Here is a 72,089-nt window from a genome sequence, read left to right as displayed (position 1 = left end):
ATTTTATGTGCGTGTAAAAGCACATTTTCCGCTCATGAGTAGCTTGTTTTACGCGCTAGAATATTGACCAAAATCTGACTCCATACTGCTTCCCCTCTTCTCCACCACCTAGTAGCAGAGTGATTACAGGGGCAGAGTTTCTTCATCATTTATCTGACCATGCCCCTGAAATATCCAACCCAGTTTCACGGCATTTCGTGTTGTAGTCACGGAATGTAATCTATTGATTCGTGTTCACCAACACGATTTTCCACTTTTTCGTGTCACACAGAACGATTTTAAAAGCAATGTATTTCTATTGGTAGTATGTTTCGTGCCTGCACCACGTCTTTTTGTCCGGTCGGGTCTTGGAAGACCGGAAGCTGTGTGGTTAATAAAAACATTTTCTTACTCAATATCAAGCCACGATTATTGTTTTTATTTTAAATTGTATAATGTCTGACTTTTTTTGCCGTCCGTGAGGAAAATAAATGTGGCTCAGAATACTGAAATATGTATTTTTTAAATCTTTTTTTCCTTCTAATTTGTTATTCTTTTCTAAATAACACAGTGTTATTTACTCAACAATAACACACAATTATCCTTGTTTTTATTTATTTGTTTAATTATATAATGTCAGGCTTTTTTGCCGTCCGTCAGGAACTGAATTTCAAAATAAAGTCATTAATTATATTATTTATGAAATTATTTAGTCTGTTGACTAGAGCGCCGGGTCATGTTATGACCGTCTTTTATTTTGCTGTGGGGTTTTTCCATCGGTTTGGGGTTTAAAATATAAAAACAGTAATGGGCTAAGTAATAAGCCAATAAGTGATAAGCCTTATCAGCCATAACTATCAACAGAATTGCGTTGCCAGGCAACAGCTTGAGGTGAACACAGTATTTCCGGTCTCAAAGTTTTCATAGTAAAACCGGAAGTATTCCCCTCACTGTCAAATTATTTTACAGTGATATCTGCATACTCATCCACTAAAAAACATCAGTTTATCCTTGTTAATTACACAACATTGATTGGTTTAAATTGTGTAAAATGCGTTTGTGTTTTTTCCCTTCGATTCGGAGAAACAATGAGTCCACCCCCCCCAGAACTACATGCTCGCCAGAGCCCTGATGCTGGCTATTTGTGTGTTTCGAAACATGTTTCTATGGCACATCTCTACTGGGAATTGTAGTTTTAAAAGATGTTTTCATATTTCCCACAATTAGAAGTTGCCAGTATTAAACTGTGTACACCCCTGGAGGTTTAGGTAGCTTGCGTCCATAATGGACAGCATTAATATTTACCCACATGATAGCTAAGGTCAGAAGAGCTTTATTTAATAGCTGTTCTTATGTCTGTGACCCCTCCTGTTGTTAATTGATAAGCCTTGAAACATGCACTTGTCAAGGTTCAGAAGCAAATTTGGCAAATATGGCAGTAGTCATCAATCAAGATAAGATATACTTTATTGATTCCAAGTAATACACAGCAGCATGTAAAACTTGCAATTTATTGTTACTTTGTAATTCTACTACACTACAATTCAGAGGTTAACCTGGAATTTTTACTCCACTACATTTATTGTATTTACTTTGCAGATTCTGATTAATGATGTGAAATATAAACAACCCTTAAATCAGATTTTAGTTACACCTGAGTAAAATTCAGGGAAGGTGATTGTCAAGTGCCAACAATCAGGCAAAAATATTTGATAATTGGTGCTTGAAAAGACTAAACATTTATCTGCAGATCCCTATAAAGTATTCATTACTCGTTATTCTCTACTAATTAATTAAAGACTGTATATAATTTTACACATCCCTTTCAAGATTTGAAGATTTTCAAAGGTGTATTGACATATCATATACACAACTACGGTGTATCAATCAATCAATGTTTATTTATATAGCCCAATATCACAAATGTTACATTTGTCTCAGTGGTCTTCACAGTGTGTACAGAATATCAGTATGACAATACGACACCCTCTGTCCTTAGACCCTCACATCGTACAAGGAAAAACTTCCGAAGAAAACCCAGTTTAAAGGGAAAAATGGGAGAAACCTCAGGGAGAGCAACAGAGGAGGGATCCCTCTCCCAGGACGGACAGACGTGCAATAGATGCCGTGTGTAAATTGAAAAGATAATACATTTGCAACATAGGTAGTCCAAATGTTTGGAAATGCATGTGTGTATAATAGGAAGATGAATCCACGAGGATATCCATCCAGGACCGATGATCCAGGACCACAGCCACGACTCGCGATTCAGGGCTCGCGATCCAGGACACAGGACCGCAGGATCATCCATGACTCCGGATTCCAGCGTATATAGACACCAAAAAGAAAGACATTTGGGGAAGCTGGGTTAATCGGAACATGAGAGTACACAGGTATAGACAGAGAGAAGGAAGAAGTAAGATGTCCCCCGAAAAACTAAGCCTATATCAGCAAAACTAGGGGCTGAATCTAATCAGCCCTAACTATAAGCTTTATCAAAAAGGAAGGTCTTAAGCGCACTCTTAAAAACGGATAGGGTGTCTGCCGCCCGAACACAAACTGGAAGCTGATTCCACAAATGTGGAGCTTGATAAGAAAAGGCTCTGGCTCCCATTATACTTTTAAAGATTCTAGGAACAACCAACAACCCTGCATTCTTGGAACGCAATGCCCTAGTAGGACAGTAGGGTATAATGAGTTCTTTAAGGTAAGATGGCGCCTGCCCATTCAGGGCTTTGTAGGCGAGAAGAAGAATTTTAAATTCTATCCTGTGTTCTATAGGGAGCCAGTGTAAGGCAGCCAGAACAGGAGTAATGTGGTCCCTTTTCCTACCCTTTTCCTACCTTCTGGTTAGTACACGAGCCGCAGCATTTTGAATCAGCTGAAGCAACTTGACTGACTTCTTGGTACTCCCTGATAATAAAGAGTTACAATAATCCAGCCTAGAAGTAACAAATGCCTGGACTAGTTTCTCTGCATCGTTTTGAGGCAAGATATGCCTGATTTTTGCAATGTTACGTAGATGGAAGTAGGCGGTCCTTGAAATTGATTTTATGTGGGCGTTAAAGGATAAATCCTGATCATATATAACACCAAGATTCCTTACAGTCTCACTGGAGTGTCAAAATATAACACTCCAGTGAGACTATAATATTAATATAATAAAATAATATTAATTTATAATAATAATAATAATTATTATATAATTTATATAATAAAAATATAATATTTGACACCAAGTCTCACTTGGTGTCAAATATAACACCAAGATTCCTTACAGTCTCACTGGAGGCCAAATTAATGCCATCCATAGTTAGTATATCTTTAGATAATTTGTTTCGTAGATTCTTCGGGCCAAGTACAATAACTTCAGTTTTGGTCATGTTTAACATCAAAAAGTTTAAGGTCATCCACGTTTTTAAGTCCTTAAGGCAGTCTTGAATTTTATTTAGATGATTAATTTCATCAGGCTTGATTGATAAATATAGTTGAGTATCATCCGCATAACAATGAAAGTTTACAGAATGATTCCTTATAATATTGCCTAACGGAAGCATATATAATGTGAACAAAATAGGTCCGAGCACTGAGCCCTGTGGCACTCCATGGCTAACTTTGGTTTGCGTGGAAGATTCATCGTTAACACGTACAAACTGAGAGCGTTCAGATAGATAGGACCTAAACCAGCCGAAAGCAGTTCCCTGTATGCCAACTAAGTGCTCTAGTCTTTGCAATAGGATATCATGGTCGATAGTATCAAATGCAGCACTGAGATCGAGCAAAACAAGAATAGAGACAAGTCCCTTGTCTGAGGCTATTAGAATATCATTTGTGACTTTAACCAGAGCTGTCTCTGTGCTATGATGTGTTCTAAAGCCAGACTGAAAATCTTCAAATAAATCATTGTTTTTTAAGTAATCACACAGCTGTTTTGCGACCACTTTCTCAAGAATTTTTGAGAGGAACGGAAGATTAGAAATAGGTCTATAGTTGGCTAAAACCTCTGGATCGAGGTTGTGCTTTTTAAGAAGCGGTTTTGTCACTGCTACTTTGAATGATTGTGGAACATAGCCTGATAATAAAGACATATTCATAATCTTTAATAAAGAAGTGCTAATTAATAGAAAAACTTCCTTCAACAGCTTAGTTGGAATTGGGTCTAACATGCACGTTGATGGTTTAGAAGAGAGAATCATTGAATGTAATTGTTCAAGGTTTATGGCTGAAAAGCATTCTAGTTTACTATCTAGTGTAATATTAGAACTTACGTTTCCGGGAGCTGTTGATAACACTATACTGGTCAAAGGCAAGAGGTCATTAATTTTGTTTCTAAGAGTAACAATTTTATCGTTAAAAAAGCACATACAATCGTTACTACTGAGTGCTATGGGAATAGAAGGCTCAATCGAGCTGTGGCTCTCTGTCAGCCTGGCTACAGTGCTGAAAATAAATCTTGCATTATTCTTATTCTCATCTATTAATGAAGAGTAGTAGGCTGCTCTCGCTTTACGCAGTGCTTTCTTATATTCATTGAGAGTAATATGCCAAATTAAACGAGATTCTTCAAGTTTAGTGGAACGCCATATCCTTTCAAGTTGTCTAGACTTTTGCTTTATTATGCGGGTTTCGGCATTATGCCATGGAGCTAATCTATGTTGTTTTATTTTCTTCTTTTTCAAAGGAGCAACAGAGTCTAATTTTATTCGCAGCGCATCTATAGCACTATCAACAACATGATCAATTTGGGGTGGTGTACATTTTGTATAAGTTTCCTCCCTTACATGCAGACATGCTATCGAGTTAAGTATTGGTGGAATCTCTTCCTTAAATGTGGCTATAGCACTAACAGATAGGTTTCTGCTGCAAGAGTGTGACGAAGATGGCTTCGTCACTGTGGACTGACGGCTTCGGGCCTTGTACTATTGCACATGTGCTTTTATTTTGAAAAGTGTTTCCCTGTCCCCATGTCTGTTACTCCTGATTGTGTTCACCTGGTGCCCTGTGTTGTCTCCTCCCCCCCTCACCTGTGTCTTGTTGTGCTGATTAGTGTGTAGGTATTTAGGCTCTGTTTTCCCTGTCTGTGTAGGCTGGTAGTGTGGGTGAGATCCTTGTGGCTGGTGACTGTGTTCACCTGGGCAGCAATATTGAGGCTGTGTATCCTGTACCACAGCGATGAATAAATGCCCACACCGGGTTATATTTGAATTCCCTGCCTCTGCCTCCTTGCTTGGTCGGGCCGCTCAACGGTCAGCTTCACATTTGGTGTCAGAAGTGGGATTCGACCAAGTGAGGAGGTGAAAACGATGGAGGAACTGAGGGAGATTATGAAGTCATTCCTGCAGTATGAGACAGCCAGATTCAAGCGGGAGGAGTGCCGTTTGAGGAACATGGAACAGCCGTTTTCACCGATACAGGAACAGGTTTCCCTGATAGAAGAGAAAGAAGAGCAGCTCAGGTTGCAGAGGGAGGAAGAGGAGAAGCTGAGAAAGGAAGAGGAGATGCGCTTAGCGGAGGAGTCTCGTCTGATACGCCTGCAGGAGGAGAAGAAACTTAAAGACGAGGAAGATGCTTTTCTAGCGGAGGAGGTGAGAGAGAGCGTGTCATGCAGCGACAGCTGGAGGAGATAAGGGCACAGGCTCATGCAGAGGCCCTGTCAGCCGCTCAGACTCAAGTGGAGAAGCAGGTGATGAAGACGCTGCAGGCGGAGAAGGCGGCGTACGTGGAGAACCTGACGGAGGCCATCGCGAAGGAGCGGGAGAAAGAGTTGAGGAAGAAAGGGACGTTTCCTTCCAACTTCACGCCCCCCTCTGAGGAAACCATGCGGCACAAGGGGAAGCAGAAACACCGGGCGGAGTGGAGACACATGGAGGAGAGCAAAATGGCCAAGATCAACAAGTGTCGCAGGAATAAGGTACTGTTCTCTTTCGGGAGAGGAAGGAGGAAATGTGACGAAGATGGCTTCGTCACTGTGGACTGACGGCTTCGGGCCTTGTACTATTGCACATGTGCTTTTATTTTGAAAAGTGTTTCCCTGTCCCCATGTCTGTTACTCCTGATTGTGTTCACCTGTTGCCCTGTGTTGTCTCCCCCCCCCCCCCCCTCACCTGTGTCTTATTATGCTGATTAGTGTGTAGGTATTTAGGCTCTGTTTTCCCTGTCTGTGTAGTGTGGGTGAGATCCTTGTGGCTGGTGACTGTGTTCACCTGGGCAGCAATATTGAGGCTGTGTATCCTGTACCACAGCGATGAATAAATTACATGTCACTTGTTAGACGCTTTTATCCAAAGCGACTTACATACTCAATACTGTGGGCAACCCCCACAGGAGCAATTTGGGGTGAAGTGTCTGCAGTGGGGTTTGAACCTGTGACCTCCTGAACCTAACACCAACGCACTAGCCCACTGCGCCACACCGGGTTATATTTGAATTCCCTGCCTCTGCCTCCTTGCTTGGTCGGGCTGCTCAACGGTCAGCTTCACAAAGAGCTTTTGACTAATGCTTTGTAGTCTCGTAATAGTACTTCAAAAGTTACTAAGAAATGGTCGGATAAAGCAGGATTATGCGGTTCGACTAATAGTTGCTCAATTTCAATACCATAAGTCAGAACAAGGTCGAGAGTGTGATTATAGCAGTGGGTTGGTTTATTATTGGTGTAGTTATGCAATGAATGAAAAAGAGAAAGTATATTGTGCGAACGAGAAAGTATATCGTGCGCACAAATTAATATAGCGTCACCTCGTTTTATTTAAATTGAGGCCACGATGTTATGATTCGGGAAAGGTAGGACCCAAAAGCAGACTACAAAAAGGTAAAAGGTCTATAAACAAAAAGCGCGCTTTATTTTGAAAAGCCGATCAGCAAAAAACATGGCAAGGATAGTACATAGGTAACACGAGGAAGATAACATACCAAAAAACTATCGTGACCAACATGAAGGGAGACAGGAAAAACAAACAATGAACCGACAGGGGAACACAGGGAAAGACAAGACTAAATACAGAGAGGGGTAATCACGGGACAAGAAACAGCTGGGTAAAGGAGGGAGAAACACAAGGGCAACAGGTGAACACAATGAAACAATCAGACACACCAGGGAAACTAACAACAGGAGGGCAAACACAGGAAGAAGGATCAAACAAGACACAAGGAGGAAAACATGCAACAGGGAACACAGAACAGCAAAATAAAACCAAAACCCAACACACAAAACTCAAATCCTGACACACGAATTACATCTCATGCGCACAAATTAATAAAACGTGGCCTCGTTGTATTTATTTTTCTCTCTATGAACCCTCCAGGGCTCCGTAACTTTCCCCTTATTTTGTATGTACTCTTAATATTTTTTTCATCAAATATAACATACTCAAACAATTTTTTTAATAACGTGCTTTAACCACTAGGCGGTGCGGGTTAAAAAACTTTCAAGTTTACAGTATTAACACAATAAATTATACTTTCCAGTATAAGTTTTCAGTCTAGTTCATTACCGATGTATTTTGTTATCCACACATATAATTTTTTGATATTTGTAACACCAAACCGACAGAAAAGATGGTTTTAACATGACCCAGTGGTCTAGTTAATAAAACATAATAATATCAAACATGATATTACTATTAACTTTATTGTGAAATTAAAACAAAACGGTAAAGAAATACAGTTTCCAGTGTCCGTGTGAGGCCCAATCTCTCTCGATTTGAAGCTCATGCATTGTACCATGAACCTACACCTTTAACAGTCAAAGACAGGCAACTGTTGAGGAGTTGGAAAGGTAGTTTCTGAAAATGTTACACACAGCATACAATGATATAATAACTTTGTATTATTAGCGTAGGACACTTATGTATGTATAACATCTGAAGATGTGTAGTTTTATTCATGTTTTCACATAATTGTACAGGATATTGCTATATTATTTCACATGTTTTACTTCTACACATTAATATCTGATTTGTAAAACATCATAGACAGAAATGTATATCCGTCATTTAAGGTAAACTATTGAAATTATGATTCCATAGATGTGTCTCCCATCACCCAAAACCCCTGACTATTCTCTCAACTCAGTATTTACTTTCTTATATTCAAAGACAATCAGTAATATCTTTAAAAACTACAAGTCCCTATCAGCTGTGCACCATTATGGTGTAAATATAGCCTATCTACCAATTGGATCAAATATAAAAGTCAGCTGAATTAGTATTGATACTGCAAGGAGACGTATTGTGTGAAAAGAAATTGAAGATGTTGTGTAATTGCTGATATATTTATGATCCACGTCACGTATTCAGTTTCGGTGGCAGTTCTTCCAGTTTGTCTAGAAGTCTTCTAATCAGGGCTCTAGGAATAAAGAACTACGGCAGATATGTAATATTTAATGCAGCCGAACCGTGTATTACAATGCCGTTATGTGATGACTTTCAAAGAGAAAAGCAAGCACACTCGGAATAAAGTATTATTTAAAAAAAAATCGGATTTAAACACCATATCCCATCGTGCATTGCGGCTAAAACATCCAATCACCAAGCTTCAACCATAGCTGAGGATTTTGGGTAATCAGTTCATTGGGTGTGTAGCGCAATGGCGTTCGAAATGTCCCATACAGGCCTACATCTGTTTCCTGTATTGTTTATGACGGATGTATTTTGTTATACACACATTCCTTCATATTTTACATTGAAGTATTTCGTGAGGCCTTCTAAAATGTTTTTGAATATAACTAGGTTTCTAGTTGAAGAGTTTACAAATGAACATGAACCCAAGCTGTTGCCTGGCAATTCTGTTGATAGTTATGGCTGATAAGGCTTATCACTTATTGGCTTATTAATTATTGCTGTTTTTATATTTTAAACCCCAAACCGATGTAAAAAACCCACAACAACATAGAAAAGACGGTCATAACATGACCTGGCGCTCTAGTTAATAGACAAAATAATTTCATACATATTATTAATGACTTTATTTTGAAATTCAGTTCCTGACGGACGGCAAAAAAGCCTGACATTATATAATTATACAAATAACTAAAAACAAGTATACTTGTGTGTTATTGTTGAGTAAATAATAGTGTGTTATTTAGAAAATAATAACAAATTAGAAGGAAAAAATATTTTCCTCTCGGACGGCAAGAAAAGTCCGACATTATACAATTTAAAATAAAAACAATAATCGTGGCTTGATATTGAGTAAGAAAATGTTCTTATGAACCACATAGCTTCCGGTCTTCCAAGACCCGACCGAACAAAAAGACGTGGTGCAGGCACGAAACATACTACCAATAGAAATACATTTCTTTTAAAATCGTTCTGTGACACGAAAAAAAGTTGAAAATCGTGTTGGTGAACACGAATCAATAGATTACATTTCGTGACTATAACAGGACATGTCGTGAGACTGGGTTGAAATATCAGACCCTTTACTGCGATGTGTATTGATAAATGGAAAGATGGACGTGGAGGATTATAATGAAATCCTCTTTTGTCATACTTGAACACAGCACCACACACACAATGAAACTACGACTCTGCATTTAACCCATCCTAATTACTGGATTGTGTTAAAATTAATGGCCCTGTCTTTGGAGGTAAAGTAGCATACTTAAATGTTATTGCAACTTCTTCCCTGATTCCAAGCTTTTTTTCAGTTTACTCCTTGAGTAGGCCTATTCTGGTAACTATTAAGCATTTTCTACCAAAAATGAGTTTACATTCATCAGTTGGCTAACTTAGCCTAGCGCACATACTACAAGTATAAAGGACAGTTTGCTGCTCTGTCAATAGGTAACAACATCTGTCACCTATTACTTCCAGGCTCATGAACTTGCTGATTCCTGTTTGTTTAATCCAAACCATGTAAAAACAAAAAATGCTTTAAATACACAAACCCTGAGCAACAACGTTCACCAAATGTCCCTAACATCATTCAGAATCAATTATTACAAATAACATTTTCTAACATTATGCCTAAACCCATCATTCTCTTATAACATTGTTGGTATTCATGATTTCAGCACACAGGTGTATGATGTCATAAGAGCCTATAGATGCTCTTTTTCCTGTGTTTAATGTCAGTTAACTGTAGACAAATGACTCACAGCCAGACACTTCTTTCATGCTTCAACCCTGCTCCAACCCCCCCCCCCCCCCCCCCCACGCTGTAGGCTAGTGATCAGTCCCAGTCATTAAGCCCAGCAGCAGCAGCATGCTGTGTGAACAAACATCTCTAATCACAGCCTCTTAAAGACTCCTAATGAGTCTCTGCTAATTAGGCCTCTCCCTCTGAGTCAATCTTTTCTCTCTCTGCCCCACTCTGTTAGCCAGGACTCATTTGTCTGCTATAGATTAGTGGATGTAGGGGCCGCTGGATGTGTATGTGTGTTTGTGTACTTGTGTGAGGTTGGGTCAAATCAGGCTATTGAAAATCATCAGTAGTTAAAGTGAGGGTTTAGGACGGAAAGTCATCTATGATTAAAGGTGAAGAAGGCTGTCAACCTTAATCCATCCAAGAATATTCAAGACCAGATCACATCAAATATCTCCCCTTTTATACTTCTGCGGACAAATATATCTTTAATTTATCCTAAACCAATGCAGGCTTTCAAATATCCTTTTAAATGAACCCTTAAAATATTTTTTTGTTGTTTAAATACAAAAGATGAAACGGCTGTAAGCAGAAAAGGTTATAGCTAATCATAATTGATCAAAACTAAAAGGAATACCTTAAAAAAATATATATCTAGTTTGATGAACAATATATTATTTCAGGTCAATGCAATTCAGTACATGGGTTGGTACTTGGCTATCGAAATGTGATATTTAGGAGAATACAGACATTGAGATCATAGATTCAATTCTGCACTTGATTAGTGGCCTATGTATTTCAAAAGTTTTGTTGAAAATTATCCTGGGATATTGGTTGTTATGTCATATAGAAAATGTTTGTGTTAAAATCACTATCACTATCTAACAATACTTCTTGAAAATCAGTTTTATATCTGTACTTATGTCCCTTTTCAGAAAGCTTAAGTAGGTCATCATCACCCCTCCCTCACAGAATAAAGGCTTCCAGCAGCAGCTATCCATAGACTCTAAAACCCCTGGATTCACATTCCGATTGAACAGTGTGTGTGTGTGTGTGTGTGTGTGTGTGTGTGTGTGTGTGTGTGTGTGTGTGTGTGTGTGTGTGTGTGTGTGTGTGTGTGTGTGTGTGTGTGTGTGTGTGTGTGTGTGTGTGTGTGTGTGTGTGTGTGTGTGTGTGTGTGTGTGTGTGTGTGTGTGTGTGTGTGTGTGTGTGTGTGTGATTTCAGAGGATAAGTTTAGAAATGAAGTTGATTTGCCCTGGGCTGTCACTGACCACACGCTGAACTGTTCCTTCTCTATTTACTTCTGTCTCCCCCTTCTTTCTTTTGTTTCAAATCTCCTCCAGTTTAAATGGGACTGAGTGTGGCCTTCGCTGAACAAAACCACATGCTTGGTCACAGGGTCTTGAAAAAACAACTTTTTAAAGACAAGCAGAATAATTTTTTTAAGCATTCCTCCCCAATCCTCAAACAGTCAGTTGTGTGAATGAACTATGTCATAGAGCTGGGAAGTCCCAAAAAACAGCAGAAATACTGAGGTGTGGAGGGGCAGTGTTGTCAATTAGCTATGATAATTGTACCAGTGCTGAAAAAATATACTATGTCAGGTACATGTATTTTTGAGTTGGAATTCCCTTTAGATTAATTAATTGTACACTTCAGGATCTTGTCATACATCAAGAGCTGTATAATGGCATGTTCAGGATGTTTGGTCATTTAAAGGCCATTGTAGATGTATTTGTTATTGGTGTAGTCCTTCTTCTCCAGCATTTGAAAAATAATACTGCTTCTACCATTTAACATATACTTTACATGGACATGTAGAAAAGAGTCTGCACATTTTTTTTGAGTAAGATGATGCATGGGTGATATGGATTGTGGTCTGCATCACAGTGATACATTGATACACAAGATGCTCTTCTCTTGAATTTCTGACAATTTAGCCTCCCAAAGCATTTGCCATCACATGTGGTTAATGAACTTAATTATTTCGAATGTTACTTTGGGTGTCACTGCTACTCGACACTTACCTGACGTTTACCATAACCACAGGTGTCGCCAAATAAATCTAGACTTTAAATTATTTGAAACATAAACACTCTTCTATGGCGTATGATTGGTTGTGATGACATTATACCAAGTTGATACTGATGTGCGAGCTGCCAAACCAGAACGATTTCCTCTTGGCTTTGATAACACACACACAACTCTGGATCTGTGAAGGAAGGCAGTAATGGCTTGTTGAGCTGCTATAAGGCCGAGCCTCGGGGCCCTTCACAGCCATATCTCACACAGTATCGACCAGCTCAGAGCTAAGTGTGGCCCTGAGCCCTTCATCCCTTCCTTCTTCATCTCCTTCTCCCCCTGTTCTTGATCCTGTAAAGTTATAACTGTACTCATGTCAGCCGGGTAATTATCATTGATCTGCAGCTGCAGAAGGTGACAAATACTACTGTTGCTCTACCAGCTGATCTGTGATCCGTCACGGCCCGCTGCACCGAATTCACCACAGTGCAGATGGACACTTGTTGCTATGAGCTGCATAGAGGTTTGATTGAGACAGGAGTATTTAAAAAAAATCTTCCTCTAGCTCTCGATAAAACACATGGCATACTGCGTAGGAGATTATAGAAAAAACTCCCATCTTTTTTAGGTTACCATCTTTCCTCGCTATCAAACTCTCATCAAAATTAATGACATACTGTACAGCCATATTCAGTCTTTAGTGATAAGCCAGAAGCCCCTTATTCCTTTTTAATACTTGCAATAAAAGCACTGATGTGAAAAGTTGCTTCAAAATATAATTTCTTTTTTATGTTTCTAGTTTATCATATGCATGTCCAATCATATCATAAATACAAAACTGTGATACGGTCATGGCTCCCTGACTTTCTTGGGCTCCTTATGATCAATTATAAGGTACTATCGGACAAGCAGAGCCATTTCCAGGATTTTAGGAAGAATTAAATCATTAGAAAACTGTATAATATATAAAAAGTGTTTTAAAAATACCGACATGACCAGAAATAATGAAGAAGCAATCACTTTATTATTCTAGATTATTTATATAAGTTGCAATCAAAGATGCAAAAGTTAAAAAACTTGTCAAAAAGAATCCAAAGTAGACTTAGATATTTAACCATCATCCTTCGACACCGCTGAATTTGGCTGCCTCATCAAAAATACAGGTATCCCAAAGGGGAGAAAAGGCATCCTGGGGGCCCCCTTTCTGTACCCAAGAAACTGCTTGAGCATATATAACGGCAAAACTGAGAATAGGTTAAATCACAGTTGTATGGTTTTAAGTGCTTCATAGAGCATCCTGACATTTTCATCCCACTTACCTGCTGGTACACACTAGCAGCATGTTCATCATCATAGAAAAGAGTCTGCTAGCTGTCACATCATAACAAATTAGGCAGTCAGGGCAACAGGGCAGCAGATTGGTACATTCATCACGGGAGAAATAGATCATGTCACTGTTGTCTGTTCTGCGGAGGCCTATCTGCTGTGGGCCTACGGACGGGGCGGCCCAGGCACTACATCAAACACAACTGTAGGAAATGAGGCCTTCATGACAAGTAATAGGTTTTATCGAGTATGATGAGTGTGTTTGAAATATATCAGGACACTCTCAGTGTTGCACACATTGAACTTTCTCAAAGAACTTTTAAAGTGCAGCTTTGTCCTCTGGTAGGCTGATGGACGACTGATTACTGAGGTGAACAGGAAGATGTATTAGTGTTTATCCAGTCACCTGCGGCACTGAAACTTCAACCTGAGAAAAGTTTTAGTCTGCATGTGTGTTTGTGTCTACTGCCTTTTGAGATGTATTCTTTCAGTTTGTGCATGTATTTAAGCAAAACAAAACCAGCCTTCTCAAATCAAAGTCCATTATGGAGGGAGTGTGATTGCATTTGTCTTAATGTCCCCATATCCTTTTGTAAAACATGACTGATAAATTCCATTTTTGTAACCTCTGCAGGGTTCAGTGGCCACGTTCAATGACTGTGAGAGAGAAAGAGACAGGGAGAGGAAGAGCGACAGGCAATCATTTCTCTGTGCGAGCGGCAGAGCGGGTAGGCGAGCAGATGAAAGCCCATTTTCCTCTGATTAAGTCCTCTGAAAATATTCCATTTGTCAGTGCCACTGCAGCTGAGACAGGCCCTGGCTTGCACAGCCAGCCGACTGTATCTGTTGACTATGTAGCCGCCGCGATTTACATCGCTCACTGACAACATCATCATTTCCTCCTTTAATGTCCTCCTTCACTTCTGTCTATACCTCCCTCCCATCCCTCTATCCCTCCACCCTCTCCAGTGTTTTCCCCTCCTTCATTCCCCCTCCTTCATTCCCCCTCTCACATCCCATCTGCAGTGCTCAGCACCCCCCCTACCCCCATGCCCCCCTAACAGCCTATTTTTGTTTGATCTGCCCTCATTGCAAGGTTGACTGCCACCAAAGAGGGGAGAGCAAAGCGGGACCTGGCTCTGTCTTCGTCATAGTCATTTCCAATGTCATACATTTCAATTTCCAATCTTTCTGCCCTTTTTCCCCCTGTTCTTCAACCTCCCTACTCCCCCTTCTTTCATGGCATACCCATCATGGGAATTTGTCAATTCTGTTTCTCTCTCTGTCTTTCCCTCTCATTCATTCTGACTTCCTCTCTCCAAACACCTATTGGCTATTATCCTGTCTCATGTCTTCCACAGACTTCTGCCACACAGAATGCAATTTTCCCCCGGCCGCATCTGTGATGAGATCCAAATGAAAGATCATTAATATTTTGTTCAAAAAGAAATGGAGTCGTGTCTCCTATTTTAAATATTGTCATTTTCCCTCGCCGTGCTCGTCTGCTACTGAGACGCTCTTTCTCACCTCCACCACATCAGGGGGATGTAGATGATCAAATGTTCCCCCTGCTACTGCCCCCCTCTCCCCCCATCTCTGATGAATGCATATGTGTGCATATGTGTGCATGTGTATGTGTTTGGCTTGTAAAAACCGGGGAAACCCGACAGGCATACAAAAAGATATTTGCCCTTTGTCTCTTCAGAAGGTCTTTAACTTGGAGACACTGACAGGAGCAGATGAAGCAGCAGTGGGTGTTTGGTGTCAGGAAAGACGGAGTAGCCCCATTAACAGAGCGCGGGCCCAGTCCCCCTGATAGACTGACTGAAGTATAAAGAGCATAACTGTTCCAGACAAGTTTATTTAGTCAGGGTATTGATGAACAAGCCAGGCTTTTTAGTTATGTGAGTGAAATGCAATACACTGAAAACATAATAAGATTTGAATCCTGAAAATGAAAACATCTGTTTTATAGGAAACATGAATGTGTCACCATATAACGCAAAGCATGGTCCAATTTATTGCATCTGCTGTAGGATATTGTAAAGTATTTTTTAAGCAGTAGTGATAAGGTTCATTTCAGGAATGGAATGTCTCCTAATGGAAGTCTTAAAATAAGGAAGGACTCCACTCAAAAAACTAAATTGAAATTAGAAATATTTCCACTGCTTAATAATCACGTGTCTGAATAAGATTATGCCTCACACTTTATTTTAAACATCCCAATTGAGCATATGTAAACACTATAAACAATTCATAAATGGTTTATAGTACACTAATATAGATTTAAACAGACAAAAGGAAAATTACAAGTGTTTTTTTATGGATTTTGTAAATCCTCCTTAAATTGTTGCACTGAATTTGTTTGTTTGTATTTAACCAGGTGAAAATCCCATTGAGATCAACGATCTCTTTTTCACGGGAGACCTGCAGCACATTGGTATACATACTAACTATCATTGCTTTAGTTGTATTTTGCACCTCTTTTAATCAATGGTCTCTGATATGGCTGTGTAAGCTGTCTTTTGCCAGCCTCTTAAAGATTAATGATTGGAGAAAGAAATGGAGGTCCTTTACCAGAAACGGCTATATATCTAGCAGTATTATCAAATATATATTTGAAAAAGAAAATGTCTCCCACATTTACAGGAAAGAAAAGCATTAATAGTTAAAAATGAGCCTCAACAGTAGAGAGGGTGACTCGCACGTTGACCGGTGCAGCGGGGCTCAAGATGTGACAGCTGTCAGAATGAACGGTAGGTAATTGATAGAGTAGCCTAAAATAACCCTTAAGAAATACATGTCTGCGTACAAATAAGCTTCCATTAAGCTAGTAGTTTGACCAATAAATCTAATATTTTATAATTTTATAGTTGCCCACTTTGTCGAGTTAAAAATCCAACCTTTGCACCTAATATCCATAAGACCATGTGTTTAACGTCATGAGGAACAGTAGAAGCACAGTCTTCTAAAAAATACAGCTCCCAGCCAGGCCAGCTGTGGAAGGAGAGGATTTACTGCTGCAGTGTGATTCAGGTGGCTTTACCTGAGTTTAACGAGAACATAATATGATTTAACAGAGAGAACAATGTTTTTGATGGTGAATGTGCACCGGAGGACAAAAAACAATAAAGTTATGAAATGTAATATGGGAATTAGTCAGCATTCATTAGCCAATGGGGCCCTTCTTCCAATTCTCTCTCTCTGTCTTGCTATCACTTAATGTGCCCTCTCTCATGGAGGCATCATGGGTAGTCTGCTCACTGCTCACCCGAGCGTTGCCCATTTCCATGCTGTCTCGCCAGCTCGCTCTCTAACCAAACTTTACCTCCTACCTGGCACCCCCCCCCACCTCTGCTCATTAGCATCACATTAGCATTTAATTAGCATGCCCTCCAATCTGATTCAATTCAATCTGCTCCGTTTTTCAAACCCTTTTTTTTGTACTTCTCGGTTTTCCCTAGAAACTGTTCTTCCTTGTATTTTGTATTTTGTTCTTGATTTTATGATTCTAAGACTTTTTGTGTGTTTCCCAGATACACAACTTATACTTGACATTATTGTCAAAAACAACACGGTGAAATGCAAACTGTACCACCAGATCAGTTTATCAGTTTAACATAATACATCTGCCATAGTCAGCATTTGTTAGAAGCTCTCGTTGCAAACCCACTCTACTGTATTATGACAATGTCAGTAACCTCACTTTCCATGCCAACGAAGCTTGAATGCAGTCAAATTCATTTCAATCTCTTGGCTGGAAAGACACAGTAATTAGCCAGGTGAGCAGAGCAGGGCGGGGTCAGGCTCAGGCAATTAAGAAAGTGACAGCCCATCCAGTACAGTGACAGACTCAGGCCGCACGCACGCACACACACGCACACATGTATTTGCAGAAATATATATATACATATATACCCACAACCAACACCCTCAAAATTATTTTACAGAAGTCATCCACTAGCAACCTAACATAAAAGCTCTGGATCTCAAATTTACATCCTCATCCCGCTCAAAGGATCAATACAATTTTGAGAATGTTGTTATTACTACTCATGAGGAGCATCATATTGTCAAATGTTCAGGTTTCACTCATGACATAATGATCGCAGTTTTTACCAATTTGAAGTCTGACACTTTCTGAGTTTGAGCTGATTGACTCCGTAAACCGATTGGAAGCAAAGTTGTGCACAAAGGAAAAATATAAAAAATAAAGCCTTCTTACCGAATCCGACCAAATTTCAGTATGTTCTGCCTAGGCCCTTGTTCTGAATATATTTTGTCCAGCCATTGAAGAACCAATGTCTTACTTATGAGGGTGATTTCAACTATTTGGAGGATGAACAAACTGGTGTTAACCATAAGCCCAATGTAATGTTGAGTAAAACCACCCAAAAGACATTGTTAGGGATCATGTTCAGACTGAGCTCTACAGTCCAGCTGATCCACCTGTCACTGCTGAGCAGCTTAAAAAACGGATATGATATTTGTGGTCTGTTATAAAAATGAATCCCTCCCTCATTTACATTATGTAAAGTATTCATCTCTAAACTTATTGTCTGAGATCTCACTTTTACACACACACACACACACACACACACACACACACACACACACACACACACACACACACACACCACACACACACACACACACACACACACACACACACACACACACACACACACACACACACACACACACACACACACACACACACACACACACACACACACACATATATATATATATCCCACAGTCATCTAAGAACGCCAGTGTTTGGATGTGATGTGAAACTTTTGCACAGTGTTCATCTGTGCAGTTAATGTGAGACATTAGGAGAAAGGTGCGTCCTCCTTTTGTCTCCCGTCTCTGTTGCTACCCCAGCGCGCGCGCGTGTGTGTGCGTGTGTGTGTGTGTGTGTGTGTGTGTGTGTGTGCGTGCGTGCGTGCGTGCGTGCGTGTGTGTGTGTGTGTGTGTGTGTGTGTGTGTGTGTGTGTGTGTGTGTGTGTGTGTGTGTGTGTGTGTGTGTGTGTGTGTGTGTGTGTGTGTGTGTGGCAGCGGCAGTGGCAGTGGGATACAGCATCAGGCAGTTATAAATGGCCATCATTTCCCAAACCACTCTGTTCTCCATTGTGGAGCGCATGTCGCCGCGGGGCGGGAGGGAGGTGATGTGTATGTGTGTGAGTGTGTGTAGGAGGATGTAAGGGTGTGTGAGGGGGTAATAGAGGATGTGAAGGGGCTGGTAGTCCCAGAGGGAAACTGACGGCAGAGAGTAGCAGAGACGCACCACCAGTCTGGAAAGCTGTACTGGAATCAGTAAGGCGTAGAGACAATTATCTCAATATGAAGTCAGGAGAGACACAACACATGTCGTACCAAACTCAAACAAATTTCACCTCATTCAGACATTGTCTCTAAAGAATATCTGATTAGCCTTGAATATACAGCCCATATAATGCATGTATAATTACAGAAAGACACCTCAGATTGTTAAATCTCTAGAATGCCCTGAAACAATGCGGACATGACCTGGGTATCCACAGCTATAAAAGCCTCATTCAGAATCCAATTGACATTTGTAACGATGCTATACTGCAAATACAGCCTCAGAACAGATTTACAAATGTTTTGTTCATTTGAGCTCTGAACTTTTTGAAGATTTCAATGTTGTTCTTGTTGGAGGGGCCTATGGCGATAGGCAGTAATATTGGAAACTCACTCCCCAATGATGAGCTCTGATTTGCCCCAGAAATGTTGTTATAGACACCTTCTTCTTAATAATGTAAATGTAAAAGGGCTTTCATCAGTGCACAACAGGCTCATTACCATTGTGTTACATCATTTGGCGATACATGAAGGTTTCAACTTGCGATAGTAAATATTGGTGTTGATGCCAGTTGGTCTTGAACAACAAACCCACGGACCTTGTTTATTTTTATTTTAGAAAGACCAAAGAAATAAATGCCAAATGAGAGATTGCATTGAGCTACAGGAGCAAGTGAAGCATGACTTCATGACTCACGTAGGTTTTTGATCAACCCTATCTATCTGCTTATTTTTTAATCAAGGCAACTATGTATTAACATTTCATTATACATACATGTTGTACCTATTTGTTTCCTTTGTTGTGTTATGAGATTGACTTTTCCTCTATTTTCACTAGTAACTTGTATATCAGATTGCTTTTTTTAGCAGACACTAAAGAGTAGCAGGCACAGGTGTCTTAATGACTTTAATTAGGGCTGCATTCCATTCAGGTGCTTCAGCTCCTTTTCCCTACTACTGCAGGTGCTGGCATACAGGAACAGCTCGTTAGTGCAATTAGCTTCAGCTGTGCTTCCTATATGTCACAGTATGACGTTATTCACAATTGTTTTGGCATGTCTGCAGATTATCGTCATTAATAACCCACTGTGTTAGATATTCTGCCAACACAAACTCCCTTTTTTATCTGAGTTGAGGTTCCTTTCCATCAACATTCATGTGTTGAATTTGATTTACTTTAGGCTGGGTGTTTTTTCATTTTTAATTTGTATTGGGTTTGGTCAAGTTACTTTATCTTGGGTTGCTCACATTTGGACATTTCCACTGAATATTAAACCTTTTTTATGCATTTATTTGGACCATACTGTATACTTGTTAATTTGTTGGCATACTTTTAATTACAGCATGTGGTGTTTAACTGACCCGTGAGACTGGGAGGCATGTTCTGTGCTGTGAGTTAGCCATTAGTTTAATTGTTATTGTGAAAGTAAATATACTATAGATCAGATTATGTCATGCAGAATTCTGGCTAGTGCTACTGTGTTTTCAAGTGAACCCCCCCATTTACATAAAGGATGTTGGATACAAATTCTATGCATTTATTTGTTTCTCTATTTAAGATTTTTTGTATTGCTTAACATATTTGTGAGCCTACCATTTCCACGACTTATGTCAAGGGTTCATTGAAAGTATTTCCTTCATAATGCGGTGGAGGCCATTAGTGGTGCCAGCTAAACTTTAGAACACAATTGTATTTTGTTTTATGCGTATATCCCTCTTTTCCATCTCCATCTCTTCACTCTACTGTACTCGGCCTATAACTTAAAAATCTTTTGTTAATGGTATTGTGTTTCCTTTTGGCAGTCATGAAGTTTGGGATTCAAAAACTGTTAATGACGTTTGGCTGAGCCTGCACACTATGATCTTATATTATCCTCTTTTCTCTTAAACTGTTAAAGCAGTTTGGTTACACTACGAGTCCAACCATTGGGATTAAATTGGCCAATCGAAAGCAACTCTTGGCCAGCTTTATCAAATGATTTGGACTGATGTCAGCGGATATAATATAGTAGACTCCAAAAGTAATTGTCTTCTGCATAAGGAAATAGAGCAGTTCTTTTTTATCTCTTGATTCCTACACTTGGTTTCCTAAAGTAGGGCTTCCTTTTCTCAGTCTCATTTGTGCTAACTTTACTTAAAACACGTTCACAACATTAAAAACCCTCCAAGATTCCTGCTTATGGTCCAGTATCCCTAGGTCATTCTGTACCAGTGTCACATGGACAGCATATGATGTGACACCTTTCCTCTTGTTCTCAGAAATGTAATAAGCACTCCATCTTTCCCAAAGGTTAGAAATTAAATGGCAAAAACAGCAGGGGCCATAGTGCATTTGTGTGTATACCCTCCTCAATATATTACAAATGTCTTCCACTTAGGCCTATTTCAACCAGGGGCCTGATATAGTTTTGATACAAGAGACAAGTGAGGAAAAAGAGAGGGTGGGTTAAGGAGGGTAAATGGTTGGTGTTTGACAGGAGGCCTCTCTAAATCCCACACTCATCCATCATAAGTGGCATTTGCGCACTCTGAAGGCCTGATAATAGCCTTTTGCATTTTCACACTGTGCTTTTCCTTCTGGATTTGAGCGAGAGAAAGATGGGGGGGGAGGTGTAGGATGGCAGGGGACACATATAATGCAGTTTCATTCATTCTCTTCTTTTTTTTCCCAACTCCTCATCATCTAACCCTGGGTACTTCAAGTCTGCTTCCCTTCTACATTTTGGGGGAAATCACTCTTTGAATTGGAAAAAGGACCCTGGGGCCACAAGCACAGAGTCCATGTTTCGTTTTTTTTTTTCTCAGGATAATTGACTTTGGTTGCCTGGTAATTCATCGCTTGCATATGCCAGCTAATTCATCAAGAGAAGAGAAGCTGCCGACCTCACAACCTTGCGTGCCCCACCGCCCCCACATGCACACACAATTCATGTCTTAACACCTCTCACATTTCAACCTCACATTGCTAAATCGCATATATTCATGCACACATACAAACACACACATCCTCCCCCCCCCCCCCTGCTGCCCCAGAAGAGCCAGGAGCTTGGAATGAGAGGAGGGAGCAAGCGGCAAGTTATCGGACGGAAAAGCTGAGATGATAGATGGGGCGCATTGTGGCATTATGAATGAATTATACCTCCCAAATACCCTGAGCAGTGCAGACTGTCAGCCTGTATCTATACTAAGCTGGGAGAAAATATAGCCGTTTCCACATTAAAGGGGGCTGGCAAAGAACGGGCCGCAGAATTAATTGAGCAATCAGGCCATTAGAAAGAAACATCATACAGAGCGTGGTTTCTGATGTAGCAACATTTATCACTGCTGAACACAAATCTGCTTCCGCTCCTGTATGTTTTGTTTTTCCCTTACTTTCTCTCTGGTAATGTGGCTCACATCTTCAAACAGATTAGGATTATTGTGACAAGACAAAGGTATCTTTTGTCTTTTTCCGTAGCCGTGTCAGTGCCTGCTGCATTTATCACGGTTGTCACACAGTCTTAAATCTTTCAGCTTGCACACCTTGTCCCATTTTTCTCCCAGCGGTTGGTCCGTGTTAAATTTGCAAAGAAAAGTACGTTATTGGAAAGTGTCCCTTGATAATTTGTAGACCTGTCGGATACAAGTACATCTGTTTGAATTTGTATTGTATACTTCAGTTTTATTTTGATCAGTTGGATCTTAACAAAATGTGATTCCGTTTTTCAGTTGCTGTGACATTTTAGCCCAGTTTGGTAGATGATGGTTTTATAGATGCTCAGTGATATTTAAAAGTATGATATCAATGTCAACAACCAGATAAAGAGGAGAGGAAATTAAAGAATATTCAATGTAAAATAACTATAGTAGGCTCAACTTTGTGTATTTACCTTAAAGTTAATTAATTTGCACTTTGTTCACATAACAGATAAATGTTGCATTTGTATTAAATTATAAAGCAATGTTTCACTTTTTTTCCCCATCATTATTAATAATTACTTATTTGAATTATGGGAAACTAAGTTGAGGTGCATCAGTTATTTATAACAATAATGAGAATAATAATAATTTAGTATTTTGTATTGCATATAGATTAATGCCAGATGACAGCGAGATGCAGTCGATGCAGACATATATATATGTTTGTATTATTATGTTGTACATACCAACACTATCCCAATCTCCTGGGAAATGTAAATGATGCCGTGACATCATCCTTGTTGTATCATGCATTCTGTGGTATGTCAAAATAATGCAAAGCGCAAGATGTGTGTTGGTTTTTCTTTAGTTTAGGTCTTTAGGCTTCTTCTTTTTTCCCTCACAGTGAAAACAAACTGTCCAGCAACATGTTTGGTTATCATGCACCCTTATTCAAAATAAACCAACACACTGAAATGGAGATCTTTGATGATAATGTACATAGTATGAAGGAAGTTCTCCAAACTACTCGGACTGGATGGGACAGTGGATTTGTGATTTAATATCTAACATCTATCCCCCTCTGCTGGACACACTTGAGAACCGTGCCAGGCTGTCAGTGATTGTAGATGTTGTTGAACACATGTCATGTAACTTAATGTTGACTCGCAGTGAACATAAAGGTGATACTGTACTTTGCCATCGTTGAAACAAAAAATATGTCAATGTTGATTCTAGCAAATACATATGAACAAGTACAAACAAACATTTAGCCACAAAATTGTACAAATTATTCAGAACAAATTGAGGTAGAGATTTCCTTGATTTAGTTTGTAACTGTTTAATATGAGAGCATCAAATCTCCGATGTCTATGCCATGTTCTGGTTTTTAAGTTAAAGTATGCAGCTCTGTATCAGTAGGAGGGGTTTCTGGGTAAAGAGTCTTCTTTGGTGAAGAATGCAGATCGAACGCTGGAGTGCATAATGTTTTCAGTCTCTAAAAAAAAAAAGAATTGCATGGGAAACATACATCAAAGCATAAACCATAAGGTAACAGTAGCCCACTAAAATCCACAAATGTGGCTATAACAACGTATTGACAAAGTATAGAAATAAACTAAAAGGAACATAAAGTTTTGTTTAAAGGAACTTCAGAAGGAAGGGTTTGGATATAGATATATGTAGCTTTCAGGTATGTACATATTCAACAAATTGTTACACTTGTTAAACTTAAATAATACAATGCTAATTTCCTTTATTGAAGCTGGGTTGACACACTAACCTGTCTCAGTGTTCCCGGGGTTACAGCCATACAATAGATAATCCACAGAGGAGTCAGGAGAACTGAAGACAAAGCAAGAACCATCCCAATGGCAAAGCCCCACCAAGGGTACTCGTAGGTGTTGTTGTATTTCAGCGGGGTGAACTTGACCAGAGAGAATATCAGGGTTCCCTGTCACAAAACAAGTGGAATAAATGGATATATAAATATATTGATGTTATTGTCATTGTGATATTTTTCCGGTGAATGTCTTAAATTAACAGATACAACAATAGTCAATACATTTACTTACAACACAGAGACATGGTGTGATGAACTTCCAACAATATTTCATAAGCGATGAGGGGTAGTAGCCAATCATTTCCTTTATATTGTCATAATAACGATCAGCACCTTGTAGTCAGGGAGTCATTCAAGAATATGATCAAACACTGGGATTCATCTACATTACGATATAAAAGGGCAAGGTCTGATGCCTGGCCACGTGCTCATAAGGAAAAGGGGACAGAATGTCAGCACTACTAGAGTCCATTACATTCCTGAGAACGGTCTCAAGTCTTTCTTCTTTTGGTCCAAGAGGAATGAAAGCTAAGTTAATGTGTAAGATAGTACTGGCCTCACAGATAGGCGGGAAATGTTCTGCCCTCCAGGCAGTTGTTCAAATGTTTTAATGGCTTTAGCAGTGCCCTCTGGTTAAATGTTGTATTGCATTAGTATGAAAAGTATACTAAAAGTAGAACCACATGTTTCAGTTGAAACAGAGATCTCAACAGATCAACATAATGTTCTCTTAATCTGTTGCAATCCTGTGAATTCATCCTTCGTAAGCATTGCCTGTAAGTAACTTTTTGTTGTTTGCAAGGTTATCGTCCAGTTTTAAAGAGTATTTGTCAGCAGTGGGTTGTTTCTTTTATGATTGACTGGTACAGTATTGGTAGTTGGGAATACATTATAATGTAACAAGTACAACATGCCTTGGTTGTATTCATTAACTGTTGTTGTTGCTAAATGTTCAGCAAGAGTCTGCATTAAACATAGAGCTAGACAGTTACACCTTGACTCTTGAAGTCATTTGGCTTGCTGTTCAATTTAGGCAAGATAACAGCATTAAGAGGACATTTCATGCTTATGCTGAAACACCCTTCAGTGTTTATCAAACAACTTAATAATCATAGTAATTATAATTTCCATTGATTTGAAATAGTGTACAGTATCACTGTTATTCATAATGGCATAGTTTTAGGGGGTAACATTACTTCACATAAATATATGTTCTTCTTCTGATTTTCCTTGCTTAAAATGATCTTGTTGCTTACCATATATCCATCCCACACAGACGCACTCCAAAATGGCAAAAATCATGAATGGTATTCCACTGCAAGCATAGTAATCAAACAGCAGAAATACATAAAGTCCTCCCTACAGCACATGACAGAGAAGACAGAAACAGGAACACAAAAGAGATTGTTTTGTTAAATGCACAACATATTTGGCACGGAAAGAGAGACTTAATGGTGCTGTCTTTTACTCTTAATGTCATAGATTAAAAAAGTAGACTCTCACCTCAGTCACCATAAACAGGCCAATAACAAAGGAAACACCACAGATGATCAGCAGAAGTAGTTTACGTCGATGACCAATGAGAAAGAGGGATGGAAATATGGCTGTCACCAGGCCTTCCAGACACACAAACTGTGGGTAAAAGATAAATGTCACCTTTACATTTTCTACACTGATTATAACAATTAAGTTTCTAGCCATTCTCAGGTCTTAATACTTTAGGAAGTGTTTTAGTCTTTCTGAATATTACCCTCATCCAAGGCAGTGCATATTCTGTCCAAGCATTTACTGCAACTCAAGCCTGATTGTTTATGTCTTTTATGTATTTGGTAACTTAATATCTCTTACATAATTGTTTTTCATTAAGTGGAACTCACAAGACACAATCATTGAAAATATGTTATGGAATATTTGCACATGAAAAGCAATACAAATCAATTAAAAGTAAAAGGAAACATATATAGATTGATATTGTCTTTTCATGCAGGGATTTGATTATAATTAAAGTATCAGCTGGGCTTATAACCGAAAGTTATACAATTCTGATGTACAGTATATTTTGAATACAACTGAATGTGAAAACTTTACCTCACTGTCCAGTCCAAGGAGGATAGTCATGATGAAGAAGAAGACAGCCTAGAGTTGAAGTCAAGGCATCATGGATACAGCCAGAGGGTAAGCAATGAATGCCAGGCCAGGACCTGCAAGTAGATGGCTTAGGAATTAGTACATGTATCATCTCTATATAGCAGCAGATTTGAAGGCAGGCATTAGACCAGAACCTGTTTAGTTTGTGTCTAGTGAAAATCGTTTAATTATGGCCCTGTGTACACCAGCTGGTATTCAGTAGGTTGCAATCTGCAATCTGACCACGAGATGGCACTATCCTACACACTGGTCCTATTACAGAGATGGAGTACTCGAGTCCTGGACTCGGACTCGCGCACTGATTGACGCGACTCGGACTTGGACTCGTGAATTCTCGCACAGGATGACTTGGACACCCAATTCATGTGACATGAAGCCAAGAACAGAGAAGACTGCAAAGCCAGCAACAAAGCTGGTTAAACCGTTCAGTGCGCACAAGGCGAAAGTGTCTCTGGAAATTAAAAAGGCCGATTATGTATTTTATCCTGCATAAAATCAACCTTTTAATGGAGAAAATGTACATAGAATATAATGTTTTCCTTACTTGTAGCAGTTGTTGTTGTATTTGCTGTAGCTTCCCATCACTTGCAAACTGCCTTCACAAATGCATAAGGAGAATAATATCTGGCAGTTAAATAAGCAGTTAACCAGTTATCCATTAAATATTGATTTATATGATGTTTATAATTGTATAATATATAACTATACTATAGTATACTATTTACTTGGTTTACCCATTACAAATTCTACCTCTGTCCCTCTCTTAAGCCAAACTTCCACTTCCATGCAATTCTTAGAAACTCTCTAACACGTACCATTTTCCATCTTTCCTCCAGATGTCCTCAGACTTTCCCACAGGTCTCATCTGACTCCTACATCCTCTTGCTCACATGTTCCTCTTTCCCTATTACTCCCAATAGTATTTTCACCTTCTCCACCTTCTCATTGGCAGATCATCAATTTTGCTTTGGGTCTCTGGTAGACCTGAACCCTAAATTGTACCTGCTAACATGACACATTCCTGTTAATGTGTGATTGCTCAATTCTCAGCCTCTGGGCCCTGACTGCAAATACCCTGTTCCCTTTAGTTTTCAGCTGAGCCTTTATAATTGACAAAAACACTTCTGCTACTTGATCTCAGGATACAGCATGTAATCTTAGTTTTCATGTAAAATCTTGACGTCTTAGTATCAGCAATATTCCAAAAAGTCCCATCCAGTCAATCAATATATTTTGAGTTCAGGCAAGGAAAAAATTATTTTGCCGTTGCAGATGTGACCAGATAAAGGCTTTAAATAGTCTCTGTGTTTTTAAAATGTAAGATACATTTTGTTTTTTGAGAAATTCCTAAAAACAGTATTTAAAACTTAAAATGTTTGGTTTGTTTGGCTGTGATGTACACAACCTGAGGGTAATTAATGGTGGTCAATAAACCCATACATTTGGTTTTAATGATCAATCCAGTTCTATTAGCACATCTTTAATAATAAGCGTATACATCTCACCTTTCCTGTCGCCTTGACTCCTTTCCAGATACAGAAGTAACAGATGATCCAGCTTAGCAGAAGGCATCCAGCCAGGTCCCAGCGGATACTGCCCATCTCTTCAATTCCTCCAGACAAACCCAAGACTCTCCTCCTGAGTGCAAGAAGAAAGTTATGTCAAGACATTTTAGTGACTCTAAAAACTGTTTTGCTAATGTGAGTACTTACTGCCAGAATTCTTTCACTGATGATGTTGCATTTTCATTGAGGTGGCGATATACTGAATAATTCTGTCTGCAATCAATGCAGTTATCTTGAAGTAAAAGAATAAAAAGAAGCAAGTAAGTTGACATTTTCAGAATTTGATATTAATGGTTCTCCATAAACGTTCTGACCCGGTGGAAAGCATATACAAATTCTAACTTCTTGAAGTCGGAAGCAGTACCGAAGCAATGGCATACCCGGGTGGTGGTTCTCCTTTTCAAAAAGGGGGATCAGAGGGTGTGTGCCAATTATAGAGGCATCACACTACTCAGCCTTCCCGGGAAAGTTTACTCCAAGGTACTTGAAAGGAGGGTCAGGCCGATTGTCGAACCTCAGATTGAGGAGGAACAATGCGGATTCCGTCCTGGTTGTGGAACGACGGATCAGCTTTTTACTCTCGCAAGGATCCTGGAGGGGGCCTGGGAGTATGCTTATCCGGTATTCATGTGTTTTGTAGATTTGGAGAAGGCGTATGACCGGGTTCCCAGGGAGTTACTGTGGGAGGTGCTGCGGGAGTATGGGGTGAGGGGGTCTCTACTCAGGGCCATCCAATCTCTGTACTCCCAAAGCGAGAGCTGTGTCCGGGTCCTCGGCAGTAAGTCGGACCCATTTCTGGTGAGGGTTGGCCTCCGCCAGGGCTGCGCTTTGTCACGATCCTGTTTATGATATTCATGGACAGGATTTCGAGGCGTAGTCGTGGGGGAGGGGGTCTGCAGTTCGGTGGACGAAGGATTGCACCACTGCTTTTTGCAGATGATGTGGTTCTAATGGCTTCATCGGTCTGCGGCCTTCAGCACTCACTGGATCGGTTTGCAGCCGAGTGTGAAGCGGCTGGGATGAGGATCAGCACCTCCAAATCTGAGACCATGGTTCTCAGCAGGAAACCGATGGACTCTCCACTCCAAGTAGGGAATGAGTCCTTACCCAAAGTGAAGGAGTTCAAGTATCTCGGGTCTTGTTCTTGAGTGAGGGAACAATGGAGCGTGAGATGGGCCGGAGAATCGGGGCAGCGGGAGCGGTACAGCAGTCGCTTTACATTGTGATGAAAGAGAGCTGAGCCAGAAGGCAAGCTCTCTGTCTACCAGGCCATTTTCGTTCCTACCCTCACCTATGGTCATGAAGGATGGGTTATGACAGAGAGAACAAGATCGTGGATACAAGCGGCCGAAATGGGAATCCTCCGCAGGGTGGCTGGCATCTCCCATAGGGATAGCGTGAGAAGTTCAGTCAGCCGGGAGGTACTCGGAGTAGAACCGCTGCTCCTTTGCGTTGAAAGGAGCCAGTTGAGGTGGTTCGGGCACCTAGTAAGGATGCTACCTGGGCGCCTCCATAGGGAGGTTTTCCAGACACGTCCAGCAACCTGGGACCAGGTGGAGGGATTATATTTCTTCGCTGGCCTGGGAGCGCCCTGGAATCCCCCAGTCAGAGCTGGTTGATGTGGCCAGGGATAGGAACGTTTGGGGCTCTCTGATGGCACTGCTACCTCCGCGACCTGACCACAGAAGGACCACTTACTTTTTTAAGTCTTTTAAAAGTATGCGTTTTTTTTATAAATGTTTACATGGACTGGCCATTCATCCACAAAAAATACACTGGACTAGGTCAGAAACCAGAGGAGACTGTGAAGTCCACTGTAGACGGACAACTTTTGCAGCTCATTGTGGAATAGCCTCCCAACTGAGATACGGGATTGTCCCACTCTCAATAGTTATAAAGGACAACTTAAAGAATGGTTGAGCAACAAACAGACGTGTAATCACCGCTAAATGCACTTTTATACAGGGGTATCTCCTCTTGCACTTTATGTAGCTCTTTTATCTTCTCTTGCACTTTATATATCATAGCTGCAACATTGTACTGCCATGTGGTAAATGCTTGTATACTGCTCATGCTTTCTGCATATCATGTATTTATTTTTGCTATGTATATAAATGTCATGTTCTTATATGTTGTATGTGACGGGACTACGGATGGAAATTAGCTCAAAGCTATAATCCGGCTCATTTACACTTGTAAGCATTATTTTTGTTTTAAAGTGTTCATCAATGTGCAGTGTCCCGGGTCAAATAAACGATGCTGACAGAGCTGCAGTGTTAACCTTGTGAGGAACTTGAGGATATGCTCAGGACACTTCTGAGCAACAGCCATTAGCTAGCGACAAACAAACATGCACTCACAGCCAGCCTAGCAAAAGAAAAAGTACAGAGAAACTACAATTACACATAAAGGGATTCTGACTTCATTTTCCGTTCAGGACGCCATTACTATACTACAACAACAACAATCTTAATATAGAAAGTAGATGTTTGCTGCTGTCTTAATACTCCAAATATATAACCTTTAAGTCAGCTTAGTGAGACAAAATTAAAAAGATTTACGCACCCGTTATAGAAACTTCATTTATGACCATTCACAGTAATTCTGTACCTACATAAGGCCTTTGCACTAACATCAGTGTGATGTTTACCTGTGTTCCAGGTGTTGTTGCAGCTGGCCCATGGGAGAACGGTGTGGAAGGAGGCGAAGAGATAGAGGAAGGCCCAAGACAGGATGACAATGTAATACACCACACTGTATAACAGTAACTTGACTGCCGTAGCCTAAACCTTTGACAAAAATAGAACTGCATTTTTAACATTTGATACACAACAGTAATGTAACAATATACACATATTTCAAATACTTTGGCACTCTATGGAATCTGAAGTTATGTACCTTCAAATATGGGACATATTTTCCTCCAACATGTGATCCCACCCTGACCAGTTAACTGCCCCAGAGATACTTCCAGAAAAAAGATGGGGATTCCACATGTGGACAGGAACACCACATAGGGGATCAGGAAAGCTCCTAAAAGGAAATAATTTATCCAAGTAATAAACTATAGTGACAAAAATACAAAGAATAAATGATTTAACCCTTTCACGCATAGAGGTCACTACAGTGGACAACTATTCAAAAGGTGTTTTTCTGTATATGCATGGGTTTTGATGGCATAGTTGAACACCAGCCACTATAGGACCCTATTGCATCATCCCATACACTGCCACTCAGTGCCAAGTCAGTAAGTGCATGATACATTTCTCTAAACCAAGATGGATGACAGAAAGCCAGATGGACCGAATCACTCTTCGATATCCAATCCTTTTATGGAAAGCGCCCCCTGCAGGTATAAAAATGTTGGTGACATCAAGTAACAACTAAGGAATCATATCATCCATAAGTTGTTCAAGTATTGAGGAAACAAACGCAAAAATACACACACACGTATACACACACACACACACACTCGCGAGCTTCCCCCAGACCAGTAATCCAAACGAAAATATCTTCCCTCCGTAATACTTTGATCATTTGCTCTGCTAATAATCAATCAGATCGATCCAGAGAAGAGGAAACTTTAAGGCCTTTTTCTCAAAATGATGACTCGGTGACAGTCATTATATAATGTGACATATTTTGCTTAATATAGTACAAAAACAATCCTGATATCATTTGAAAGCTAGGAATCTCCTCTTTCCAACAGTGTATACAACTCAAAATGTGTTTTTGGATCAATGCGACTGATTTCGATGGAGCAGGTCACTTTGCATTAGGTAAAATACAGCAGGCAGACATAACAGGAAGAATATGTACATTTTAATCCAATCAAATAGGACATTGTCACACCATTCAAATGTATCCATGTACAACCAATAACAAAGCTTAGATGTGTTTATTTGTTACGTTGTTTACGTTATGTGTTACGTTGTTCAGTGTGTGTCAGCCGTTAACCTAGATAGATAAACTTGCAAACATGTCAGAAGAACCGGCGCATAATAAAATAAAATACAGTCAAACTATGCTGAAATTCAACAACTTGAATGTCACATCCCTGACATCCACAACTCCGGAGCCTGGTCCTTCAACCATAGAACCAGCGCAGCCAGATGAACCCCAGCAGCAGCTCTGTGGACGCAGAGGCTGTCAAAACCGCCGCCGCCGGCATCGTTGAACCGAAACAGGCTGGTTCCGACTGCATGGAGGTTTGTTGTCGGGACATTGTGACGGGCACATAAAAGCTTATTTAGACAAAGAGAACGGTACTTCAATGCAGAATGGTACAAAAACAGAGAGTGGTTAATTATTTGCAAAACCACTAAACGAGCCTTCTGTGAATACAAGTCTCTGTAATAAATCACTGCGGCCAGAGTCTTGACAAAAACCAGAAGATTAGAACACATCACCCCAGTTCTTAGATCTCTGCACTGGCTACCAATAACTTACATAATCGATAATCGGACATGCTGCTCTGTTACGAGCCACCCAGAGCTCTCAGATCTTTGGGGACGGGCTTACTCATTGTTCCCTAGATCAGAACCAAACATGCCGAAGCTGCATTTAGTTTTTACGTGCCTTTGTGTCTGAAAATGTGCTATATAAATAAACTAACCTTAACCTTACCTGTCTCAGTGTTCCCGGGGTTACAGCCATACAATAGATAATCCACAGAGGAGTCAGGAGAACTGAAGATAAAGCAAGAACCATCCCAATGGCAAAGCCCCACCAGGGGTACTCGTAGGTGTTGTTGTATTTCAGCGGGCTGAACTTGACCAGAGAGAATATCAGTGTTCCCTATGACAAAACAAGTGGAATAAAAAGAAAATCAGAGGAGCAGCTTACATTTTCATCAATGGATATATAAATATATTTTTCTTATTGTCATTCTGATATTTTTCCGGTGAATGTCTTAAAGGTCCCATGACATGGCCATTTCTACTGATCATAATTCCATTGTTGAGGTCTACTAGAATAGATTTACATTGTTCATACAGCATCTCTGTATAGTATGTGTATTCACTCTCTGTCCTAAACAGCTTGTTGGAGCTCCTGCCCCCCCCTTCCTATGAGCCTACTGTGCTCCGATTGGTCAGCTCGTCCATTCTGTTCTGATCCAGTCCACCACCGTTACAGCGGAACATCAGTGTTATGTGTTACAATGGCATTTGTTAGCAACCAGAAATAGACACCAGTAATGACAAACAGATGAGAATGCTGCGTGGGGTCATGGGTGCCGTGTTGGTGGGACGTTGCGGGGCTCGCTGCTGCACCCTTTGAGGCTCGAGGAGTGGACAGTGTGAGCTGGATTACTGGTGTAGTTTCCTGGTTGCTGCGTGGGGTCTGCGAGACAGCGAGACACTGCGGAACTCAGCCTGAACACACACTCACAGCCTGCGGAAATCTGCGGAGCTGCATTACGTCACTATGACCGTTACGTCACTATACTCAGGAAGAAAAACATGGAAAAAGAAAAATCTCCAACGAGGCGTTCTGGGGCAGCATAGACAGGTCTTTTCTGTGTTAGAGTTTTACTCGTTACAGGGTGTACTTTGAGGGTTTGTGACTTTGCAGACCGTTTACATGCATAAAAAGCTTCATAACACACAAGGGGACGGGTAATAACCGGAAAAGCATGACATGGGACCTTTGAAAAATAGATAGACCAATACATTTACTTACAACACAGAGACATGGTGTGATGAACTTCCAACAATATTTCATAAGCGATGAGGGGTAGTAGCCAATCATTTCCTTTATATTGTCATAATAACGATCAGCACCTTGTAGTCAGGGAGTCATTAAAGAATATGATCAAACACTGGGATTCATCTACATTACGATATAAAAGGGCAAGGTCTGATGCCTGGCCACGTGCTCATAAGGAAAAGGGGACAGAATGTCAGCACTACTAGAGTCCATTACATTCCTGAGAACGGTCTCAAGTCTTTCTTCTTTTGGTCCAAGAGGAATGAAAGCTAAGTTAATGTGTAAGATAGTACTGGCCTCACAGATAGGCGCGAAATGTTCTGCCCTCCAGGCAGTTGTTCAAATGTTTTAATGGCTTTAGCAGTGCCCTCTGGTTACTTATGCAGTGCAGATGAAAAACAAAATGATAAGTGAGTAAAATGAGCAAATATCAATACAATGTTTTGTGAACATGATTTGTAATATGTTATCACTGTTATTCATAATGGCATAGTTTTAGGGGCTAACATTACTTAACATATATACTGTATGTCTGTTGGACTCCTAATTTTCCTTGCTTAAAATGATCTTGTTGCTTACCATATATCCATCCCACACAGACGCACTCCAAAATGGCAAAAATCATGAATGGTATTCCACTGCAAGCATAGTAATCAAACAGCAGAAATACATAAAGTCCTCCCTACAGCACATGACAGAGAAGACAGAAACAGGAACACAAAAGAGATTGTTTTGTTAAATGCACAACATATTTGGCACGGAAAGAGAGACTTAATGGTGCTGTCTTTTACTCTTAATGTCATAGATTAAAAAAGTAGACTCTCACCTCAGTCACCATAAACAGGCCAATAACAAAGGAAACACCACAGATGATCAGCAGAAGTAGTTTACGTCGATGACCAATGAGAAAGAAGGATGGAAACATGTCTGATATGGCTGTCACCAGGCCTTCCAGACACACAAACTGTGGGTAAAAGATAAATGTCACCTTTACATTTTCTACACTGATTATAACAATTAAGTTTCTAGCATTCTCAGGTCTTAAAGGTCTCCTATTATGCAATTTGTAGGCATATATTATGGGTCTCAGATATATACAATTATATAAAAAACATGTCTATGATGTGTTTTGCTCAAAATACCAAACAGATCATGCATTTTAGACATCCCTCATAATCCTCTTTTTCAGCCCTGTTAGAGAAGTGCTGATTCTGGTTCAGTAGCTGCTGGTTGTTGTGCAATTTGCATGATAGGAGACCTTTAAGACTTTTGGAAATGTTTTAGTCTTCATGAATATTACCTTCAACCAAGTGCATATTCTGTCCAAGCATTTAATGTAACTTAAGCCTGATTGCTTATATCTTTTATGTATTTGGATACTTAATATCTCTAGATCTAGATATCACAAGACACAACCATTGAAAATATCTTATGGAATATTTGCACATGAAAAGCAATACAAATCAATCAAAAGTAAAAGGAAATAGAGATATACTGATATTGTCTTTGTATGCAGGGATTTGATTATAAGGGGGGCTTATAACCCAATGTTATACATTTATTATGTACAGTATATGTTAAATACAGCTGAATGTGAAAACTTTACCTCACTGTCCAATCCAAGAAGGATAATCATGATGAAGAAGAAGGCAGCCCAGAGTTGAGGCAAAGGCATCATGGATAAAGCCAGAGGGTAAGCAATGAATGCCAGGCCAGGACCTGCAAGTCGATAGCCAAATGTCTTAGGAATTAGTACACTTATCATTTCTATATATAGCACCTGCTTTTAAGGGTGGAATTAGACCAGACCCTGCTTAGTTTGTGTCCAGTGATGATGAGTTATTCAAACTAAATCTTTTATTTCTGGACCCATGTACACCAGCTGGTATTCAGTAAGTTGCAATATGCAATCTAACCACGAGATGGCACTATCGTAGACACTGGTCGTAAAAAAGGTGATAATATTTCTGTGTTGTGTTTACAGCAAGTTTCTGCTGCCACCAATGGGTCAAAATATCAGGTGCTGCAGGATTTGATTGATTAATTGATTTTATCTTGGATTATGTTTAGGAAATAAGGAATACATTTAGAGAGTAGAGGGTCCTCCTCATAAGTACAGAAAAATGATGTTCTTGTGAATTATAATTGAAAGAACCCTGCAGCACACATTGATGTGAGGTCCCACATGATATATGGGGACCAAAATGCAAGTGTTTCTTCTCACATGTTATTGTGAGACTTGAATTTGTTAAGTTGTGAATTATATATTTTTTCTCTTCATCTGAAAAAAACAAAACAATTTATTCATCACTTAATATTTTTCATAGGAACACAACAAAGCTAATATACACCACAAGGTTTTTCCTCAAACCATCCCATACCTGATTCAGCTACTGTTGAGATGTCAACACCCAATTCATGCGACATGAAGCCGAGAACAGGGAAGACTGCAAAGCCAGCAACAAAGCTTGTTAAACTGTTCAGTGCCCACAAGGCGAAAGTGTCTCTGGAAATTAAAAAGGACGATTATCTATTTTATCCTGCATGACACAAATCGTTAAATGCATATAATGTACAAACATAGGATACAATGTTATCCTTACTTGTAGCAGTTGTTATTGTATTTGTTGTAGCTTCCCATCGCTTGCAAACTGCCTACGCAAATGCAATAGGAGAATAATATCTGGCTCCCAGCATCCATCCACACCTTAAATCAGTTAAATGTGCAGTGCCAGTGATTTTTAAATGCTTTTCAATATTGACACATATGATGTTTATACTTGTATAATATACAACTATACTTTGTTATACTGTGTACTTGGTTCAGGCATCTACAGTATAATTCTACCTTTCTGTCCCTCTCTTAAGCCACATGTCCACTTCCATGCATGTCTTAGAAACTCTCTAACACAATTTGTATCTTTCCTCCGGATGTACTCAGACTTTCCCACTGGTCCCATCTGACTCCTTCATCCTCCTGCTCACTTTCCCTATTACTCCCAATAGTATTTTCACCTTCTCCACCTTCTCATTGGCAGATCATCCATTTTGCTTTTTTTCCTTTGGTAGACCTGAAACCTAACTTGTACCTGCTTGTATTCCTGGTAATGTGTGATTTCTCAATTCTCGGCCTCTGGGCCCTGATGGCAAATACCCTGTTCCTTTTCGTTTTCAGCCAAGCCTTTATAACAGACAAAAACACTTCTGGTCATTAATGTATGGGTACAGCACGTAATGGTGAATACTAAGACGTCAAAGATAAAAGCATCAGCAATATTCAAAAATATTTTCTTTAACATATTTGGAGCCATCAAAGACGGAAAAACAGTCCTGCAGTCAATAGATAAATGTTTTGTCTGGGCAAGGAAAACATATTTTTCCCGTTGCAGATGTGACCAGATGAAGGCGTTTTAAATAGTCTCTGTGTCTTTAAGATCTAAGATACATATTCCTAAATTCCTAAAAACATGATTTAAAACTTAAAATGTTTGTCATGATCCAATGGCAAAACAGCATATTTCAGAAGATCTCTGTTTTGACAACACAAGGACAGTCATTCGTTGAATACAGCATTCCAGGGTTTGTGAATCTTAGCGCAGGTACATCTGCATAATCAGCATCAAATATAATTAAAAAAAACATATTTATACATAGTGTGCCAACGGGGTAAAACTAGTATAAAGAAAACATAATTGGTACCAAAAACAACCCCTGAGGTACACCAAACTTAACAAAAGAATCATAAAATACATTGTTTTTCCCAGAAACAACGAACCTCCTCCTAAAAAGCTGTGTCAAATGCTGCGCTAATGTCCAGAATTACAATGACTTGGCCATGCGATTAGGTGAGAGGCTGAATTACACAGATGTAACCAAGCTTTAATCAAGCTAGATTCTAAGAAACCGGCTGGCCCGGACAACGTAGAACCTTTCTTTTTAAAGATAGCTGCAGATTTTATTGCTCCACCTCTCACTACTCTTTTTAACCTCTCCCTCAGCACTAACACAATTCCAAAATGGTGGAAGTCAGCGTATGTCCTGCCTTTGCTAAAAGGAGGGGAGGCCACCTTATTAAATAACTATAGGCCAATCTCTAAGTTGCCAGTTCTGGCTAAGGTTCTTGAACGCTTAGTGAATGAACAAGTAAAGGTGTTTTTATGTACAAATGACATCCTGTCTAAACATCAGTCAGGCTTCAGAAAGCAACACAGCACCATCACTGCCACAATGAAAGTGGTGAATGATGTGGCGAGTATTTTAGATAATAAGCAGAGTTGTGCAGCTCTATTTACTGACCTTTCAAAAGCGTTTGACACCGTCGATCATCACATTTTAAAGCAGAGGCTAACCAGTATAGGCATGTCCAGCCATGCAGTGGGGTGGTTTGTAAACTACCTCTCTGAAAGGTCCCAATGTGTTCACTTTGATGGGCTACTTTACATTTGTATGCGGATGATACCGCGATGTACTGTGCAGGTCCCTCCATTAAGGAGGCTGGTGTTAAATTACAGGCTGTTTTTAACATTATTCAGACTCAGCTCTCTGAACTAAAGCTTCTTTTAAATGTTGAGAAAACCAAGGTAATGCTCTTCTCTAAAGCTAAAAAGACACCAGAGCCTGTTTTAGATATTGTAACTATGCAAGGAATAAAAATTGAAGTGGTTACCTGTTACAAATGCCTTGGTATCTGGCTTGATGATTGTCTCACTTTTAAACTTCATGTCAATAACCTGCTTAAAAAGCTGAGGGTTAGGCTAGGTTTCTTCTACAGGAACAAGTCCTGTTTCTCGCTTGAGGCCAGGAAAAGGCTAGTCACTGTGACCTTTTTACCTGTGCTGGACTATGGGGATCTGGTCTATATGAATGCACCTGCCCATTGCCTGGTCAAGTTAGATGCTGCGTATCACAGTGCACTGAGATTTGTGACAAACCGTAAAGCATTAATCCATCACTGTACCCTGTATGCAAGGGCTGGTTTGCTTTCACTAACTGTACGGAGGCTCAGTCACTGGTACATTTTTATATACAAAGCCATGTTAGGGAAACTTCCATCTTATATCTGCTCCCTGATCTCACGGAAAATTGTAAGTGGCTACTGCCTGAGATCGAATGCTGTAGTTTTATTAAATGTGCCAACTGCTAGGACTGTCTTAGGGAAGACAGCTTTTAGATGCGCAGCTCCTCTGTCTTGGAATAGTCTGCAAATTAAATGGAAACTGAACAATCTGGTGCCACTAAATGTTTTTAAAGCTCGGTTGGATGCTACTCAATCGGAAGCTATTGGTACCTGTTTATGTGGATAATTATGTAAATGATGCTGTATGATGTCCTTTTGTTGTTCTATTTATGTTTTTATGTTTCATGTGGAACTACTTGAGCAGGTCTCCCTTGAAAAAGAGATCAATGATCTCAATGGGATTTATCTGTATAAATAAAGGTAAAAAAAAAAGATTGGTTGTAAATAAAAACAATTCATGGCTGCTCTGCCCACACCTTTGTACTGTGTCTTTAAGGGACCAAAAGTTTGTTGAGCTCTGCAGGGCTTTGACGTGAATTCAACTTTGCAAAGTGAATTTAAAATAAATGGCACAACTTAGTACAAAAACGGCTTGCACACTTGTATGATGACCTTCCTTTTGAACTGATCACCTATTAGTATGATTAACCAATATTTAGTTTTGGTCTAAGTTAAAGTCCATACATTTTAGTATTGCAAGTGTTAGCCAAGTAGTGTTCTGTGCAGTGTGTCACTTACACATCACTCATTAGTCACACATAAACCTCACCTGAGGATCAGTCAGACGAGTCAGATCAGGATAAAGGTAATATCGAATTCCAGTTACAGCTCCTGGCAATGTCAGCCCACGGATCAGCATCACAATCAACATCACAACTGGAAAAGTGGCTGTGACGTACACAACCTGAAAGAGGAGCACCAATACATACTGTTATTAATCGTGGTCAATAAGCCGATTAATTTTTAGGATTTAATTATAATTTTAGGGTTAAATTACCCATTTAATAATAAGCGTATACATCTCACCTTTCCTGTCGCCTTGACTCCTTTCCAGATACAGAAGTAACAGATGATCCAGCTTAGCAGAAGGCATCCAGCCAGGTCCCAGCGGATACTGCCCATCTCTTCAATTCCCCCAGACAAACCCAAGACTCTCCTCCTAAGTGCAAGAAGAAAGTTATGTCAAGACATTTTAGTGACTCTAAAAACTGTTTTGCTAATGTGAGTACTTACTGCCAGAATTCTTTCACTGATGATGCTGCATTTTCATTGATGTGGCGATAAACTGAATCATTCTGTCCACAATCAATGCAGTTATCTTGAAGCGAAAGAGTAAAATGAAAGAAGTTGATATTTTCAGAATTTGGAACCATGTTGATATTAAGGGTTCTCCATACATAATTGAGCATGCCTATGATTAAGTGATTGTCTCCATATGGCCACTTACAGTAATTCTGTACCTACATAAGGCCTTTGCACTAACATCAGTGTGATGTTTACCTGTGTTCCAGGTGTTGTTGCAGCTGGCCCATGGGAGAACGGTGTGGAAGGAGGAGAAGAGGTAGAGGAAGGCCCAAGCCAGGATGACAATGTAATACACCACACTATATAACAATGTAACTTGACTGCCGTAGCCTAAACCTTTGAAAAAAATAGAGCTGCCATTTTAACATTTGATACACAAAAGTAATGTAACAATATACACATATTTCAAATACTTTGGCACTCTATGGAATATGTAGTTATGTTAGTAGTACCTCCAAATATGGGACATATTTTCCTCCAACATGTGATCCCACCCTGAGCCGTTAACTGGCCCAGAGATACCTCTAGAAAGAAGATGGGGATTCCACACGTGGACAGGAACACCACATAGGGGATCAGGAAAGCCCCTGAAAAGACAAATTGAGAAAAGTAACGGATTCTAGTCAGAAAAATACTACGGACACAAAATGTTACTAATTTAATACCAGTTTTCTAGTATTTTCTTATCTTACATTCTTATACAATACAATACAATAGTTTTAACTGTTCTTACCGCCTCCATTTTTGAAGCACAGATATGGAAATCTCCAAACATTGCCCAGACCAATAATATGTCCGGAAACAGATAAAATGTACTCCCTCTTGTTGGCCCACTGGCCTCTCTTTTCTCTGTTGGAGGTAGCAGGATTTTGATTGTTTTCATCTTTCATCAGATTCTTCTCTGGATAACTTGCTGGCTCCATCAGGACAGATCTGTGGTGAGAAATTATTCGGTTTTCAGCTGTTGCATTTAATACTTAACTGTGTCTGCGTATGTTAACAGTGCATTACGTATAGAGTGCATTACAAGAAAACTGGGGAGTTCCGTTTGATCTTAGAACGGCAACCTCAATTGGAATTTTTAAAAGTAAATTAAAGACCTATCTTTTTAATTTGGCTTATAATTTTTAGTAGTATCACTGTACATGTTTTATTGTTTTTACATATTTTAATTATGTTCCTCATTTGTTATTGTCATCATTTGTGTCATACTCAGGAAAGCACTTTGGGCTGTGTCAAGCATGAAAGGTGCTATATAAATATAGTTTATGATTATTATTATTATTAAAAAATTGTTTATTTATGTCCAACGACTTCCAAGCACTAAAACAAATCTAAACCTCTACCATAGTGCAAATGTCCTTTTTATCTGCTGCGCAAAAGTTTGGTGACCCGCAGGTCAAATCCTAAAGCTGTTGATGTCCAAATATTTCAACCAATGTAGTCCGATGTTTAACAAGCACATTCTTTTTATATACCAATATTTTTGAAATACTAACTCTCTCTGTGCGCACAGAAAATTTCACATGATGTATATAAATATGATGATGAAATATTATAAGCATTACCAAGTTTGTTCCCAGCTTTCTCACGTAATCCCAGCACAGATTTTGTTGCCATGAATTGCATGGCAGTAGAAAAGGCAAAGAAAGTCTAGGAACTGGTACAAGATACATGCATTGCACCTACTGGAGACCACCGGTAAGAATCATCACTACCTCCGTTTAGCGGTACATTTAATTGATGACAAATAGCAACTTCACTCATTTGCTTGAGGTGTGGTGAAAACGGAGGAAATGCATTTTTGCTGAAGCGTGCAATAGAGTCTGGCTGCAGACCGCAGCAAGGAGGCGGATCCTATAGGGGCGTTTCCTATAGGGGCGTTTCCTATAGTGAACGACGGGAGCCGGTGTTATGCCGTAGGACAGGTTGAAGCCTTGCCGTGGATTGAAGCCCTGTTCGCGGGGACGCACAGAGGTGACGTAATCGCCTGTATTGGGCGTTCGCCGTATTTTCACCCTTACCAAAGCTTTTTTCTCTCTTTTGAATGATATATATCAGATTAAACAGCAAACGGCTGAATAAATAATGTGCATACAATTGCGAGGAGGCTCGTTTTAAGGACACGTTTTTCAGATCTGTCACAATCTTCGTATTGGAATAAATTTACGTTTTTGAGTGTATAGTCCCACTCTGTTATATTCCTCCTTCCTACAGAACAGACAAACAATGACAGGATAATATGTGATTTGTCAATAGTCCTATTTCTTAAAACCTTCTCTGTTGTTTAAGTGTCTGATAACCACGAATAGTAAGCAATGATATAACAGTAATGATATCACCTGATCATGTCAGACACATGTGTTATTTTCAATCAAGCCTAAAAGATAATGTGTTCAACTGGCTTCACTCACTTCAATTGCTCCTTTGAATATCATTTTTATATATCCCTACTCAACACATGTTTGTATTGTAATGCCACTCCTATTTTTTTTTTTAATTGTATTTTAAGGTGACATTGAATGCTTTGAAAGGTGCCCTAAAATAAAGTGTATTATTGATCTTGTATCTGTGCCTCTATTACATTACATTTCATTTTCTATCACACTATTAATGATTCTTATTTTAGACTAGGTTAATCCTGGTGTCAATAGGGAAGATCTGCACTGTTCTATACATAACATGTTCAGATCAGGTGTTGGAGCTGCCGGATTTCGAACCCCCCCCTTTATCTTTCTCCAGGATAGTCACAATGTCACCAAAATCACACTGGTGTTGGCTGTTCCCCTCTAGTTTATGCTCACAAAAGCATTTCACTCTGGGCCCAGCAGGTCAAAAACTAAAGAGTGGCTTCAAAATCCGGCAGTGCAGTTGCTAGAGCTGCCGGATTTTGAAGCCCCTCTTTATTTTTGTACCTCTCTATGGCTCTGAGCCTGACTATAACCACCCCTTCTCTGAGGTGCAGGCAGTGTCACAAACAAATGATGGTCCTGATAGACTACAAAAATATTCGGTGTGCAGATCTTTGTTTTCACAATAAAAGTAGTTTCTTAGTGAATGTCCTGTACTGGTCTTAAAATCTCATAACATCAGCTTTTAATGTTCCTCTTGGATGTTCTTCTTGACCCTCAGAGAAGGAGAAGATGTCGTGTCTTTCGGGCATGTCCTTTCCTAACAAAAATTACAGGAAACATAAAACATATTATTGCAGAACAAGTGTGTTATTTATGAAAGAGGTGTGTTTGTGTGTTATGGGGCTGTTGATATAATTATTTTTTAATTGTAATCAGATTATGAATGAACAGTATGAAATTCATCAACATATGTTATTATCAAAATAATATTTAACTGTTATCAAAACGTAGTGCAACTGTAGAAGCTTGCTCTGTTGTCTCACTGAAAGAATAACTTTTACCACGTTTTTTTACAGACAATATTGAGAGATAAATAGTAGCAGTTCTCACTATGTGTTAAATATCTTTGCCTTCAATACATTAAATTAGAAAGCTGAGAAAGTCATATTGCTTGTTAACATCTAAATGTGACTTTTTGCATGGAAAAAACGCTCAACTTTACTGATGTGTAGGTGATCTAGTATTTAGTATTGTTTAATGGAATGTATATCAGTGTATTCAAGTCAATACTTCATTCATTTAAACCAATATCTTTCTTGATTCTTTGTACAGTATGAAAAAAGAGTCTTAGTACCTGTGCTGAAGTTCACTGCTGTGAGGAGTCCAGTTCTGTCTCTCACTCTCTGGTCCAGCCTGTCTGCATCACCTGGACACTTTAAACAAACAGATATATATATATATATATATATATATATGTAAAGTACCATGTGTACAAACAATATAACTGATTCTTTTCTGTTGAACATGTTGGATTGTGTATTGTCCGAGTCGGGGTCCTTTTTATTTTACTGTAACTTTGGAAATTGTGTTACCAATGCTTACTGTTTATTTGATATCAATTTGTAATACAATTAATAAAAACAACAAGGTTTGGGTTCGTTCTTCAGATGACTGTGACGTTAACTTGTAAGCTCAATAATGAACTCCAGCTCAACCAACCATATTGTAATATCTAAGTAATCATCTTGAAATATGACATTAATAATTGTAATATACACACATTTTATTGTGAGGTTGATTTCACATACACTACTTCGACGTTAGCTAAATAGAAAATAGCATGGATAATTTACTAAGGCTTTAAAAACACAGCAGGAGCCCAAGACAATTATAAAACTTGTCATTATTTCAGTACAGTTCAATTGGTTTTATTTTCATAAACGGTTATCAACCGTTAGTGCCAAAGCAGTAGGCTATACTATATGAATTACTGCTGTAGACTACAACCACTACTTGTTTATTTCGCCGCTAAACTGCACGATATAAAACGGTGGTCTTCAAAGCGGATTTAATCCTCAATCACAATAATAATATTCAAAGTAATACTGGGCAAGTAATGGGCAATACTTACCGTTGATTGACGCGCCATGTCAGCGGACTGGTAGCGACACGAACCGTTAGCGAACAGTTAGCCCCGCAGTCATCCGGTTCGACCTGACTGTGACTGTGACTGACCCAGCGCCATATAGACTGAGAGTTACGACATCTCCGTTCACTCCAATGGACCACTTTTTTACAGCAATGGCGGATCGTGGAGCCTCTCAATCGTTCCCCGGAAGTTAGCGCCAAGGCTAGCAGAGCTGTGGAGTTGCAGCATAATAGACCGTTCGTGACGGACTTTTAAAGGTAAGAAGAAGTTTAAAGATTTATATTGCGGATATTATCAGTACATCTGATTCAAATTAACATGTGTATTAAAGGATGTCAGTGGATTATCCCTAAATTAGTAGATTTAGGGAACGTTTACAGATAACAGATTAAGCTAGCATACCGAAGCAAGTTAGCAACACACGTTGAACAGCCTTTTAATTGTAAATTCCGTTCTCTTAATGTCATTTCGTTCAACGTTGTTGAATTAGAGAAGAGTGGCTTCTAAACGGGATTGTATGCGGGGGTGGAGGGAGTTAAATATTAGATAAATATAACTTTGGTGCGTGTGAGAGTGAGTGTTTTTAGCAGAGCCATATTGTGTCCTTGTGATTATGTTGATTATTACCTGTCTGTATAATGTTGCAGCTCAGCTGATTTTGGATTGATGGCAAAGGGAGAGGGACTTAAGTGAGAGTGAAAACACAAGGTAAGTTTAATACTACTGTTTTATATAAGTAAGCCTACTAAACATGTGTTCTATCACTGTATTATATAAGTAATCTTGTTAGTAACCTACTGTATGGCAGGTGGAGGGACAGTGATGTTACAGGTGGAGGAGCAAGACTGCAAACTCACAAGACAGAGAAATCAAAGTTTGTTCTCCAGAGAAGAGGTTGATTTCACTTCAATTTTTTATTTCATATTTTCTAAAGATGTGGAAATGGCAACAAAAAAAAACTTGAGAGCTGTAACCAAGACAACTGTAAGAACATGAGTAGAGAGCCACCAAGGTTTTTCAAGTCCCTCTCTTACTCCATTTTGCCAACCCAAACTTCCAGATACATGACAGGACACCTTGCTTGTTTTTGTTGTTTGCGCTCCTCTGGCGAGAGACAGCAAGCGCATTTCGTGGCATCTGCAGGCAGTGGCAAGTCCTTCCGGCATATGCCACAGAGGCCGCTACTCTGTGGTAGCTGTGGCAAGTCCTTCCGGCATATGCCACAGATGCCACAACTTGCCGAGGCATCTGCCGCTGCTCAACGGGAGTTGCCACAAGATGCCAGAGTAAGAGAAGGTTTACTGTAGCTGCCACTCACCTTCCGTGGAAAATGCAGCTATTTAAACCCGTATTTATCGTGTAAAATGTCGCGGTTTAGGCATGACTTTATCAAACTGATCTGTACACAGGACTGATGTGCGATCTCTATTTAAAAAAAAGATTTTCATCATTTCTATTCAATTTTACTTGAAGCATGGTTTGCTAAAATAAACAAACGTGCTATATATATGATGAAATATTGGCGAGTGAGGGTTGCAACGCCCTTGGCAATTGTCGCTTCTTGAGGGGAGTTTCCACTGCTTGCTATGATAAACCAGGTATATGACTAGTAAAGACAAATAATTAACAAGTAAATATCTGTATGAACACAGCAACTTGTACACTGGTGTTATTAGACTTGGCTACAGACTTAGGGCAGCTGTAACTGATTGCAGATGCCACTGCTAGTGAGATGCTAAGGTTAGTATGAAGGAGTATGAAGGAGGTCCTTGATATATTTCCATTAGGCAAAGGACTTATATTTGCCCCATGCCTTCAGCAGCAGCAGGCCATTCACTTTGATTTGACATTTTACACGATAAATATGGGTTTAAATAGCAGCATTTGCCACGGAAGGTGAGTGGCAGCTACCGTAAACGTTCTCTTACTCTGGCATCTTGTGGCAACTCCCGTTGAGCAGCGGCAGATGCCTCGGCAAGTTGTGGCACCTGTGGCATATGCCGGAAGTACTTGCCACAGCTACCACAGAGTAGCGGCCTCTGTGGCATATGCCGGAAGGACTTGCCACTGCCTGCAGATGCCACGAAATGAGCCAGGCCCTACTGCCTCTGGCTGGGTGCTGGCAGGTGGAGGGCAGTGATCCCTTCCCTTCTTCCCTCAATCTTTGAGACTAATGTAAGTAGAAGACATGGCACTGTACATTTTCGAACATTTAAAATATTATACCACTTAAAAATAAGAAATATTACTTTTGTTACTAAGAGTTCATACTTATTATACCTGTGTCACCTTTCACACTATAGCTGTTGTAGAGGCTAAGCCAACGCTTTAAGCCTCTGAGGATCCGCTTGGTGTGTGTAATTGACGCACACAAGTTTTCTGCCGAATAAAGGTCAGAAAGAAAGTTTCCAGTTTGAAACAGTCCATTTATTTCCATTTTACTGGTTTCCATTTACTTGCTTCTGTCCATATTCACCACACGATATTACTGTTTACACAATACCTTTGCTTTGCTTGTAATCCCGTGTTTGTGTGTGTGTTCTCCGTGTGTGTTCTCCGTGTGTGTTCTCCGTGTGTGTGCTCCTTGTGTGTGTGTTCCGTGTGTGCTCCTTGTGTGTGTGTTCAAAAACTGTATGGGCCTTCCGGCGGAACCTCTCCCCAACACACATAGGTTCCTACCTTTATACCCACAGTTAATTGGCTCCTACAGCTGTGATCATGAGCTATGGGCTTTGTAGATACAGGTCCCGCGGTGAATCGTGGTGCAGGGGCCAGGCTTGGAATTTCGTCATTTTAGGGGCAAGGCCATTTGGCCTTCCCGTTCACATTTTTTTTAAGGGCACAAAGGCCACATGACAGGGCACAAAGGCTGTTTGGTTAAATTACGCTGGTCAATCAACATGACTGAAAAGTGTAGCACTAACGTCAACACCAGTCGTTTTACAAACGGCTGAATAGCAATAGTGTTTCTTAAACGTATACGTTAAGTTCAGCCATAAACCACATAAGTCAGTCAGGGGTAGACAGTAAGGGTACAATTGTATTGTCACTGGCCCCACCATTGTAACCACTGGCCCGGAGCATTCGTCCACCAAAAAAAAAATCGACAAATAATGAAGAAAATTAACACATTTGTTGCAATAATTTATGCACTAACTACAACCGTTTTTGGACTTCCGTTGTCGTAACTCTTCTATTATATGGCTTTGGGCTGGACCAGCGCCATATAGATAGAAGAGTTACGACAGCGGAAGTCCAAAAACGGTTATCGTCACGTGGTTCATGTAGACGAGGATCGTTCCCCGGAAGTTCATGGCGGGCAATGTGAATGCATTGATAACAGGAGATAGAACTACGATTTTTGGTAATTATTAGTGAATAAAGGTTTTGATTTGCAATATTTATACAACAAATCGATATGTGTATGTATTCACATCAATATGTTTTAAAAAATAAAATCGAATTTGCTAATATTAAGTGATAATATTAGGATTAGTGTGAACAACTAGTTTACATGTTAGGCTAACAGTGCCTTGGTTAAAGAGCCTGTTCTGTTTATTTATAGCTTTGAATTCTTTCAAACCAATATTATCTTCTTAAACTTGTATGGTAGTCAGGAGCATCACTTTCTAATGTTTATTGATACATTTAGTCGAGGGAGGGGATCTAAAGTAATGCTTTAAAATTCAGATTAGATTCATTTCTACCATTTTCTTAAATTCATGGTAGTTTCAGTAATCCCCTGGTAATTGAGGACACAAGTTATCTAAATGACTAATGTCATCTTTATGGCTTTCAGAAAGGACAGGAGACCGACAGGTGACTATCAAAGGACTAGCAGCAGCAGCAGCAGGACTAGCAGCATATGATGATGATGATGTTAAATGTGTTGTTTTAGGAACATCCATTGCAAATACATGGAATTCAATAAACATTGAATAGCATATCATGCAGTTTGTCTGTGCCTTTTCCTCCGTGTTGTCCTGGTTTGCTGTGCTGCCTCCTAGTAGCCACCATGGTTCACTGTGCTGCCTGGGGATGCTCAAATCGCTCAGAGAAAGGAGTACGAATGTACGGCTTCCCCACTGACACAGAGCGGAGGAAGAAATGGCTGGCTCAAGTCAGCAGGAGCAATTTCACGACCAACAGCAACAAAATACGTGATGTAATTATATACAAACACTGCATTTGCACTTTTCCCCAAACGAAAACCACACCATTGGGAAAGCTTAATGTTTTGTTTAATACAAAAAAACAGGGAAAGGCTTGAAAAACACTGAGAGTTGAGACTCAGGGTGCAGGGTGAGGGTCTCAGTGCAGGTATTCAGGCTCCATTGAATCCCGCTCTGGTTGTTGTGCTGAAAGAGGGAGTAACAGACAGGAGAAAGGGTTATACACACACAGCACACCTATTGGATGGGAAATTGCCTTGGGGAGATAAGGTGTTTACTTATATAAAACTGTGTTTACTTATATAAAACAGTAGTATTAAACTTCACTCTCACTTAAGTCCCTCTCCCTTTGCCATCAATCCAGAATCAGCTGAGCTGCAACATTATACAGACAGGTAATAATCAACAGAATCACAAGGACACAATATGGCTCTGCTAAAAACACTCACTCTTACACGCACCACAGTTATATGTAGCTAATATTTAACTCCCTCCACCCCCGCATACAATCCCGTTTAGAAGCCCCTCTTCTCTAATTCAACATGTTGGACGAAATGACATTAAGAGAACGGAATTTACAATTAAAAGGCTGTTCAACGTGTGTTGCTAACTTGCTAGCTTAATCTGTTATCTGTAAACGTTCCCTAAATCTACTAATTTAGGGATAATCCACTGACATCCTTTAATACACATGTTTATTTGAATCAGATGTACTGATAATATCCGCAATATAAATCTTTAAACTTCTTCTTACCTTTAAAAGTCCGTCACGAACGGTCTATTATGCTGCAACTCCACAGCTCTGCCAGCCTTGGCGCTAACTTCCGGGGAACGATTGAGAGGCTCCACGATCCGCCATTGCTGTAAAAAAGTGGTCCATTGGAGTGAACGGAGATGTCGTAACTCTTCTATTAAATGGCTCTGGGCTGGACCAGTGGGTGCTGAACATCCGGAGGAATAAATGGACCCCCAACGTTTCTTCTCACCTGTGCAGTGAACACTTTGAGAGTCATCCCTTCAGCACGGACTCAGGGGTACATATCCTTTTTTTTTTTAAATAACTTGGTTCCATTTGTGAGTGTAAATTGTTGTTACTAATTAAATACATGTTATACATCATACAATGCTAAATAATTGTTATGGCACAGCTTGCACATCAGTGATGAATAATGTTCTTTTGATTAAAGGCCAAATTAAGATTTTGCCAGTTAAGTAAAGCCATCACATTTCTCTTCAATTTATGCAAAGACTCTTTATCATAGATAGAGAATTGCCATTTCCCCCCACATACATGTTAAAAACAGATGAATTATATTACCTTTTTTTACATTATTTTAATAGTAACATTCATTCATCTGTTGTCATCTTATAACTTATTTATCTTAACAGCTATCACTGTAAAAAAAAATGATTTAATTTAATTTTACTATACAATATTTATCTTTACATTCTGTTCTTGCATATGTCTTATTATATTTACGTGTATATAGATTTCTGCCTGCACTAATTTATTATTCTTAATTTAATTTTGAATTTCTTTTATTGTTTTATGTCTTATATAACTATGTTGCATTGTTGGAGGAGCTCGGGACAGATGATTTGCATTGCCATTCCTACACTGTAGCCTATGTGCTATGACATAAATCCTTTGAATCTGAATCTTGGAAACACGTAATTGTTGAATAGATTAACTGCATAGTTAACATGTTGGCCCTCTATTGTCTTTTATAATGCACTCTTACATTTAAAACAACATTATTCAAAAGAAAGTTGAATATCTACAGACCTCAAAAAGTTATTTTATGTGTTTTTGTTTATTATTTTTATTAGGGAAGGAGATGCCTGAAAAACACTGCAGTGCCCACCATTTTCTATTTCACCAATGCCAAAGAACAACAGCCTAGAAGGAAAAGCAGGTGAGTAACAATGACGAGGTAAGTGACACTCCTAACTCGACTGTTAACAGCAATGAGGAGGTTGCAGATGTCGACCATGGTAGTGGTGAAAACAGTCTTGCTGCCGATCAGAGCAATATCATTATGATACAAGGCACACCTGAAGAGGCCTTTGTTGTTCCACATGTGGAGCGTAATGACATTTCAACAGTCAATGCTTGTGAGGAGGATGTTGGTTTGGGTAGCAGCAGCCAACAAACAAAACAAATTGGAAAACAGACAGACTCCGCCTATGTTCACTGTTACACTTGGGCTTGATGGAGATTTGAATGGACAACTAGTCCGCTTTTTCAAATCTCCGCGCGTCCCTAAACAAGCTGGTTATAATACAGGAAGGAGTCCAGAGCATACAATTAACCGTTTAACAATAATCTATTTAATGGTAATATAACAATGCAATACAATCAATACATTACCATACAAAACCATATCATATCATATGTATAATGTCAGGAGTAGGCCCACTCCTGGCCCCTGCCCACAGGCCGCCACGACCTTCCAGTCCGAGCGGCGCGAGAAGAGAGAGAGAGCAAAAGGCTGAATAGGCTTTCATCCCAACAGAAACAGGAAGGGTGGAGTTTAACTGGTCATCTTTTCCGGTCATCTCAAACAAACACCTCTGACATTTCACTGTCTCCTATGTCTGCAGCCTCCACACATACACACATCCCCCCCACATTCCAGAGACGACAGTGGGGTCTTGCTCCACCTCCCCCACAGAGTAATAAAACCCTTAACAGTCCTTTGTCTACCACCATTTCAAATGTAACACACTTCTTAAATATCAGATGCTGCAGGCTTTAAACTAAGACGGGTCATACTGAATAGTTTGTGCACACATTTCTAACATGTGATCTTTCTTTCATGTAGGACGCTTGAGGGAAGTTGCAACGCCTCGGCCAATGTGATGTCTTCTCCACGTGAAAGAGATTGAAGGCATCATTTATAACTTGAGACAATTTTCCAAAAGTGATGACTTGTATTGGCTTAGATAGTAATGGATTACATCTAACACGAATCAAGATCGTATAGAAAAAAAGGAAAGTGTAATCCTTAGTTACATAGGAAAAGATGTAATCGGATTAGTTTTACTTTTTTTAATAATAGGGAAACTCAGGATTACAATCTTATTCAAAACCTAAAAAGAGCATATAGTGCTTGTTGTAAAATGATCAAATGGTATCTCTTCTCTGGAAGCGGTACTGTTCTGTAAGCTAATACTTTCATTGTGAATCTGTACACCTACTGCCTGAATCTGCTTTATGGTATTATATTATACATTTAAGTAAAAAAATCATATTAATATTTCTTCTCTCCTGTGTTTATTTGCATTGCATTTGATATTGAGGTAATCCAAAAGAAAAAGTTATCAGGTTATATTACTTTTATATCTTGATACTCACATTAAGTTACTGGTTGTGTTTTTGGCAAGTAGCCCTCCCAACCCTGCACATAAGTTATATCATTGTAATTACTGATACAGGTGTTGCACATCTTTAATTTATTCTCTAGTGTACTTAAGTCATACAATGATTCGAAATCTTTACTTTTCATAAAATGCAATATGTAACTTTCAATGTGGCTTTATCACATTTTCAATGTGAAATAGATCTGATTACATAAAGAGTAAAAGCACAATATTAAATGTTGACATTTATCATTTTCCTATGTTTATTGTTAATGTAGTGGTGTTATAAACAAAATGTTGTCCTAAAGGAAATTAAGATGTTTTTTATTTGTTGACAAAAGATTTAAAGTTGATGCTCACTGTGAGAGAAATATTTTGTTTAGTGTTTGTGCCAAAGGGCATTTTGTGTTTCACATAGGTCTGCCATAACTTAGAGCAGGGGGTTAAAGGTTAAAGGGTTAAAGGTTCCGCTTTCCTGTTGGGGGACTTTGTAATTATTGATCAGAAGACGCGCAAAACAGAGGCCCCTCCCGGAATCCTCTGGTAGATTGTCTGTGTTTTCTGTGTGATGCTTTAGTGAGTTTGGGGTTTCCTCAAAGCATGTTGTGTGAATGTCTTGAGCTCACTCACGGCCGTGGCTCTCAATAAACCCAGTGTTTGATATAAAGCGGACTCCAGCCTCCATTTCTTCCATCAACATTGCTGAAAAGAAAATCTCTCTCACAGATTGGCGTCACGAACAGGCACCTTCAGATCTTTGAAACACTGGTGAGTACATTTCTATTTTGAGATTGACTCGCCAGCGTTTGAGATCAACGGTGTATTAAAATTACCTGAGAGAACTGAGCTGCTGCATTTTTGTTGGGTTTCTCTACTCATTTACATCTGGAGGCTAATCATAACCTCGGGAATCGGTGTCAAAGGGGACATGGTCCTGGACAATTTCCCCGTGTTTGTTGCTGGGACAGGTGTCTACGAGCAAGCACGGCCTATGTGAAAACTATGAGAATATTTGGGGCTAATGATAACCTAGGAATATCGAATTTCATCGATGTCCTCTGTGTGTGCTTCTTGGAATTAACTCACCAGGCAATTACACACAACAAATATTCAGAGAAGCTTTTAAGAGATGTACCAGCAAAGTGGATTTTCTGAATTAGAAGCAATGTCGCGAGATTTGTATTTAAACAAATCGCCGAATTTAGGAGTTTTCAGAGGATAAATTGCCTAAATCAACAGCATTTCTGCTGAGGTGCCGATTCTCCGCCCCCTGGGGAGAGCTGCACGTAGAAAAAAGGAGCATACAGCATTATCCGCGATTATTGCCACTTTTGAACTAAAGAAAGTGGCCAATGTGTGGTTTGAGAATGTTGTATGAATTGCTGAATTTGGCTGTGTTTGCTGATACACGAGAATTATGAGTACAGAAGGCTCTCATAATTAATAACCCCTCTGAAAGTCTCCCTAATTAGGATTAAAATAGGCTGGAAGAGTTTTTGTCAGGCTGAGTTGTTGAGAGTTTTTATGTTTGTTTGTCTAATTGCAGTGTTTGTTTTATTGTACTAACCGTTAAACATGGGTAATACTGTCTCCGCAAACGGGTCCGTTGGTAAGCGGGACAATATTTCACGCACCAAGACACTTACAAAGAATCCTATTACAGACAGCCACTACACGCACATGTTTTCCCCTAATATGCCGTCAGGAATTGTCGGAAGAAGCTTGGATTGGACTAAAGTTATGCCGTTCACATCGTTACTTTGTGAGCACTCACAACAGAATAGTCAAAAAGGACAGATTCTGTTTGATTGGCCGTTAACGGGCACTTTTGACATGATGGTACTGTGGCAAGCGTTCAAATTAATTGAACAGGAGGCGAATTGCTCCTGGGATGCAACGTACATGAAGGACTGCGTTAAAGCTTGGATGACTATTGCAGAAAAAAGAGGTTATGATGAGCGAAAAAATGAAAAGTCAGTTGGCACCGAGCGAGGCTCCATTGAACTCAAAGCTTTGATTGATCGAGTTTCTAAATGCGCAGCTACTTGTCATTTGCTTAGCCTAGAGGCTGCTTTTGATGTTAAATCAGAAAACATGTCCAGAATTAAACAAAGACACGGAAAAGACGTCACAGCCATTGCGAAATCAGTCATGTACGATTGGCTGAAAAGACAAGGCAAATCTCCCAGCACAGCTCAATTAATTTCCATTTTAACGGACACGGGGCTGCTGGAGGGGAAGCAGGCTGTGTCTCTCTGCACACAAATGATTCCCGCGATAGGACTCTCAAATTCCGGGCAAGAAACTCCGAGGAGGATTTATTAATGTTAGCTGCAGCTATCATGAATAAAAATCGTTTGACATATCAGGAAGGACAGTATAGAGAAAGGGAGCAGCAGGAACACAGTGCAGCGGACAGTGAAGAGGAAACGCCAGAGAGCAGCCCATTACACACGCCGGCCTCTGGCTCCGCAACGAAAATGTTACACACTCCAAACACGCCGTACGGCACCAGTTTTAAGAACTATGTCCCTCATAGAATTATCACAAGACTGCAAACATCTCAGGATAATAATTCTACTGGAGCTATGACAGCACCGAAAATACTGATAGGAGATGTTCCAGTTTATAAGCCTTGGACACCCGCTGAGGTCATGGATGTCACTAATCACGCTCCAAGTCCGACTAAAAGCCCAGATGAGTATCTGTCGTGGTTGACTAATGTCTGCTCAGTTTATAACTGTTTGGTTCATGATGTTAAACAGCTGATAATCCTAACATATAAAGCAGATTGGTCGACGTGTAAAGAGGAATTCAAATTCCCTGCCTGCACGCCTGCGGGTGACTGGCCTGCGACACAGACACGGGATATGTGGATCGAAACGATAGCTGCTATTGCAGTCAAAGCATGCGCCAAAACTTTTTCACTGGTGACGGCTTGCGTACAGAACCCAACAGAAATAGTCCCAGACTTTCTCCAGCGCTTTATGAGAGCCTGGGATCATAATGCGGGCATTAAAAGAGAGGGCAATGATTTGTTCGCCATACAGACTTTGTTGCATAATTTAATCCCTGAAACAGCTCAGGCGTATATGATGGCTACCCCAGATTGGCAAACTGAAACATGAAAATCAACCCTCGCAGTAATACGCGCGTTGTACAAAAATCAGATATTTCTGACCCCCAGAATTGCGCAAAAGTTGCCTCCAAATACACAGGCTTATCAGAGTGCGGATAACTCCCAGCTGTTTCAGGGACAACATCGCACACAGCAGTATCAAAATAAGAGACAGCAGCAGAATAGAAATCCCAGAAAGGTGATGCCGTGTCACGTCTGTGGCGCAACAGATCACTGGGCAGGACAATGCGGACGGCGCTGGCAACCACAGCAGGACGCACAACCTTTGCCTGCTCTTCCCCAGCCCCCTCGCCAACACCCTGCATTACTGCCCCCCCCCTCCCCTGACCAGTCAAGATGTCAGGCAGGCTCAACAGGGGCAAAACGGTCAGCAAAGTCAATTTAATAGACGATAGAGATGCCATGAAGAAGAAATAGGGTCAAATTCACAGCATTTCCCCATTCAAGCAGCAACAATTCGCCTTTCCAATAGCCCGCGTGAAGATCCGATTATGCCCGTTGATTTCAGTGGTAAAGCGGTAGACATTTTGATTGACAGTGGAGCAACATTATCAGCTGTGCGTACGAAAGAAAAAGTGTGTGAAGCAACCAATAATTTTGTCACAACAATGGGAGTTTCTGGCATCCCTATGTCTGAGCCCGTTTCAGAGAAAACTGATATTTCAATTGAAGGATCACATGTCCAACACTCTTTCATTATTTCAGATGGAAGTCCTATTAATCTAATGGGTAGAGATTTGCTTTGTAAATTACAAGCAACAATACATTGCACTCCAGACGGATTGTTTTTGACTATTCCTGACAGCAAAGTCTATCAAGCTGTCCAATTCATTCAATCATCTCAGGACAACCTTTATTGTTGGTCATTTCCAGATTTCAACATGATTTCTGTTTTTTCAACAACAGGAATTCAGAAAATTGCTAGCATTTCCCCGGCGTGTGCCTCTTTAATGTCCCTTATGAGGCCTGTATTGAATTGTCACTGCACAGCTGCTTTTAACCCATCAGACGACTATGCACTATCAGTAAGAGGTTTTTGCAACAGCTCAGATCAATTAGAATGTGAAAACTTTATGTTTATTGGACCCCAGGGGTGCGCATTGCCCCTAAGGCTCACAACCAAACAAGAGGCTCTTTATGCTGCAGACACGATTCCTCACCTCGCAATAGGGGTCACTTCAGGAAGTGACCCTGAAGAAGTGGGGGTCATGGCAGCTCACTGCCATGCTCTGCTGAGAGCTACAAAGGCTTCTCACACACACACACACGATCTGATTAACCTAGGGGAGGAGCATTACATGCTGCGTCTCTCTGAGCAACCTTCTCTCCCTCAAAGCACATTCCTTCATCTACAGCCACCCGAATCCACACAATACGGACCACCTTCAGATTTTTCTGAGGTTCCGGCCACATTATGGGCTAAACACAAGAATCATGTGGGGTTTGTTTGCTCAGCCCCTCCACACAGAGTCACACTTAAAGCCAATGCCAGATTGCCAGCTATCAGACAGTACAATTTACCCCATAGAGCCATTTTGGGAATTGAAGGAGTTATCCAGTCTCTGCTCGATCAAGGCGTATTAAGATATACAAGTAGTCCTTGTAACACTCCCATATTGCCAATTCCCAAGCACAATCGCCCTGATGAGTGGCGTTTTGTCCAAGATTTGCAAGCTATTAACGCTATTGTCATTCCAACAGCTCCCATAGTGCCTGACACTAATTCAATTCTTGCATCCTTGCCGTCAGATTCAAAATTTTACACAGTAATTGATTTGTGTTCAGCATTTTTCTCTGTTCCTCTGCATCCAGACAGCCAGTATCTGTTTGCATTTACTTTTAAAGGTAAACAAATCACATACACGCGCCTCCCACAGGGGTACGTCGAGTCGCCTACTGTGTACGCAGCAGCGGTTAAGAGAGATCTAGACACTTTGGTCCTTACAGGAGGTAGTACCTTGCTTCAGTACGCCGATGACCTGTTGCTGGCTTCTCCCAACATGGACGCATGTCGCATCGACTCCATTCTGCTCATGAAAAGACTTTCTGAATGCAGACACAGAGCATCCCTGGCTAAGTTGCAGTACTGCCAGACTGAGGTCACATACCTGGGTCACATTCTGAGGGATGGACACCGACTCCTCTCGCCAGCAAGGATTTGCCTTTTGAACAAAGTGGCACCACCCCGCACAAAGAAAGACATGCTGTCTTTTTTGGGCATGGCTAACTATTGCAGACACTGGATATGCGAGTACGCTGCAATGGACTCTGTCTTGCGTGCTGCCACTCTGCAGGCTGCTCCTAACATTGTTCAATGGTCTGAGGACATGCACACAGCTTTTCAGGACTTAAAGAGAGCCCTGACATCAGCTCCGGCCCTGGGGCTCCCTGATTACCATCAGCCGTTTCACCTGCACGTCCATGAGAAGGGGGGCTTCGCAACGGGCATCTTGGTGCAGAAGCATGGCTCTAATTTCCGGCCTGTTGCATACTACTCATCTCGACTCTCCCCTGTGGTACTTGGTATGCCGTCATGTCTGCGAGCAGTGGCCGCAGTTGCAATTGTTATCAAACAATCCTCTCCCATTGTACTGGCCAGTGACTGTGTAGTACATGCTCCACATGCAGTTTTACATATTCTGAACACCTCTGCTACTCAGCATATGACAGCAGCAAGGCGCTCTGGTTATGAAGCAATAATTCTTTCAAGCCCACACATCACTCTTAAACGCTCTCCCCCTCTAAACCCAGCTACGCTGGTGCCAATTCCAGATTTTGAAATCACACATGACTGTGTCACAACGATTGACATATCTTCTTCCCCCAGAACTGATATGTTGCAAACTCCTATCCCTAATTCAGATATGATTCTATACACAGACGGGTCTGCGAGCAGGCCGTCTGACACAGTACACTTAGCAGGCTATGCTGTTGTAAATGACTGGGAAGTTTTAGAAAGCCGGGCCTTGCCAAATGGAACGTCAGCTCAGGCTGCAGAGTTGTATGCTCTGCTGAGGGCGTGTATTTTGGCTAAAGACAGAGTTGCAACCATTTTCACAGACTCCAGGTATGCATTTGGTGTGTGCCATGATTTTGGTGTCTTGTGGAAAATGCGCGGTTTCTTAACATCGGCCGGTAAGCCTATTCAACATCATGCGTTAGTAGCTCAGCTATTAGACGCTATCATGCTCCCTACACAGCTAGCAGTGGTTAAGTGCGCTGCTCACACAAATTCTGATGATCCTATTTCGCGTGGAAATGCGTTAGCCGACACCGCGGCTAAACAAGCAGCAGTTTCCTTCTCTTCTATGGTGCTCCAATGCCCCTTGACACAACCCGCAGAACCCATTTCTTTGCCTTCCTTTAATGATGTCGCGGACATGCAAGCCCGCGCTGATGTTAGGGAGAAAGATTTATGGCTAAGACGAGGTTATACACTTGACGCTGAGTCCAGCTTGTGGCTCCACCCAGACGGACGGATGGTCTGTCCACGTTCGTTCCTCCATGTTTTGGCACATGTTGCACATGGCAAATCACATGTAGGAAAAGGAGGGATGAATGGGATTATAAAGTCCCAATGGTTTGCTCCAGGCATTACACTAGCTACACAGACCCTTGTAGACAGATGCATGATATGCCAGCAGACAAGACGAAGAAGTGGTCAAATTCAGCATGAACACTTACCGCCCCCCTCGGGGTGCTTTGTAAATATGCAAATTGACTTTTCACATATGCCACCATGCCAAGGATTCAAATATCTTTTGGTAATAGTGTGCCAGTTCTCCAAATGGGTAGAGGCCTACCCTACCAGAAAAGAAGACGCTAGAACAGTTGTAAAGTGTCTTCTCAAAGATGTTATTCCTAGATTTGGTGTGCCCACAGGAATTAACAGTGACAGAGGTCCAGCATTCATTTCTAAGATAACCCAGAGTCTAGCTACAGTGTTAGGGTTCAAATGGCAATTGCATGTTCCCTATCACCCACAGAGCTCAGGCCAGGTTGAGAGAATGAACTTGACTATAAAGGAGAAACTCACTAAAACAATGTTGACCACAATGGGTAAACGCGCTGCCGCTAGTTCTGTGCTCCATCAGAAGCTCACCAAATGCAACGACAGGGCTTAGCCCACACGAGGTATTGATGGGAAGGGTAATGTTCGCAGGATCTAGCCCCCCAGTAACACCCCACAAACTCACTCTTTTGTGGACAGAGGATTACATGACTAACTATGTCAAATATCTAACTGACATGTTGAGAAAGTTTCACAGGCAGGTGGCTGACAGGCTCCCCCAGCCGGGAGAGGAGCCCACCCACCCAATTAGTGCTGCGTACCTGGACTCACATTCAGGTTCAGGTCCGGACTCAAGTCCAGAGGTTCAGGTTCAGGTCCGGACTTATAAGTCCGGACCTGAACCCATGGCTTGTGTCAAGTTGTGCGAGTAACTAAAGTGAACTTATTGTGAGCTAATTATCAATTGAAATTAACTCATAAACAACTGAAATTCAAACTCGTCAGGTTTATTGTGCTCCCTTCCAACTTGTGTCTACATTTCTCTAAAAAGTACAAATGTAAAAAAAACACTTTTTTCCACTTAGTCTACAAATGACTTATGACAGCAACTACAGTGAACTACTACAAAGTTCAATATAATAATAATGTTTACATTATACAGTACATACTACATACATAGTGATGTACATACATACTGTTAGAAATTAAAATCAATGTTGATATGGCGTAATTTTGAATTAAATACACTATTTAATTTAAATCAGTTTTATTCTGAAAATCCGGAAGTTCACACTATTTACTTAATACTTTTATTCTGAAAATTCTTCACTTCCGGTTAGCATTAGCATGTGGGGAAATGCTACGTCTTCAAACCGTGAATCGAAGGTGAAATGACATGTGATGTTGTACACTGAGCACACTGGGATTAGCACTCATTTATTGACACTGAATCACGTTTATCAGGGAATGTTTAAATAACCACAGACACCAGAATATACGTAAGTGCTAGTTTTTTTGCGAGTCCAAGTACCGGTTCCTGACGTTCCGGTTTTAACCGGACTTGAACCGAAACTTTTTACAAGTCCAGTACCGGTTCGGCATACCGGTACGCAGCACTACACCCAATTCAGATTGGTGATAATGTACTAATCAAATCTCTTGAAAAAGATGCTCTGTCTCCCAGGTGGAAAGGTCCTTTCCAGGTGTTAATAGTGACCAGAACAGCACTGAGAGTACAAGGGAGACCGGAGTGGATTCACGCTACAAGATGTCGTCTCTCCCCTCTACCGGATGCTGGCGTGTGAAGGCAGTCATCATCATCGTCATGCTGGGTCTTCTGTACCTGGCCAAGGTCACCCTGCTAGATGGAGCTGTGGAAATCCCAACGACAGGTGGCGAGGGATCTCGCCCGTCTGAGGAAGAAAATAAGGTGCTCTTATCTACGAGCGCAGACGACTTGACCACTCAGGGCCCAGACCCTGAGGGCAAAACGACACCAACGGGCAAATCAGTGCCTAGCGACAAGGACAGGTTGTATCCAATCACCACACAGACACTCAGTATGGTGTGAGAGACACAACGAGAAAGAAAAGGAGGAAGAATCAGGAGGATTGTCTCCCTCCCTGATCACAAATCAAAGACTATTTATTTTAACTGTCCAGCTTCAATATGTGATTCATCTAACTGTATTATTGTATTTTATGTGTCCTCAGTTTACTCAACGTGGGAGATATATCCAATGGACCAGTACCGTGCGGACGGAGTGGCGTCGGAAGGGGTGAGAATGGCACTCGACACCATTGAAAACATGCCCCCAGAACTGTGGTGTAGCACTAGAGAGCAGTATAAGGCAATGATAAGGGATCAAGTAACATGTAGAGTGAGGAAACCAGCTTACCAGGTTTCCGATCCAGGTGCTGCTGTGTGCGACCTGTCTGAACCAGAGAAAAAAACAAATGTTCCATCCACTCCACGTAAACACTCAGGAGGTGAGGTAGATTTTTCAAAAAAGGCCTTAATCACTCCTTTTAAACAAACTAAAACTAATTCTGCAGTAAACTTAATGATAGACTACGCCCATGAACGTAATATTAGTAACTGTTGGCTATGCCAAAATATGCCAGAATCCATGCATTCTCCTATGTTTAGCCCAATTCCTTTTGCAAGAGCAGACTACAAATTAATCAGCTGGAACGACATTTACTCTAGGATTAGCGATGAGGCTGAGGACTGCTATACTCCGTCATACCCAACAGACTCTGATAAACCGTTACAGTACAAGGGTCTAGTCTCTCTCATTGTTGAGACAGTAAATACAAATTATCTGCCTGACGGTTTCAAACGATTGATGTTTTTAAAACTAATATATGTGAAGAAATACATTAACCTAGCTTTTGAATACAGATTCCAGTTAGCTCTGGTACAAACTAATTGTTCGGTTAATTCCACAAGTCCAACATGCACAAAACAACCACACCTGGCATCTTTGCTGGTTGAAGCTTTGGTAACAGTTGTGCCCTGGTTTGGCTCCAGAACAGTGGACTCCGTTGAGGTTAAAATACACGATTGCACGAAACCAATACCCTTAGGCAATCCCCCTACACGTGACTGTTCAATATATATCCCCCCAATTGTAGTACATGAATGGAAGAATGTGTCCATCTGTTTCCAGAATGAAGCAGGATCTCACACCTCTCCGGATGTGGGACACAGCGACTGTAATACCATAGTGAGGGTAACATTAGCCAGAATTCCCCTCCCACAGAGAGTTTACTTAGTTTGTGGCGACCGGGCTTATGGCTGCGTACCGTATGACGTTTTTTATGGCACCTGTTATCTAGCCTACCTAATTCCTTTAATCCGTAAAGTAGAGGCAAATGAGATTGCAGCGATACTTCCCTCTCTACACAGGAACAGCAGGTCCATTACAAAAGGACAACAGGTAGCGAGCCTACTTTTGCCCTGGTACGGCATTTATGTTAGTCAGCAGGAGATCATGGCATTATCCAAAGTAGTGGAGCATCATCTAAATGTATCAAGTATCGCGATGTTAGCGGAACATAAAGAACTGCAGGAAGTTAGGACAGTAGCACTACAGAATCGCATGGCGCTGGACCTCCTCTTAGCTGCCCAGGGGGGCGCATGTAAAGTAATTGGTGCAGAGTGCTGTTCCTTTGTCTCTGACGCCACACCTGAAGTTACGGATATGGTCCAGGACACAGCTAAGGGGATAAAAGAATTGCATGAAACTCATGGGTTTACACTTGGGGATTTAAGTGGAACTCTTGGGTCCTGGGGAGCGGGGTTGGTTAAATTTGTTGTTACTGTTGCAGTGTTTATCTTGGTTGTGCTAATCCTAGTGACCTGTTTGATCACTGTAATTAAATTAGCCATACGCAGGGTTGCCAAAACTACCCTCCAGGCCCCACAGAGGCTAGTGGGGTACTCTACTGTAGATGACACAATGTTGATGTACGACGCCGAGCTTCCAGACCCATGGGTCTCCGTGGTAGTTCCGGTACCTTGGGTACCTCCTTTCAGCGATTGATAAATTGATTAAAGTTGACACTCAGAATAAAGAATAAATGTTTTGACTTTTCCTTTCTCAGGTTGTTTTCAATAAAATGTCTGACTTCTCCTTTTCAGATTTTTGAACAAATGTATTCGAATAAAATGTATGTAGTAAAGTGCCTTACTCTTGAATAAGTGTATTGAAGTAAACGTAAAGTAATGCTAAAAATGGAGGACACTGTAGCTTTACAGATTACAGATTGATCGATTCATCACTGTGAATTTATACCTTAACTGTGAATTTTTAACTGAATCCCTATTGATTCTGATTTTATACCTCAATTGGATTTCTTATAATCCTACATTCTAATTGTGTTTTAATAAGTAATTGCCTTGAAGTAAATCTTTAAAGATGTAAGCTGAATTTGAATTTGTGTTTGATGAATGAGATTAACTGAGGGATAAATGATAAAAGATCTTGTTTTTGAAACATATATTTTACTATTATATTTTTGTATTGCATATGTGTTATTATTGTGCTTTTTGACAAAAGAAATCAAACACTGAAGAAAGATGATTTTTCTATTATGGTTGTCTGTATCAACCATTGTGATTGGCTGTTCCAATCTTATTCTGTTTTTGATGTGATTAATGTAATGAGGAATCCACCCAACTCTGAGGACGTTTTATTTGATTCAAGTAGTGACTGAAAATATTCTTAGACTAATGTTAATTGGTTATCAATGAATTGATAAAAGCGTGGATCTGTGAGAGAAATATTTTGTTTAGTGTTTGTGCCAAAAAGCATTTTGTGTTTCACATAGGTCTGCCATAACTTAGAGCTAGAGTTAAAGGTTAAAGTTTAAAGGTTAAAGGGTTAAAGGTTCCGCTTTCCTGTTGGGGGACTGTGACTAACTGCCAGAGGACTTTAACAGACTGTCTTTGTCTCTGAATCCATGTGTTTGTAATTATTGATCAGAAGACGCGCAAAACAGAGGCCCCTCCCGGAATCCTCTGGTAGATTGTCTGTGTTTTCTGTGTGATGCTTTAGTGAGTTTGGGGTTTCCTCAAAGCATGTTGTGTGAATGTCTTGAGCTCACTCACGGCCGTGGCTCTCAATAAACCCAGTGTTTGATATAAAGCGGACTCCAGCCTCCATTTCTTCCATCAACATTGCTGAAAAGAAAATCTCTCTCACACTCACAACATGTGGGAACATCCATCCATCCATCTTCTCCCGCTTATCCGTGGTCGGGTCGCGGGGGTAGCAGTTCCAGCAGAGAGCCCCAAACTTTCTTTTCCCTGGCGACATCAACCAGCTCTGACTGGGGGATCCCAAGGCGCTCCCAGGCCAGCGAAGATATATAATCCCTCCACCTGGTCCTAGGTCTACCCCTTGGTCTCTTCCCAGCTGGACGTGCCTGGAACACCTCCCTAGGGAGGCGCCCAGGTGGCATCCTAACTAGATGCCCGAACCACCTCAACTGGCTTCTTTCGACGCGAAGGAGGAGCGGCTCAACTCCGAGTCCCTCCCTGATGACCGAACTTCTCACCTTATCCCTAAGGGAGACACCAGCCACCCGGCGGAGGAAACCCATCTCGGCCGCTTGTATCCGCGATCTCGTTCTTTCGGTCATGACCCATCCTTCATGACCATAGGTGAGGGTAGGAATGAAAATGGCCCGGTAGACAGAGAGCTTTGCCTTCTGGCTCAGCTCCCTTTTCGTCACAACGATGCGGTAAAGCGACTGCAGTACCGCTCCCGCTGCTCCGATTCTCCGGCCCATCTCACGCTCCATTGTCCCTCATTCGAGAACAAGACCCCGAGATACTTGAACTCCTTCACATGTGGGAACATTTATGGAGAAACATTTTTCTATTGTAAAACAAATATTTATCTGCATACTGAACAATTTAGAAACTCTCTAAAAGGTATTATCTTCTGTGACGTTACGACCCTGTAGGGATTGTGGGTATTGCACTTCATAATTACATTCTATGGTATGCTTATGACATTGATACCAAAATACATGGGATTAGGGGAGACCTTCCTGTTGTTTGCATTGTCACTGATAAATGACTGCGTAGTATTCATTGTCAAGATTTTGTGTTTTTAAACTTGGGACTCTTTTCAGACTGCTCCGGCTTGGGAAAAGATATGAGCCTTAATGTGTAATGTTTTCTGTAATGTATGGTAAGCTTATCCTTTCATTTGATAGTCCCATTTGGATGTGATAGAAGTGAAAATATGAATGTAATTTATTTTCAATATTTACATAAATACATAATTATTTTAACAAATAAAATAACAAAAAACATCATAACAAATACAAAATAAAAGGTTTGACAGACAGCCATGCCCAGCATGGGCCTGGAGAGCTGCAGAGTCCATTGGGGGAAGAGGGGGGGGTGGGATGTGGGGAAGAGGAAGAGCAGCCATGTTAACAGTGTTATGGCTACAGATGTTATATCTAACTCAACATTAGCCATGACAGTCTGGGCTTAGCAAGGGCCTTAGAATATATACTCTAAAGGCCAAATCCAAAGACAGTGATACTGACATTTTAGCAGTTCACAGTCTTTGGAGGTGGTCTTTCAGGCAATTGGCTAGTGACTTTAAAAAATATATCATTTCCCCTAGGGGTGAAATGAAGTCCATCTCGCAAACAGCCCAGGACTGTCATGTCTAATGTTGGAGTGTCAACAATGGCACCATTTAGGCTATGAACAAAAGTAGCCATAACACTGTTAACAAACTTCCGGGCCTTGTCAATTTTGACAGGATTTGCACCAGCCCTCCACCGGCGCCTCTGGGAGAGCATGATCTTCATGCCAGGGTGCCGATGGTGAAGCTGGTGCAGGTCCTCCTTCATCTGGTTCAGCAACTGAACACTGGGCACATCCCCCAAGTCATTGCCGCCACAGTGGATGAGGAGGACATCCGGGGCTGCTCTTCCTCGCAGGGAGTAGGAAAAGAAAGGGAGGACACCTCTCCAGCGCAGTCCACCCCAACCGAACCAGCACACCCTCAGGTCGAGGCCAAGGTTGCTGCCGATGGTCTCTGTAGCTCTCTGGGCTCCACGCCGGACATAGCTCCCGATTATCCATACAGTCACTATGGGAGGAAAATAAATGAGAGTAACAAATGCTTCAGATAATGAGGAATATCAAATTAAGTATAAAGGGTTGCTCATTTTGTTCCTTTGACAATAACTATGAAATCACACCTGTATGGTTAAAAGTAACAAGAGAGCAAAACTTCAAAAAACAGATTAACAGCACACAGTTTATATATATATTTATATACTGTGTGCTGTTTATCTACAATTGTGCACACATGTATATGTATAGTATGTTTGTGTGTAATGTCAACCATCTGAAGTCCTGTAAAGTAAGCCAGGACCATCAATTTACAGGTTGTGCAGTTTGGCATGGAGGAGGTTGCCATCTTCTTTTTTCTTAATGCTGAAATAAATAAAAATGGTTTAATCAATATAAAAGCACCTTTCTTTTTCTACAGTCATATTTCATTAATCACATTTAATTCACGCAACACTGGCCATATCTCTGCTAGTTTACAAAGTTTAGTTACAAATGACATTTATATTTGAAAAACGGTGAAGCACTTAAAAAACAATTATATAGTGTAGGTTCAAGAACATTTAAATTAAAAGGACATGTTTTGTAAAGTTACAGGGTATCTTACCTTCAGAATATGCCGGGAACGAGGAGCAGTGACCACAAGGTGGGTTGTTAGCATAGGTTGTTAGCTTAATACTGAATAGAGCATGTTAGCTTAGCTTCTTAGCGTGAGCTAGGTCTGAAACGTCACGCTCGGTGGCAGCAGGTCCCGCCCTGTCCCGCCTCAGCACCGCCTCTTTGCCCTTATTTGGAGCAGGCGGGAGTTAGACTCTGACGTCACTGTCGAGCCGTTAGTGGCCGACTCCGCCTACTAAGGGCTTCACGGCAACTCTGCAGAATCCTATGGGTGACGTCACGGACCCTACGTCCATTTATATATACAGTCTATGGGTAAAATACAGCAGGCAGACATAACAGGAAGAATATGTACATTTTAATCCAATCAAATAGGACATTGTCACACCATTCAAATGTATCCATGTACATTACAACCAATAACAAAGCTTAGATGTGTTTATTTGTTACGTTGTTTACGTTATGTGTTACGTTGTTCAGTGTGTGTCAGCCGTTAACCTAGATAGATAAACTTGCAAACATGTCAGAAGAACCGGCGCATAATAAAACAAAATACAGTCAAACTATGCTGAAATTCAACAACTTGAATGTCACATCCACAACTCCGGAGCCTGGTCCTTCAACCATAGAACCAGCGCAGCCAGATGAACCCCAGCAGCAGCTCTGTGGACGCAGAGGCTGTCAAAACCGCCGCCGCCGGCATCGTTGAACCGAAACAGGCTGGTTCCGACTGCATGGAGGTTTGTTGTCGGGACATTGTGACGGGCACATAAAAGCTTATTTAGACAAAGAGAACGGTACTTCAATGCAGAATGGTACAAAAACAGAGAGTGGTTAATTATTTGCAAAACCACTAAACGAGCCTTCTGTGAAATATGTGCTGCTGTCAAACGGCTTGTAACTTTCTCCAAATGTGGAGATGACAGCTTTGTAAATACTGAGTTAATAACTGGAACTTTTCACAGAGCTTACTTCAGTCAAACACCAGTCAACATTCAGCTTGTCAAACAAGAGCGTAGCAGGAAAAAATAAGAGATGGAATGAGCAACTGCGCTGTCATATGTGTGGGCTGGTCTGTATAGTTTAATTTACAGGAAAGGAGTGAGCAGAGGGTTGAGTTGTCCATTCTTGTTCTGTTTTCTCTGACTATCTTCCTCCTGAAGACCCTCTCAAACTTTCATTTGCTCGCGCTACTAAAGAGACACGTTACCATGGAAACCAAACAATGGTGTAGCTGTATTGAAGTCCGAGTGGAAACAGTAACATTTGGTGCGTTATGTTAGAATGAAAAAAATTAGATTTAGTCAGAAATCGGGAGAAATGCGGGATACATATGACCCCGGGAGGAAAACGGGAGTCTCCCGCGAAAATCGGGAGGGTTGGCAAGTAGGCTATGTCACATACACACGCACTTTTTGGCCCCCCCACTTCTGAAATGAATCCGGTGCCGCTGACCCAGACGGTTCCTCTTCAAAAAGTACTGCCGGATGCGATGCGATCTTGGGGCGCATAGCGATTAAATGTAAAGTCAATGCAAAGACACGGCGAGACGTGAATTTGTTCCAGGTGGCGAGCATGACTGGGCGCACGCATGACGCGGCGTACGAATGACGCGGCGGCTGACGCATGGCGCGGCTGACGCATGACGCGGCTGACGCATGGCGCGGCTGACGCATGGCGCGGCTGACGCATGGCGCGGCTGACGCATGGCGCAGCGCGCAAATGACGCGATTGAAGGGGTCTCTGGCAATTGCGAGAGTTCAATGTGTTCAACTTCAGCGCCAAATTTGCGTGATGTGTTCCCACGTAAGCCAATCAGCGGTAAGTATCTCAGCCTGCCGTCACCGATGTTGAATCAGAAAAAACATCAGCCGTTAGCACACAAAGCTCACAGTTCCTCATATCTATCAAGAAACTGGAGAAAATGTTAACATGTCAAACAACAGACTGTCTATGGCAGGGGTGCCCAACCTTTTTTGAACCGAGAGCTACTTTTAAAGTTGCCTGTCTGCCGAGATCTACCAGTCCAAATAGAGAGGCGTAGCCATTACTGACAGCCTACTACCAGGTAAATACACACTTCTACTTGTATAAAACTGCCCTTTGTACGATGAATACTTCATAAAATACTGCAGATCCTTTATCTTACCTCTTTCTAATACACACAAGTATTTAACTGAAGTTACAGAACAGTGTTGTTGATACAGAGTTGGAGTTTATCCACACGTCACATACTACAGTGGGTAATGTTTTCAAGAAACATTGAACAGTGCTGCCACATATGACACAGGAAAAAAGAAAAGACACGGAACCCTTTCTTTGCCATGATATAAAAACAGTGTTGCTCCAAAAGTATAAATTAGGCTTACTAATAAGACAACTCAGATCTGAAGCTACTCAGGAATCTGCTGCCAAAGTGCAATAAAAAAGACAAAATTAATAGAATCAAACCCTTTTTTTGTTGCATTTTAGTAGAGTATAAAAAGAAATGCCTTTAAAATAGGATGCAAGCAACACTAGTTTCTTAACCTGAATTGATAATAGACTATAATCAATTTAAGTTTGCATTCTTATACCATTGTGTACAATAATTATAATGAATAAGTTCTAACAAACTAAAACTTACAGCTGATTAATAACGGTATCTAAATTGAGTTTTTATTATATCAAAAACCTGTTGAAATGCTGTTATTTTTACTGTCCCCCAAAAGCGCGTCGCAGCCTCCAGGAATGCTTCTTTAACAACTTCGCCGTCTTTGAAAGACTTCATGTGTTTCGCAAGAACGTGACTGACACGATAAGATGCTCTGGAGCAGCCTTGCTCTTGTTGTTGGACATGGTGAAAATGGACTGCTGTGCATTTAGCTGTCCTTTCAGGCCCCTCCCCTTTTGGAGCGTAGGGCAGAATTAGGAGGGAATTCCGTCTCGTAGCGTTTGTGCACTGTTTTGAAATGCCGCTCCTAAATTACCCTTCTTCGGTAAAGCCACGCTCGCATTGCAGATGAGACAGATGGACTTTGAATTGGAATAGATAAAAAAATAATCATCCTCCCACTCGGAGTGAAAATTATATATTTTGGGCTTTTTTGCTTCTGCCATAATTGCGGTCTTGTGTGTGTGCGGACTGTCACTCCTGTTGACACCTGGTTGACACCATAGATTGACACGGTTTACATAGAAATCGATGGCAAAGTTAACATGGAGTTTCAATCAAGATTCATTTATTTGCACAACCAAAACCTGTATAGTTTAAAAGGAACAATTCAAGTAATAATATCCACCACCAAAAGTTATATAAGATGATAAGGTATTTTTACAATTGTAAGTTTTTAACGCGGCTGTCCACAAAGTATTCATTTTAAGTCAAGGGTTGGACTTTTTAAAACAAGAACATTCAGACACCAAGGATGTAAAGATCTCCTGCGTTGATTTTGTAACTGGCTGTAGACTCTTCTTTGGTGATGCATTCATCAGTTAATAAGGGATTAAAAACCCAATCAGTTTCTGTGAGGATGGAGATACAAAGCAATTGTTACTACACTGGTCAATTAATTTACTACATGTACTGGAATTTCAGTTTCAAGGTATTTAATAATCAGAACAAAATTATATAACACTGATCCCAGGGTAGGAACAAAATAATTCTGGTTTTTATTCACTAGCTCTATGCTTAAGCGTCAATAAATATATAGTGTAAGACATAACATGGGCATGCAATATCATATGAAATTCGATCATCCTGTGTGGATCAACTCAAATTGCAGGATGGTTATTTTACTGTCCCAGTGTTCAAGTTGTGTTTAGATGAGTGTCAGCATAGTACATTTGAAGCGTAAGTGTACTAAGAAACAATGAAGGTCCTGAAACAGAAAGGCTGAAATGTTCAGTCCCCAACACCATGGTGGTTTAATCTGAGAACATCAATCACTGTTGTCTCTGATTAAAGGTCTTACCTTCAGTACTGCCATGTTTTCATTTTTAAGTTAAAGCATGCAGCTCTGTATCAGGAGTAGGAGTTTCAGGGTAAAGATTCTTCTTTGGTGGAGAAGATTGCAGATCGGATGCAGGAGTGCATAACGTTTTCAGTCTCTATGGAAAGAAAAACAATTGCCAGATAATTGCCTACAAAGCATAAACTACAACATAACAGTACCCCACTGAAATACACCAAGTTAGCTTGATTCTAATTTCGTTCAGTCCATTCACATATAACATATTGTATATATCGACAGAGTATCGAAGTAGACCTAAATGAAATAAACCTAAACTGTTAAGCAGGTCTCTGTAATAAATCACTCAGAAAACTGCGGCCAGAGTCTTGACAAAAACCAGAAGATTAGAACACATCACCCCAGTTCTTAGATCTCTGCACTGGCTACCAATAACTTACATAATCGATAATCGGACATGCTGCTCTGTTACGAGCCACCCAGAGCTCTCAGATCTTTGGGGACGGGCTTACTCATTGTTCCCTAGATCAGAACCAAACATGCCGAAGCTGCATTTAGTTTTTACGTGCCTTTGTGTCTGAAAATGTGCTATATAAATAAACTAACCTTAACCTTACCTGTCTCAGTGTTCCCGGGGTTACAGCCATACAATAGATAATCCACAGAGGAGTCAGGAGAACTGAAGATAAAGCAAGAACCATCCCAATGGCAAAGCCCCACCAGGGGTACTCGTAGGTGTTGTTGTATTTCAGCGGGCTGAACTTGACCAGAGAGAATATCAGTGTTCCCTATGACAAAACAAGTGGAATAAAAAGAAAATCAGAGGAGCAGCTTACATTTTCATCAATGGATATATAAATATATTTTTCTTATTGTCATTCTGATATTTTTCCGGTGAATGTCTTAAAGGTCCCATGACATGGCCATTTCTACTGATCATAATTCCATTGTTGAGGTCTACTAGAATAGATTTACATTGTTCATACAGCATCTCTGTATAGTATGTGTATTCACTCTCTGTCCTAAACGGCTTGTTGGAGCTCCTGCCCCCCCCTTCCTATGAGCCTACTGTGCTCCGATTGGTCAGCTCGTCCATTCTGTTCTGATCCAGTCCACCACCGTTACAGCGGAACATCAGTGTTATGTGTTACAATGGCGTTTGTTAGCAACCAGAAATAGACACCAGTAATGACAAACAGATGAGAATGCTGCGTGGGGTCATGGGTGCCGTGTTGGTGGGACGTTGCGGGGCTCGCTGCTGCACCCTTTGAGGCTCGAGGAGTGGATAGTGTGAGCTGGATTACTGGTGTAGTTTCCTGGTTGCTGCGTGGGGTCTGCGAGACAGCGAGACACTGCGGAACTCAGCCTGAACACACACTCACAGCCTGCGGAAATCTGCGGAGCTGCATTACGTCACTATGACCGTTACGTCACTATACTCAGGAAGAAAAACATGGAAAAAGAAAAATCTCCAACGAGGCGTTCTGGGGCAGCATAGACAGGTCTTTTCTGTGTTAGAGTTTTACTCGTTACAGGGTGTACTTTGAGGGTTTGTGACTTTGCAGACCGTTTACATGCATAAAAAGCTTCATAACACACAAGGGGACGGGTAATAACCGGAAAAGCATGACATGGGACCTTTGAAAAATAGATAGACCAATACATTTACTTACAACACAGAGACATGGTGTGATGAACTTCCAACAATATTTCATAAGCGATGAGGGGTAGTAGCCAATCATTTCCTTTATATTGTCATAATAACGATCAGCACCTTGTAGTCAGGGAGTCATTAAAGAATATGATCAAACACTGGGATTCATCTACATTACGATATAAAAGGGCAAGGTCTGATGCCTGGCCACGTGCTCATAAGGAAAAGGGGACAGAATGTCAGCACTACTAGAGTCCATTACATTCCTGAGAACGGTCTCAAGTCTTTCTTCTTTTGGTCCAAGAGGAATGAAAGCTAAGTTAATGTGTAAGATAGTACTGGCCTCA

General features: G+C 40.6%; 2 protein-coding genes, 1 long non-coding RNA gene and 1 pseudogene across 4 annotated transcripts in view; all 4 read right to left on the bottom strand.

The window, feature by feature from the left end:
* Window positions 1-23,525: 23,525 nt before the first annotated feature.
* Window positions 23,526-31,862, bottom strand: LOC117462573 (sodium- and chloride-dependent GABA transporter 2-like; annotated as a pseudogene).
* Window positions 31,863-32,254: 392 nt separating this feature from the next.
* Window positions 32,255-40,645, bottom strand: LOC117462572 (sodium- and chloride-dependent GABA transporter 2-like). Its single transcript, XM_034104846.1, has 13 exons — window positions 40,456-40,645; window positions 40,175-40,309; window positions 39,918-40,058; window positions 39,651-39,735; window positions 39,444-39,576; window positions 39,187-39,321; window positions 36,004-36,107; window positions 35,782-35,906; window positions 35,007-35,119; window positions 34,227-34,364; window positions 33,980-34,082; window positions 33,374-33,474; window positions 32,255-32,488 (listed from the first exon to the last, which is right to left on the bottom strand). Exons 1-13 carry the CDS (start codon window positions 40,643-40,645, stop codon window positions 32,255-32,257), a joined length of 1,737 nt encoding a protein of 578 aa, XP_033960737.1.
* A 2,150-nt stretch (window positions 40,646-42,795) lies between these two features.
* On the bottom strand, window positions 42,796-44,286 carry LOC139435641 (uncharacterized). Of its 2 annotated transcripts, none has more exons than XR_011644859.1 (3): window positions 44,208-44,286; window positions 43,431-43,509; window positions 42,796-42,893 (listed from the first exon to the last, which is right to left on the bottom strand). It is a non-coding gene; the product is annotated as an uncharacterized lncRNA (long non-coding RNA). The 2 variants fall into 2 exon arrangements; XR_011644858.1 differs by having other exon boundaries at window positions 43,431-43,502; window positions 44,208-44,285.
* An 18,170-nt stretch (window positions 44,287-62,456) lies between these two features.
* LOC117462571 (sodium- and chloride-dependent GABA transporter 2-like) overlaps window positions 62,457-72,089 on the bottom strand; it is a 16,572-nt gene continuing 6,939 nt past the window's right edge. The window contains exons 12-14 of the mRNA XM_071206207.1: window positions 71,762-71,862; window positions 70,695-70,876; window positions 62,457-62,922 (exon numbers count right to left, since the gene is read on the bottom strand). Coding sequence (XP_071062308.1) covers window positions 62,799-62,922; window positions 70,695-70,876; window positions 71,762-71,862 — 407 coding nt within the window. The 3' untranslated portion in view covers window positions 62,457-62,798. The remainder of the gene's footprint in view (window positions 62,923-70,694; window positions 70,877-71,761; window positions 71,863-72,089) is intronic.

Source organism: Pseudochaenichthys georgianus, chromosome 17, assembly GCF_902827115.2.
Source record: "Pseudochaenichthys georgianus chromosome 17, fPseGeo1.2, whole genome shotgun sequence".
Classification (NCBI taxonomy): Eukaryota; Metazoa; Chordata; class Actinopteri; order Perciformes; family Channichthyidae; genus Pseudochaenichthys; species Pseudochaenichthys georgianus.
This window is presented reverse-complemented; position numbering and strand designations above follow the sequence as displayed.

Bases quoted from the DNA above. Each gene is read 5' to 3' on its own strand.
- LOC117462572 (XM_034104846.1), bottom strand. From the start codon at position 40,645: ATGGAGCCAGCAAGTTATCCAGAGAAGAATCTGATGAAAGATGAAAAC. The intron at 35,120-35,781 runs GTATGGGATGGT...ATCGACTTGCAG, and splicing joins CTCAACAGTAGCTGAATCAG to GTCCTGGCCTGGCATTCATT. The intron at 32,489-33,373 runs GTAAGTAAATGT...GTTTTGTCATAG, and splicing joins TCACACCATGTCTCTGTGTT to GGAACACTGATATTCTCTCT.